General features: G+C 41.4%; 1 pseudogene; it reads right to left on the bottom strand.

Annotated features, from left to right (window-relative positions):
- Positions 1-72,076: 72,076 nt before the first annotated feature.
- LOC143645792 (6-phosphogluconate dehydrogenase, decarboxylating pseudogene) overlaps positions 72,077-72,089 on the bottom strand; it is a 4,885-nt pseudogene continuing 4,872 nt past the window's right edge.

Genomic DNA, 72,089 nt, shown 5'->3' with positions numbered 1-72,089 from the left:
GGAAGGTATGAGAGTCAAAAAGGTGAAAGCCCAGAAAATGAATGGTTATAGCCACGACAAATTTCTTGACTCCACAGCTCTCAGGACCATGACCTCTGAGGAGCTTCTTCGTTTGTTTTTAACCTCATTATTTATTGAGCACCTACTGGGCCAGACATTGTGCAAGGGACTGGAGATGCAAACGTGAAAAGACTTGGACCCTGTCCTCAAGAAGCTGTCAGTGTAGTGGGGAGACCTGCTCACAAAGAGTTAAAAACAGTATTTAGAACACATATCAGTATATGGAATTATGTAGATTATTATATATGTATTTACTTGTTCACTTTCTTTCTCCCACTCCTAAAATAGCATGGACTTTGTCACATTTACATCTATGTCATCAGCACTCCAGCCCTCAGTGTCTAGAGAACGGTAGGAATTCAGTAAATATTTATGGATAATTTCTATGATGGAAGCATAACAGAAAGAGTGTCTAAACCTGCTGAGGGAGATCAGGGAAGGCTTTCCAGGGAAGGATACACAGCATCTTTATTACTCAATTCTATTGTGATTGACTGATTGCATGATTGGCCACAGCTTTTCATCCTTCCCTGTATCCTTGGGCTTGACTATATAACTTCTTTGGACAATGGGATGGTAGCAAATTTATGCAAGCAGAAACTTGAAATGTGATACTGGGTTTCTGATTTCTCTATTGGAGTCCTGCCACTGGCAGAAACACAAGCCCAGACAAGTCTGCTGGGGTACAGGAGACCATATGGAGGGAAGATGAGTCACTTTAGCTGAAGGCCATCCAAGGCCAGCTAACCCCAGCTGACTGGCTAGCTTACTGCTGACAGATGAGTGAGCTCAGTCTAGATCAGCAAAACTGCCCAGCTGACCACAGAGTAATGGAAAATAATAAATGGCTGCTGTTCTAAGCCACTAAGTTTGGGGGCAGCTTGTTACACAGTGTTATTGTGGCAATAGATAACTGATACACCTAATGCTTCACTCAACAACAGCATGTGAAATTGTCATTTTTACTGCCATTTAAAATATAAGAAAACTGAGGCTCAGAAAAATATAAGTAGAATGAAAACAGAATTTCCACCTGAGTTTCCTGCATCACTGAACTTCAATTTGAGTACTCCCTTCTTTAGATCATAGTGGCTTTTAGGTTTAGACACATAGCCCCAATAGGTCATGGGAGCCTATGAGTTAATTCTGTGAAGGGGGGAAGGGATACTCCAAAGCCAGTGTTACCCCCACAAACCCCACAGGTAGTACTTATGGAATTCTAAGTGATGCCTAATATGTGCTATGAACTGCCTTAAGAAATGGGTGAAAGAGAATTTTTTTTAAGGATATAAAAGAGAAGTAGAAAAGAAAGGGCAGGATAAAGAATGTATGTACTTCTCTGTACAAATTAAATCATTAATTCTACTTTTGGCAGGGTGGTCAGCAAAGGCTTTTGAGGAAGTGACATTAAATCTGAGATTTGAATAACAAGAAAGAAACAGCCATTAGGATTAGGGGAGACAATATGCCAAGTCAAGGGAACAACTGTGGCAAGGAAACCAAGGATACAATAAACTTGGCAAATTCAAGGACCCAAAGGATGGCTAGTGGGGCTTGAATGAGGTGACTGGTGGGGTGACGGGAGTTTACATGTTATTCTAAGTGAGATCGGATATATATTTGTTAAAAGGTCACTCTAGAGAATGGATTGTGGTAACAATGGATTATAGGCAGGTAAACATGGAAACAAGGAGACCAGGTAAGAGGTTATTGCCATTGTCCATGTGAGAAATGATGCTGGCTGGACTGTGGTGAAGGCAGTAGAGACAGTGAGGGGTGGATTGTCTTGGAAGTGGAATCAAGTGGATTCAGGCAGGGGCTGGGGGAAGGTAGGAACCAAAGATGACTCTTAGATTTTTAACTTGAGTGACTAAATGGGTGGGTAGTGGTACCATTTGCTGAAATGGGGACAACCATGGGAAGAGATGGGTTGTTCGTTTTTTTTTTCAGGGGGAGGGATTACTAGAAAGAGGGGAATGAAGAGAGAAGAAGAGTAAAGGATTAAAAATACAGTGTCCACATTGGGGAGACAGAGGATGGCCTCCTTTGGGGCATAGTTCTGTGGTTCAGTGGTCAAATTTTCGGGTTCTGATCTAATGGTTTAATGCACATAAATGATCCAGGGAGGTTTGATTGTTATGGAATAAAAACAAACAATTAAAAATTAAAATAGAACCACAGAACTGCTGAGGAACTGCTTGTGGGTAAATAGCAACAGCTAAAGGCAGAGTATATAAAGTCTGTTCTCCCTCCCCTAACCCAAGCACAGCAGAGGCAAGGCCAGCAGTGGTGAGTCCTTGGGTAACCACCTCCCTCTTCGCACACCACCTCTCTGCCACAATGGAAGAAAGAGAATTTGGGGTCTGTTTCATAATAGAGCTTACACTTTCATAGCATAGTAAGCAATGTAGAATTTACAACAGCTCTAAGAGGAGAGCAGGAAAGAAACCATGACTCACACTTTTTAAATGAGGAATCTGAAGTACAGGCAAGCAAGACCGTGTGGCCACTAAGCAGTGGAGCTGGGGCCAGAACCCAGATCCTCTAATGCTTACGTCAGTGTGCCCACACAGCCCAGGACGGCCTCTCCTTCTCAAGCCTGGGCATTGCTAATGGATGGCCAGCTCCCTCCTTTCCACCCATTTCTCCCGCCCCTTTCAGACTACCTATTCTTGAGGGCCTCTTTCTCCCCATTCACAACTCCTCCCCTGTTCTCACTTCCCTTCCTGGCCAACACATATTCCATGGTTCATCCTTTCAATCATTCTCTCGCAAATTCAGTAAAACTCCACAGGATGTCTTATCACCCTGTGGTAGCGAAAATTCAGTAGAATATGATTAGTGGTTGGATCCCATCCTCCACCCAGCCCTCATTCTTATTTCCCTAACCTAGCCATAACAAGGCTTCCCACTTTATGCAGTAGAATTTTTGGACTCCATGCACAATATTATGATGAAGTTTTACACTTCTGTCAACTCCTTTTTCCTGTGCTCTTCTATCATATTTTTATGATTAACTGTCTATTATCTAATGTTCAGCACTCAGGAAATCACGTGCTGCTGGAGGAAATCACCTATTTCTGGACAGAGTTGGCTTATTCAGCTCCTGGTGGGACAGCACTGCTCTGGGATTCCTCTCTATTCCCAGCTTGTTTTACTGATCTCTTTCAAAATCTCTACTTTTTTCAAACCTCAGATTCCTTTGGGCAAATGAAGTGATTTCCTACTTCATAGAGATTAAGAGACACCATTAGATGGAAATGGCCTCAACTCTGGTCGTCAGATCTACACACTTTCCTGCAGCCGTATTCGTTGTTTTCTCTCTCAATTACAATGGAGGAGGTGCTCCTTCTCCATTTCAAGTTTTCTCCATGCAACTGTGCTCTGGATGCATTTCAGCTTGTAAATTTCCAACTTTCCTCCTTGATAGGCTCAATTCCATCAAAAAGCAAAATACAGCAAAACAAAAACTCATTAAACCCTCATCTCCTCCAGTTGTTGTTCTGTCAGGCTCCACTTCTACCTAGCAAACTTCTCTATGGAGTCTCAAATCTTCACCATCCTCTCAATCTTATTGACTCTTCAACTACCCCCTGCCCCCCACCCCACGCACACAACAAACCTGGCCACCTTCCCAATCACTTCACCTAAACCTGTCCCACTGATCAAGATCACCAATGATCTCCATGCTCCTACACTGAATGAATACATCTGACTTCATCCCTCAGAGACATGAGATGGAGTTAATGACTCTATTTTCTCCTTCTGGAAACATTCTTGACTTTTATGACACTATTCTTTCTAAGTTTTCCTCCCAACTCACTGACCAGAGCCTCCTACGCTCTGCCTCGGAGGTTCTTCCTTCTCCTCTACCAAGATATTTAATTGTGTCTCCTCATTTGACACACTCCTCAGATGATCTCATCCACATCCATGACTTGAAGTTCCATCTGTACACAGACAACTCCCAAAGCCTGGACTATTGCCAGGATCCTTCTCCTGAGCTTCACGCCCATGTATCCATCTGCCTACTTGGCATCTCCATTTAGAAGTTTAATAGGCCTCAAAAAGAATATGTGAAAACCTTCAACACTCTCCTTTTCCTCCAGTGAATTACCCCACCATCCACTGAAGGGTGCCTGTGAAAATCTTAGGTGTTATCTGTAATAAGTACTGTCTGCTTTTCCTCCATTCCGCTCATTCCAGAGTGGACATGGTATTAAGCCTAGCCAATGAGGCTCGGTGCTAGTGTATTTCCTGAAAATATTGAGAAATTCTTCTGCAGAAGTCGCTGCCCTGTGAGGATGTGAACATGAGGCTTCCCAGTAACTATCTTTCTACCAGGAGGAAAGAGTTTTCTAGAGAGGCTGAAACCAAAGGAGAAGATAAAGATTTGGAAGGAGAAACACACTTAAAGATATCAACTGAATGCCTGGATTCAGACATGTCCAGTACATCTAATTTACTCCCAGGATTTTTCCTTTACTTGTATCAACAAATTTCCTTCTAGTTTTAAGCCAGTTATGCCCATTGTGTTATGATCACTTGTAACAGAAACAACCCTGAGAGATATATCATTTTGGGCCCTCTATCTTCCTCACCTCGCTTCTAACCAGTCAGTCCCCATATCTTTTTTATTTCACTTCCGAAATAGCTAAATATCTGTGAAACACTCTTTTTCTTTTTTTTAGTACACGAGCAGTCACCGGGAATCAAACCCAGGTCCTCTGGCATGGCAGGCAAGCATTCTTGCCTGCTGAGCCACCGTGGCCTGCCCGAAACACTCTTTTTCAATCCATTCCAACCATCACTTTAGGCCAAGTTATGATTGTTTCTCAGCTGAACAACCTCAGTTGCATTCTAACTGGTTCTCTATATCCACTACTGCCCCTTCAGTTTATTCTTTACATAACAGACAGCATAATCTTATTAAAATCTAGTTGTATTTCTCTTCTACTTAAAACTCTTCCATTGTTCACCATTGCTCATATAATCAAGTTCAAAGTCGTTGTCATGACCTATGAGTTCTGAATAGTCTGGCCCTTACCTAACTTTCTAGTTTTAAATCATTGCATTTTCTCTCTTATTCTTTTCATGCCAACCATACTAGAAATCCCTCCTAAATCTCAGGGCCTTTGAAAATGCTTTTTCCATTTCCTGGAACAGTTTTTCCCTTGCTTTCACCTTCACTAACTCTAATTTAAATGTCATCTCTCGAAGAAGTCTGACATATCAGACCAAGCACCTTTCTTCCCTGAACTAACTCTCACCTTCCCCTCTACTTGACAAGTACTTTACCTTCTCATTTGTACTTGTCATCATTTAATGGAACAGTTAATATCAATAATTAATTTAAGGTCTGACTTCCTTAACAGACTATAAGCTCCATGAGTACAGGAACCATGCCTGTTTTGTTGACCACCACGTGCTTGGCTGAAGGAAAAGGGGGAGGGGAGCTTAAAGAAAAATAGGGATGTTTTCAGGCATCTGTTTCCATATTACATTTTAGATTACAAGCTTAATGTTTAAGAAGTTGACAATCTATTATACAATTAAAGTAATGTCTCTTGCAGATGAAGGTACAGTAGAAAGTCAAGTGATTTTCTGGGAAAGTGGTTTATGCAAACATAAAAATTAGATGAAAAGAGAAAAAGAAAAACACACAGAACCTCAATCTTCCTTGTCCTCTTTAACAAGTAGTTTTATGAGAAAATAGGGAAGGAATCATGCTAGGTTAAAAAGCTTTAAGGAATATAACCTAGATGCAATGCATGGTCCTAAACTTGAGTTTGATTTGGAAACAAGCATGGGAAATTTGAATACAGCCTGGGTTTTAGATAAGATCAAAATATATTGGCAAGTAAGGATGATTATTAATTTAAAAAATGGCTCAGCGGGTAGAGTTCTCGCCTGCCATGCTAGAGACCTGGGTTTGATTCCTGGTACCTGCTCATGCAAAAAAAAAAGGATTACAAACAGTGTAATATGATGTCACTTTGGTAAAAATATGTATATGTATACTTAAAAATGTATACAAAAAGCTTTATATTTATGCACACAGATCTTAGCAGTGGTAATCTATGGTTGGTTAGGAATATAGTGCTATTATTTTCTTATCTGAATTTATTACTTTCTATGATATACAAATGCTTTTTTGTCATAATAAAAATTAAGACATAAATTAATTTTTAAAAAAATTTGAAGTAGGCTTGAATGGACAGATTTTTACCTAAAATTGTTCAGGACATTTTTTTCTATGTCCTCCACCTTAGAAATGAATAGTATGTCCCACCTTCTGAATAGGTGTCTGTATGAAGTATTAAAATTTTCAGAAGTCCATGAATGAATCAATTGGATATTGAACATGCACACATTTTTCCACTGACAATGTCAGAAAAGGACCTCTCCATTAGTAGCAGGAAAGCAAGAAAGCAACCCTTACAAGGAGGTGCTCACATATTTACCAGATAAAGTAGAAGCAACCATTTCCCACTGTAATGGAAAAATCCACAGCTGATCAACTCTGAAGACTAATGAGTACACAGAAAGTTTAGAAAATGCTGAGTTTCAGTGCTATCTGAGAAAGAGAGGGAAGAAAGTTTTGATGACAACTGCAAAAGATTGGAAAGGTCACTACTGGACACTATCGAATTGCATTTCAAGAGACTTGACTCAAGCCCAACTATGTCTGGAAAGAAATGGGAAAAGCCATAGCCATGATGGTCCTTTACATTCTTTATCTGTAAAATGAAGTCTGGATGAAATATAAGTACTATAATTGCTTCACAACCATGATTCAATGGAAATTGAGATATTTCGTCACACACTAAGTCACAACTTTAAATATACCAAGACACGTTTGCTAATAGCCCTTAGTGGAGTCCCACATTGAGAAGCAAGCTGCCTCTAGAGGGCACTAGTCTGTTAATAACAACTCTTTGAACCAGTCCAGTTAGAGCAGGGAGCGACCTTAAGGGACATATAACCAACCCCCCCACCTAGAAGAGGAAATTGAGGCCCAGAGAAATCAGGTGACTTTCTCCAAGTCACACAGTTAGCATCAGGTCAGAACTGAGGCAGAATAAAAATTCATTTCTCATTCATGTGGGGTAAAAGTGCACACAAAACTTGAAAGTATAAAGATTTACTTCCATTTAGTTGTCCATTCAATGAATTGCCTTCACTAGAGATGACAACGTCACCTATGCTATAAAAAAGTAGACTATCAGAAAACCTACTCTTTAAAGACATTTCTAAAAGGTGATTAATCCACGTCACTCTTCATATATCTACAGTGAAAGTCCCCTGGACCATCCATTTTGTTGAAAATCTCTGCTATCTACACACTTCTTTGCTAAATTTACCTCACCCTCACATTGCACTGGGGGGCAAGGTTGTGTGTTGGGGATTTTTTTCTCCCAACTCAGTCAATAACAGTTTTGTCGAACAATGGTTTGGCTCTACTTCACTCATTTGTTAAAAGAAGGCAAATGATTGGACTAGCAATGTGGTTCCCTGAGGTTGATGTCTGGTTACTTCAGCCTTCCTTATGTTAGATTAGAGCTATCATTTTGCAAGATTGTCTGTTCCTTGTCAACATTCCAGAAAACTGTCCATCTGGTCAAATAATGTACCTGGATCTGTGCTCTGTGGAGCCATAATTAGGATGTGTTCAATGTACCGTCTTTGGGCTTCTGTGTTTGTTGTTGTTTTGAGAAGTAACAGGTAGATGACAACATGCTGTAGTAGAGGAATCATTGACTCTGGAATCCAGCAGATACAGGCTCCAATCCAGCCTCCACACACGTATCTTCAGCAAATTACTTAAGCTCTTTTGAGTATCAGATTTTTCATCACAGCATTTACCTCGCAGAATGAGGATTAAATGAGAAAATGTATGTAAAGTGCCAAGATCAGCGGCTGGCACAGTGCGAGAGAGTATCCCACTTGTAGAATATGGCCTGTTTCCAGAAATGAGGAAAAAGCAACAGGTAGAATGCCACAGAGTCATTCACTCAAGCCTTGAAGCAAGTTCTTGTCTTCATATAGCCCATGGAAAATAGATAATATGAGCACTCTAGTAGATGAACATCCAAAAAATAACTTTTAATTTACACCAACAGTGCATGTGTTGTTCCTTTGCTTTCACCAGCAATGACACAACTAAATCACAACTTCAGGCACCCCACGCATTTCGGCGGTACTTGAAGAGCACACTTAGTTAAGAGTATGGGTGGAGGAGCATCTGACAGGTAGCCACCTCTCACTACAGGATATTTTTAGGTGGCATTTCAGCTTTCATTTACACCAAGCATTTTCTCAGTGCTATGGGAAGGCTTCCAAAGACATAATGGTTCACGCGTGGAGGCGTGGTTGCCATTGCATTTTCCCTAGTTGGTCCATAGCCATATTATTCGCAGGGCAATAGGCATGGATTATTTCATTCAAACTGCATGATGACCTGATAAGGAACATGCCATAATTAAGCTCATTGTGTTGATATAGAAACTGTGATTTATAGAGTATGTTGCTTTCCCCAGTCATGCAGGTAGTTAGTGTGGTAAGCCAGGAGTGGAAGCCTGACAGTCTGAATCCTACTCTTTGCCAGGATGTGTAGCCTCCTTGGTCTGTATGTACCTTATCAGCTTTTGCCTTTTTATTCTCTCTTTCCGGATTTTTGGAATGCTATAATAGTGGACCAGAAGGCAAGCAGCAAGCTGAAGGAAAAGGAAAAGCAAGGGACTCAAGGAATCCAATGAGAACCAGAACCATTTATACTCAAACGGCTTGCTGTCACTTTATCATGACTTTACTATTCCCCTGTCTTCATCAACACAACTTTATTATCCAGAAAATGGTGACCTGGGAAGATAACAGTTATAAATAATTTCATTGTTCATTCTGGGAACTTTCTGAAAGACCCATCAACTATTCAATAGAAAGCATCAACAACAATTTACATCCGTTTGGGCATCCTACCACCAAAAGCACTACTCCTAACCTCTCACCTCAAAATCCTGGCCTTGATGTACCCACTCCAACCCGAACCAGACCCAAGCACTGAAAGACACACATTGAAGCAAACAAACATGAACATCTCGAAAACATCCCAAGCCTGCCCTCCCCCCTGAGGTACTGCTAAGGCTGAGGAGGTAGCATTCTCCTTCACCTGTGAGGCCTTTGATTTCCACTGGGAGAATGACTCTTCTTCCAAGGGATCTTTTGTAGTATCTGGAGATATTTTGATTGTCCCGGCAAGGGGGTGCTATTGGTATCTAGTGGGTAGAGGGCAGAAGCAGCTCCTCTCACCTTACAACAAAGAATTACCCAGTATTGTCAGGTTATTTAGATAATATTTAAGAGAGCTAGCATCTGAACTACTAATTAGCAACATTATTACCATAAAGGAACTTCCCAAACTCTGAACCCTTCTGGCTCTCTTCTTATGCTTTGCTGCCCTTGGTATCAGTGTCCCTGTAGGTTAATGAGTCCCAAATCCATGATGACCAGCCTTAAGGAATTTCACCCTATGAGTCTATACTGCAGACTATTCCTGTCTTCCTTTGTATGGGGTTTTCCATTTTTGAAGAAATGATCACCTGATGATACATTTATTTTATAGGAACTGCTCGGAAGTGATGGGCATGAAACCACTTTTTTGGGAGCGGGGGGCAGGTGGGGGGAGATGTCCTTAACTATTTTGATAACTATAGGTTTCTTAAAGTTGTAAAGACGGCTTTAACACCATGTTGTTCCTGCAGCCAAATAGCATTAATTCACATTATTTATAAAGGAATAGAGACTATAAAATACTGCCTCTTGAAGTTGCTGCTTTTAATTTCATCTTTTCTTCTAGATATTTCTACTGATAACATCTCCAAGGAATTCAATATTTGGGATTATAAAGTCAAGTGTGACCCAAAAATATAAACAGTTTACTTTTTCCCATTTGTGGTGGTAAAAGGAAAAAGGAAAAAAATACAGAAATGTTTTTTAAAATCTGATATTACTCAAGTCTTGGGATATTTTGCAATGATTTTCTGAGGGCAAGGAATGGGCTGTGAATCTCAGAGGCTTAATGAAGTCAGACACCAGCTCTCACTACGGGCACAGAAGCCCCGGACTGCACTGCTGGAACGAAGTCCAGGATGAGCTCGGCCACGGACCATACCAATAGCTCCACAGCACATTTGTGTTAGGCAGCAACGTCTGTCACCAGGAGCTTCATGGAACCTCCCACAAGCTCTTAAGGCTATCCCAGGAACATTGCCCATCTTGAAACTTGCCCCCAGGAAAGATCGTGGAGGGTTTCCATTTTGAAAGTCCTTCCTGGAGACTTGTCTTGGGTCTCTTCTCTGCTGACTGTCAGTACAGCATTCCCTGTCACGACTACAGAATCGTTCCTGGAGGAGCGCGTGTGTGCAGACATCCGTGCCTGTGTGTTTACCCAGACCTGGCAGCAGGTTGTGACTCAACACCTATAGGAATTTCCTTGGAGAATCAAAGCTTATTAGAGTGTAAGCACTTCCCAGAAGATCAGAACTCTATCTTCACATCAAACTCATTTCCCTGGTTGTTGCGTCACCAGCCCAGGCAGCTTAAAATAAATCCTCTATTAAAAGTGAACCAATTAACAAACTCACCCTGCAACTTCTCCTTTTGGGAAATGGTCATTTGACCGTGCTGTCCCTGATGACATCATCTCAGAATACTGGTAAACTTCTTTGGGTATACACTTTAGGGAGATGACAGTTATCTAAATTAACAACAGTCCTTAAGGAGAGGCCGTTGTGAAGTTTGGTGTCTGGACGGACTGGGCTCAAGTCCCACCTCAACTGCTTGTTAGTGTTGTGACACAAAGCTAAGCAACCCTTAAGCCTCTTAGAGGCTGCCTCAGTTTCCTTACTTGCAAAGGGGAAAATAACACCTAACTTAATTTAGGAGTAAGTATAAAATGAGATAAATGTGTATGCAAGTGCCTAATTTTCTTCCAGGCTTCTTTAAAGTACTTCAAAATCATTTGGGCAATAGAATTAATACTCTCTAAGCAGCGATGACACAGCTGTTCTCCATATTAAAATATACACCCCACTTGCTCACTTCACCTTATTTTCTTGCTTCTCTTCCTCCTGTCAAAAGATCACGCAAGCTTTATAGAGACAGAAAACACATTCCATTTTTTCTATGAGAAAACAAATCAAAAGAAAAATAAAAGCAGAATATAATGTTTCTTTTTGGTCTATTTCTAAATTCAAAAAAAAAAAGCAACAACAATTTCCTGTGATTTCGTGAAGCCTTTGTACATTTCTTTGTAGTGCGGGTCTGGTGGGCACAAACTGGTGTGGAGTCTGGACCCCTCCTCTGTTCTCTTCTTGCGTGTATAAATCCCATCGTAGCTGGCCTTGCCTCCTGTGACCTGAGCCTCCCCGAGTCTGGACTGGCTGCATTGGGCAATAAAAGCAGGCCAGGATCTTTCTGGCCAGGACTTGGCAGCATGAATGGAAGGAGATGCCAACATCGTTGCCAAATGCATGGCTCACATTTTCCATCATTGCCTTTATGGATGGCAGTCATGTGCTCCCCTTGATGCCCAGTTGTGTAATGGATGCCAGAGGCACCGAGGCAGAGCAAGGGCCAGGAATGGTTTTAGGCCTTCCTGATGAGCATGACCTGATTGGGCTAGGGGACAGGTGTTCAGCCTTAATCACCAGTGATGGCAGGCTGGACAGAGGCTTGCCTGGCTAGATACAATTAGGGACAAAGGCTGAGAGTGCTCTAGGAATGTACGGGTCAGGAACAGGAAGCTGGGCTCAGGCTGATTGTGGAGGCCAGAGGTCGACACTTGGTTGGACTCAGAATGTGGGAACTGGAGAAAGCAGGTAAGGCCACAGCATGGAGACAACTTAAGGAAGCAGCTGAAGAAAATAAGATAGCTCTAGATGCTTCTCCAGGGACATGTAGTACTGATGGAAGCTTTCATTTGCCCAAGTACAGCTTAGAGTTTCTCTTGACATCTCCACTATGGGCAGGCCATAGATTTGTGTTTTCTGTGACTCAGTTCATGGTGGGACAGGGAAGTGGCTCATTGGAACCATTGATTCTGTATATTCACCGGGCCAGGACCACCTTCTAGGTATGCAGTGCTATCTCCTAAGAAGAAATCTGAAGCAAAGACTAGGGATTTCCCTCTCTGTTCACCTTACAGGCCCTTGACAAAGATCTCTGCCATGGGGGATCTAACCAGAGTCTTGATAAGAGAAAATCAGTACCATAGGAAAAGTTTTCCTTCACTCACATCTGTACCCACATGTAAGTGATACCTGTGGTGACTTTTAGGGAGTATATATCACTGGTCTGGATCTACAACTATGGAAATACATTTACTACACCATATACTTACCTTATTTATAAGCAGCTGTAGCCACAATAACCCAGAAGGGATAAAAAGTTCCTTAGACTAGAAATAGCTATAATGGGATTTATACAAAGAGTATCAGCAGTTGAAAAAAATCTCATGAGGCCCCTTCATTTATTACTCTCAAACCTGGAGCTTTTCTTGACTTGTGTTGGGTCCCTTGACTTGGTCTGTGCTGATATAACCCTAGGTATTGCCTAAAGTGGTGGAGGGAGAGAGAAGAGGTGAGTGACGATGACCCACTCCTGTGAGAATCTCAGCCCTCACATGTCTGTTGGGGCTTCATAGACTTTCCATTATTATGCAATTTTCCTGAGTCCTGTAGTATGTCTGGAAATGAGCCTTCTGGTGTAGGCAGCAGTTGAGGGTCTCTTTTGCTATAACAATACCAGGGCAGAGGTTTCTATAGCCTCTGCACTGCAAGAATAAACCAAGGATTGTTGGATTTTAAGAATCAGAGCTCCTGAGTCCTGGAGGAGTGTCACATTTTTCCTGAAAACTGTCTGCTATCCTGCCACTAAGGCAGCCATTGTTGAACCCCCAAACCCTGTGTGGCTCAGCCCCGACCTATCCAAGCCATATAAAGTCCCTCCAGAGAGAGAGCCGGTCTTCCCAAATGACCACATTCTAGTTCCCTAAGGCTGCCGGGCTATCTGGGTTTTTCCTTGATTGACTTTCATAAGACTCTAGGGCACATTATATACACAAAGTGCATAAATGAAAAGTCTAACCACCTGAGTAGCATGTCATATTTGTCTTCATTGACAAATAAGCCTCAGACCTAAATAAAGGAAAAATTTGACCTACTTGACATCTGAAAAATAAGATTAAAACAAACAGAAAACCTTGGCCTCTTCAAGCTTCATACATAAATAAGAGTCCTTGCAGTTCTCAGCAGAAATGTCTTTGTACACAGTAAAGCAAGAATCAGGCACTTAAAACTTATAACGGCTACTAGAATATATTCTGAATCTGAGGCAACATAAAAAGTAGAGTAAAGGGATGTTTTCAAAAATGTTTGGCCCATGCAAGAAATGATCTCATCTATCTGGATCGTTTCCACCTACAGAGCACTTCTTAGAATGACCCAGGTGATTGCTTTCCCCTCCATCACACTTTCCATGCGAACAGGTAAAATGCAAAAAAAGGGAGGGAAAAGTTGCTCTTTCCCTCCACTACACTTACCATGCACTAAGGGCTGGCCAGGCAGAGTTTTCGCCTGCCGTAATGGAGACCCGGGTTCCCAGTGCCCGCCCATATAGAAAAAAAAAAGTATCTTAAATTAACACTAAACACTAACGTTTTTTAAAGCAAACCTGAGCTCTCACAGCATTCTGCAAATCCATTTGACTGTCTTAACCAGAATTTTTTTTAACAATGTTTTTTTTTTAATTCGCACAGTGCTGGCTTGTGTGGCTGGTCACCCCCAGGGACAGGCTGACCTCCAGCAGCAGCTCACTCCACCCCCAGTAGAAGCTGGAATGATGACTGAGTGACAAAGTGTCCCATTCAGTTATTATTCAACTATATTAAATTGCTAAAGTTGGTAATTGGAGCATATCTTATTACAAAGGCAAAAGTTCAGCATTTTTCCTCAGGCACAATAGGCTCGCACATTTGAAAACTTCTGGTCTGGTAAGGAATAAGATGTCAGGGCATGGAGGGTACAACAAATTAAACAGGGAAAGTTATATTAACCAAACCCAAACAAAATTACCAAGCATTACTTGAAGATATTTACCAATTGCAAGTTTTCTAAAATGGGGGTGAGGGAGAGAAAGTAGAAGGGAATCTCGAAAATACTTCAGTATTCCCAAGCTTGTTTAGGCGTGCACAACTGAAAAATCATCATTTAAAATATCATACCTAGGGTTGATATTTAGACAGCAAACACTGGTTGTCCATTTTTGGTTTTTTGTCGTTGTTATTGTCGTCTGTTTTGATTGGTTTGTGATCACATGGTACTAATTGTTAAATTATTTTGAAATCTCACCTGATTATGTTTAAACACATTGGCTCTATAACTATAGGCTATTTACTGAAGTATCATTTAGGATCTGAACGAGGAATCCAGTTTATTTTAAAATGGTGTAGTTTAGCTATGGAGCAGTTTTACTAGGACAGTAGGAGCTTTGGGTACCTCCTTGGGTGTGTTTCAAAGAACAGAAAATGAGCACACAGCTTATAGCCAACCACTTCGTCAGATGACCCATTGGGGCATTTGTAGAAGACTCTAGATCCCCAGATGTCTTACCTGCAGATTCTTATTACAAGGTCTGGGACAGGCCTAGGAATCAAAATATTTAACAAGTATCTAAGTGATTCTTACGGAAAGGCAAGTTGGAAAACACTGTTCAATTACTGACACTTACTGTGCTTTCATTCAGTCAGTCTTTTGCTCAATTATTTAGTACTTTCTCAAGGTATGATTTTGGATGCCCCATCAAAATTACCTGGGGTACTTGATTAAAATCCAACTCTTGAGCCCCCATCTCAAACCTACAGCTTCAGGCAGAATCTTCAGAGGTGTGCCCAGAAATCTGCATTTTGAGTGAGCATCCCAAGTGATGCTTATGTAATACAGCTTGAGCACATCTACTGAGCTTCAGGCCAAAGCATGGCTCTTCAAATTGTCCACTCCCAGCCATAGGCAGCAAAAAGAGAGACTTATTTTAACACTTATCAAGGCAAGACCAGCAATTATTGGTGTGGGAGTGTTATAAAGAGAGAGGGAGAGAAGCAGCGCTTCCTGCTTTAAACTAGCAATCTACAAGGCTTGCAAGAACAGGAAGGAAGTTTGCTGGGTGGATGGAGTGACCAGTTTTGAGGGGAGCTGGGACAGTCGAAGCTCCCTGGAGCTTGTGGATGTGGCCAACCATATGCCTGGATGGAGATGGTCCTGTAAAGGCTCCACAAACTCAGGGTCAGGGGTGGGGGAGGTGGGCGCTGGGGAGAGTTTCACTCGGAATTTCCTGCCAGAGCTTTAGCCCTGCAGGACATAAATGTACTTTGCTTTTCTTCTTTCTTCTCCCATTTCCTTAGTTTTGTTTGTAGAACAGTAATGGAACTTGCCCAAGCATTGTTTCATTTTGACACCCTAACAAGGTCTGTTCTGAATTCACTTTCTCAGTTAGAAGCCTATGGAGCATTCATTGTTTCTGTAGATTTTTACTGATGTACAATTGTGTTTAAAATAACTTGTCCAAAGCATGTCTGGAAAATAATAAGTAATTTTATTTTAAAGTAAATTTTGGCTGAGGATCCCAATCCTAGTTTCTCTGTCCATGTAAATAGAAGTTCAGGCAAACGCCTTCTGGTTTTGATGTCAATAATAATAATTACAATCATGATGAACTACTCAGGAACTTACGGTAGTCTCACTCTAGCATGGCGCTGGAAGTCAAAGGGTCTGGATTTGAGTTCCAGCTTTGCCAATTAAGTCACTAAATTCTCTGACCCTCATCTTCCTTATCAAGAAAAATGGGAAGGAGAGACGTCACCAGGTTGGTGGAAGCCCAATAAACTTGACCGAACTTGGTAAACCATGAAGACTTATACAAACATTGGTTGTTGGTTTTACTAGTTATTTTTTTCGTGACCCATTGTCCCTTTCTAGCTTTAGATGTTAGTGAAACATTTTGGACCCAACAGGTCTGCAAAATAAAGCGCTGAAAAAACACAGGATCTTGGGTAAAAGGTGCTTACGATTGCAGTTGCCTCCATTACAGAGACAATTATTTGGACCAAGGTATTTTATTTGCTAAGCTCTGGGAAGGAGGAAGTATGATCCAAATAGCAAAGGTCCCAGGGACAAATGAAAGGCACTGAAAACTATGGTGTATTGTTCTGGAAGGCAAAACCCTGCCGGGACGAAGCCGGAGCCATTCCAAGTGGGTGATGAAATTTACTTTATTGACATTATCAATAAGGATGTATTTGTGGGAAACAAACATGAAGTATACCTCACACTTACGGGATGTGGTAAGGGAAACAAAGGAAAGTGAGGTGTCTGATTATGAGGCTCAAATCTTTGCACCCATTCGGCACTGGTTTTAGGCCCCATTAGCTGTGTGATTTTTAGGTGATTAATCCCTCATGGAGCCTCAACTTTCTAATACATAAAATGGACATAAAACTCTCCACTGCACACTGTAAGAGAATGGACAATTGTGGCTTTCATTGGAAGTAAAAGGTTATACATAGTTAATTCAATTACTAGATAATGGACATTCTTCTCCAATGCGGGTTTAAATCCAGAATGATAAATAATAGAGTTAGAAAATAACAGACTAGAATACAGGCCCTCTATTCAATATTTTGGCTTGTGTAATATGAATATCTCATTTTGGGTTTTCTGGTCCATTCCTCCACTCCCACCTGCTGCCCCCTGTTATTAGAACATCAAAAAATAAACGACACTTCTCTTCAGGACTGCAGCTGAAAAAGGAGCTTTATCATTACAAATCACTCCCTCTGTCCACATCTCAGAATCTCCTGAGAAGAATGAAGACTTTTGGTGCATTAAATCCAAATTCATGAAATAATTATGGTCATGCCTTAAATTCACGAGTATTTTTTTTACAAGTTAACGAATCATTGTTGGTTCCTGAAAATTTTTGTAAACTAGAAAAAAATAAATTAATATATTGATTATTAAAGTTGCCAGGTTGACAAGTCCGGAGAACAGAGAGGTTTTCTTTTAGGATTAGCTACAAGTCATAGCATGTCTAAAGCCAGAAGGAACCTTAAAAATCATCAGTTTATAGATTAAATGTTGGTGCAAAGAGGTAAATGCTTAAAGAAATAATGAATATTTGACTGTATTTTGTGTGCTACATAGGTACTAAGTGATTTTCTTGAATTATTTCATTTAATCATAAAAACAATCCTATGAAATAGGTTCTATTATTAGCGCCAGGCTTAGATTAAGCCCCTTGCTCAAGGTTGCAGAGCTTGTTGATTCTCCTGTGCTGCTTTGGTGAGAGGAATTGTGGATTCATTCATTCACATAATCAGTGAACATTTATGGAGTACATATTATGTGCCAAATACTGTTCTTGGCACTGGAGACATAAAGGCTGGTCAAAGAGGTACGGCCCCATCTTTGCGGCGTGTACAGAGCAGTGGGACAGGAAGCTGTTAATCAACCATCACTCGGACACACACTTACAAACTAAGATAAGTGGTTTTGATGAGAATGTAGAGGAGGTCCGAGGGTGCTGCACCCAGGGTGGCCTGAGCAGTCGCTTGTCTTTTCAGAGGATGTAAGTCTCGAGCTGAGACCTGAAGGATGGTCAAGAGTGAACTAGGTTTTCACCTGCTGTGCAGGATACCCAGCTTCGATTCCTAAGCCATGCACCCCAGAAAAAGAATAAACTAGGGGTGGTGAAGGAATGTAAGAGTGTTGCAGGCTTGAGAAACTCAAGTGCCAAGACCCGAGCTTGGCTGGATCACAAAGAGCTGGGGTGTGGGTGGGGCGTGAGTGGGAGGTAGTGGAGAGAGATGCGACCAGAGAGGTAGGCAGGGGCCCATTCATGCAGGCCCTTGTGATAAAAGCAATGGCTTCTGAAATTATCCTCACAGAGGTCACGGTGACCTACTGGGTACCTAATTTAACAGCCTTTCCCCAGGTCCTTTCCTTCCCATAAGCCCTGGAGCACCTAAGACCAATGACCTGGGGTCTTCTGGTCTTGTAGTTCTCCAGTTCCCCAAGAACTCTGGGTTCTCACTCGGTTCTCATGCCCCTAACAGATGACTATTGTAATCTCTCTAGAAATGTGCGTGGGGCTGGGGGGAGTCTTCTCAATGTTCACTCTTGTTATCTTTCCCAAATACCCAGATCATTGTTTCCCACTTTAAGCTTTTTATTTTGAAATAATTCCAAACTTACAGGCCAGTCGTGAAAATAATATATACAGAGTTCACCAACATACTCCCACCCTCTTAAATACCCAGATCCACCAATTTTAACATTTTGCCACATCAAATACTCAAATCTCTAACATTATATTGTTGCCATTTGACAAAGCTACTTACACTGTGGAGCACAGGTATTCTTTTAAACAATATAATAAATGTTTATTTTGTTTTTGTCATTGTCACTGATATATTTCCATTAATAGATCCAAAACCTTCTTTGCTATTAAAATCTTCCTTGGGTTGGGAGGTTGAGAAGACATCCCCTCCATTGCCCCTAGCCCTCATACCAACACCCTCACTGACAAAAATCCTCCCCAACCACTAAAACTGCTGTTAGAGCTTCTTTCTTTTGACTAAAGCATTATCCGATGTGTTAAATTTAACGAACAATCTGAAAAAAAAAAAGTAACACAAGTTACCATTTATACCATTATGGAAATGATTTCAGATCTTTTCCTTCGGGTAAATTTCAAGAGAGAAAACTGCAAAGGGAAGTGCAGAAGGTCATGGCATTCCTGGCTTAGATGGGACGGAGACCCGTGAGGGGGTGGGACAGGGGAACTGGGGAGACAGTTGTGCACTGCAAAACTGACAAGTTTCAACAATGTCACTCTTCTTTCTTTCCTGTTCCTAGACACTATTTATTTACCCTTTGGCAATTACCCATTACAGTGAGTAAATTTCTGGTTAAAATTTTTGCTGTGGTTTCCTTTAGGCTGTAATTATTTGAAAACTCTTGATTAAAAATAGTAACTTGAAATACAAACACTTAACCCTAGCTATATAACCAACCATCCAAATAGACTTGCATTTTTTTTTCACACTCAACTTATTTTCTATTCAAATGCAGCACAGTATTTTAAAGGCACATGATGCCTGAAGGCATCGTTTGGCTTACTGGGAGATGCTACTTTGGAAAAGACATTAGCTAAATTCGACAGCAGCCTGATTCAGGATGATTGACATTTGAGAGTGGGCATCTAAGTTCCCTTCAGAGATAGTAAAGGGGATAAGTTCAGTTTCAATTGGACATTTGCTTACCAGTGTTTTTGCTACTGGTTTCCACAGTGTAAATATTACTGCTTACCCTCATGTAGTACAGAGAAACAGGGCAAATTTGATCTTTTAGGTAGCTACCAGCCTCTACTTGATTAATTACCTAGGGTAACATTAGGCATCCTGATGAGAGGGTCTTTGAGTCAAGCCATGACAAAATGGCAGCTTTGTGCTAACTCAGGGAGACTGGAATTCTGCTGGTACACTGGGGTTTACTGCTGTGCTGGAAGAAAATATGCTGTCGTGGTTAGAGGGAAATGGTCTTTCTGTTCCAAGCCGGTATCTCCAGTGGCTTTGAAGTGGTTTGTACAATTATATTTCAGGCTGTGCAGGCTCATACCAGGTGTTAACCCAGGGGTAACTGCTTTGGTAAGTTTCTTTGAAAGCCTGTCCAAGGACTTTGAACAAGTGGAAAGTATCTGATGCTGGGGGATTGCCTGCATTGTTATGGATACAAAGTGATTCATCCCTCTGAGAAACAGCCGCTTCTGGACAGAAAGAGCTACAATATCACTAGTCAGAGATGCCTAAAGGAGAGAAACTCAGGACAGAGCTGTCCAGGTGGCGGGGGGTGGGGGCAGCTGACGGTGGTCAGCAAGTGTCATTAGAGCTTTGCTTGACGAGTGTGTGGGGAACCCCATGGTAAGCGGATGGGACTTATGAGAACATGCAGTAGAAGGGATGGGAACATGCTTCACTGATGAGTCTTTCTGATATTTAAAGGGAAATGTTAGCTAAAGGGGGAAAAATCCTTCCTTTTACAGGGAAATCTGGCCAGTTGTCCTATGTCTCGCCAAACAGACAAGAGCAGTCGCCAGCATGGGTGGTTTGGAAATGAGGTGGAAGAGGAATTGAAAATGGTTTAATCAGACAATTATACTGGGAAGAGAAGGGTCCTGGGTATGTGTGATTCAGATTGTAATGATTCTGCTTGAAAATCATCATCAACCTCCTTTTGTTCAACCCAAACCATATGCTTCCACCAGAAATTCCATCCAGAAAGCACGTGCAGAGACCAGAGAGGAATGCCAAGGAACGGCCTGAGGGCTCCAGCCTCCAGTAGTGCCCCTTCCCCTGCATTTTACGAACAGGTAAGCCCAGGAACAGAAACCAAGCTCCTGCAATTCACCAACAACTCACCTGAGTGTGTTAAAAACATGGCTCTCTTTCTAGTACTGGATCACAACAGATGGTGGGGATCAGGGAAAGAAGCGAAGCGTTAGGGGAGAGGAAGCCCATGAGTCACCCGGGCACAGTCGCAGGAAGCAAGACGAACCCCTGCACTCAGCCTGCTCTCTGTGGACACCTGACTAAGCTAGGCCTGGGCAGCCTCCTCTCCTCATGATTCTCAGTGCTTCCTGCATTATTCCATCCCTCTGTCCAGGAAGAAGAGAGGGAAATAGGGGTTGGGGCTCAATGAGAGGGGAAAGGAGACTCACAGGAGTTAAGTGAAGGACTTCAGTGAAGAGGAGAGGGCTCATGGTCAACCCTGGACCCCTGGCTCCCCTCTCCCCACCCCGTGACCTTTCTGCTCTCGTTCCGTGTGCTTCAAGCTCAAAAGCTACCTCTTCCTTTCTCCCCAGAGAGCCCCCAGCAGCTGTAGCAAACATGAAAGGAAACACAGCTGATTTATTATGAGTACGCACAGCAGAGTACACGTATGTAGGTACCCCTCAAGAGACCACAAAGTCAAATTGAAATTTCACACAATGTGAACCGTAAAGCAGAAGAAAGAACAATAAAACGCAACATCTCGAGATAGGCTCCCAGGTTAACTCCACAGGTATCTGTTTATATTTCAGGGCATATAAGACCTAGGCTATCTGGAGGTATCTGCATTGTAGAACTGGAAACTGGTCTTACTTAGAGTAAGGACTCAGGTCCTTTATGATTTCAGGGAGACCCTTAACTACCACTAATAGTAATATCATGAATGTTTGCTCTTATGCCTAGAATCAACCTCTAATACATCCACTCTCATAAGTAAAGATCAATCTGTTCCTTTTCACAGCGCCAGTCCTGGTACCACTTGTTACCCTTCCATCACTCCTCTCCTTCCATACCCTCCTGCAGTGAACGCTTCTGTATAGAAAAATCAGCAGTCAAGAGGCAGGCCACAGAGAGTGGTGTTACCAAATGACACCCCCCTTTGGCAGAAACAGCTCCTTTAGAGATCACAACAGATGGTGGGAATCAGGCTTTCCTCTTACCTGCTTGCTGAGATCCTGAGTCTTACCTGCTTGCTGAGATCCTGAGTCTTACCTGCTTGCTGAGATCCTGAGTCTTACCTGCTTGCTGAGACCCTGAGTCTTACCTGCTTGCTGAGATCCTGAGTCTTACCTGCTTGCTGAGACCCTGAGTCTTACCTGCTTGCTGAGACCCTGAGTCTTACCTGCTTGCTGAGACCCTGAGTCTTACCTGCTTGCTGAGATCCTGAGTCTTACCTGCTTGCTGAGACCCTGAGTCTTACCTGCTTGCTGAGACCCTGAGTCTTACCTGCTTGCTGAGATCCTGAGTCTTACCTGCTTGCTGAGACCCTGAGTCTTACCTGCTTGCTGAGACCCTGAGTCTTACCTGCTTGCTGAGATCCTGAGTCTTACCTGCTTGCTGAGACCCTGAGTCTTACCTGCTTGCTGAGACCCTGAGTCTTACCTGCTTGCTGAGATCCTGAGTCTTACCTGCTTGCTGAGACCCTGAGTCTTACCTGCTTGCTGAGACCCTGAGTCTTACCTGCTTGCTGAGATCCTGAGTCTTACCTGCTTGCTGAGACCCTGAGTCTTATCTGCTTGCTGAGACCCCGGCCCTCAGGGTCAAGCAGGTAAGAGGAAGCCACCTGATTAAAGAAGCTCACACTCTACCACAACGGCTGATGGTAGCCTTTAGCCTGTCCACTAGAGCTTCCAGTGTGGAGAGGTTAGGAGAGATTCCCTTTAGTCCTTTCAATCATATGTTAAATCAGCTCTAGACATTTGGAGATTGAGAAGAGGTATCTGAGGCTTCCTTTCTCCTAACTCCCAATTCCTACCCAGTGCCTCAGAAACTTTAGTTTGATGCTTGTGATACTCATTTTAAATGCACACTTCTGACCTCTTTCTCTAAAATAGCAGCTTTAGGGTGGAGCCAAGGAAACCATTTTTGTAAAGCACCCAAAATATGGACCCAACAGCTACCCAAGAGCCATCTATCCAGCCAGCAGCTTCTGGAAGGTTGAATAACATGTACCTGCAGTGACCTAGGTTTTTCTTAAATTATGCATCTTGGAAACTTTCCCAGAGGATATTTCAGGCTCCAGAAATCTGGTCCCAGGGATGTTAATAAGTGTTAGAGGAAATACAACATGACAGAAAACTGGGTTAAACCTAGTTAATCAAGGACTTTTCCTCTAGCATCTCTCAGACCCTTTGTTCTGCTAATATGTTTGTTTCTCAAGGAGGAGAATGCAATATATAGAGTGTTCCAAAGACATATGGCCACGGAGTCCTCTGCTAAATCTGGAGCACATGTTGGGAAAGTCTGATTCAGGAGTCTTTAGAGGTGCGTCAGAATAGTTTCCTGTTCTACACAGATAGCTACTGAAGTGTCTGACTTGGCTGTATAAAATAATGCCATATATGTAAATGTATCATGTGTTATCATCTATGCCATATAAGAAATATAATACATATAGTACTACACTGACCCAGGTGCTATAAAAACTTTCTCACGTGCACTGTCTCATTAAATCTTCATAATAATCCTATAAGGCGTTATTTATCTGACTCCAGGAGGAAGAAAACTGGGTCCAGAGAGCTTAAAAAATTTGAACATCATACAACTAACAGATGACACAAAGTCAACATTCAAATCCAGGATTCAAACCCAGGTTGGTCTGGTTTCAGAGTCACATTCTTTTCTTTACACCCACTGCCTCTCTAGCAACACAATTATCATCATGGCAGAATCTCACCTTCTGTGGATACAGCAAAGATAAGTTAAAAAAAAAAAAACCTATGTGACCCATATAGCATAGTTATATGAGGTTTGGGGCATAAAACCTCACCCAGTATTGTGTGTGGGTAGGCCTAGAGTGTGTATGCGTATGCAAGATATAATTTTACAGCAGATTTATTAAATAGATACAAGAGGGACAGAAATTGTCAAATTGAATTCCCATCAGTTTAACACCTTTCTGATGTCCCTCTACACAGGGACACACTCAGATGTGTTCCAGATCAACAGTGGTGCTGCTGTGTGGAATTACACAACCCTAAAATCAGGAGGGGACTGAGGTCCAGAGAGGCTGTCCCCTGCCTGACTTCATTTGTCTAGTTTTTTTGTTTTATGTTTTTTGGTTTTTCTTGGAGGAGGTGGGGCCAGGGGTATGATCAGCGAATTAAACCTGGGTTTCCTGCAGGAAAGGTAAGCACTGTACCATTGAATCACCCATGTGCCCCTTCATTTGTCTAGTTTGATTTGTTTCCAACATGTTTTATTCCCTACTCAGCAGCATGTGCATCTGCTAACAGCTAAGAGGAAAACAGAGGGAACTTGCCCCTTTTAGCCCTGCTGACCTGATGGATGAAAGGAAAGAGCTGCAGGCCAGTACAGCTTTTTATCTTGCATGGAGGCAGCTCCTTTCAGAAAGGAAGATTGGCCACAGCTTCAGCTCCACCTTGGCAGGGAAGTTTTCCAGCCAGCTGCTTCTCCTGTGTGCAACTTTTAGGATTGTCCAAGCTGGTGGGAGCTGGGGAAGGGCTCGTGGGGTGCATAATGGGAAGGGTGGCTACAGCTATGGAGCCTAACATACCTCCTACACACACACACACACACACACACACACACACACACACATGCACACGCACATGTGCCAGGGCATACTTGCCCCATTCTTTTGAAAAAGGAAGAAGCCATACTATGCGATAATGTCAGCTTTTCTGAACTCTTAATAAGAATATTGAGTCTAAGGAATGGGACAATGTGCTGGTTTGAAATGATGTATGTACCCTAGAAAAGCCATGTTTTAATCCTAATCCCATTTTGTAAAGGCAGCCGTTTGTTCTAATCCCTATTCAGTACTGTATGTTTGAATTGTAATTTGATCATCTCCCTGGAGATGTGACTCAATCAAGAGTGGTTGTTAAACTGGATTAAGTAGAAATGTGTCTCCCCCCATTTGGGTGGGTCTTGATTAGTTTCTGAAGTCCTATAAAAGAGGGAAACATTTTGGAGAATGGGAGATTCTGAGAGAGCAGAGCAGAATGACATAGCCACAAGAAGCAGAGTCCACCAGTCAGCAACCTTTGGAGATGAAGAAGGAAAACACCTCCCAGGGAGCTTCATGAAACAGGAAACCAGGAGAAGAAGCTGGCAGATAATGCTGTGTTCACCATGTGCCTTTCCAGATGAGAGAGGAACCCTGTGTTCACCATGTGCCCTTCCACTTGAGAGACCTGAACTTCATTGGCCTTCATGAACCAAGGTATCTTTCCCTGGATGCCTTAGATTGGGCATTTCTATAGACTTGTTTGATTTGGTACATTTTCTCGGCCTTAGAGCTGTAAACTAAACAACTTATTAAATTCCCTTTTTTAGAAGCCATTCTGTTTCTGGTATACTGCACTCTGGCTGCTAGCAAACTAGAACAGACAAGTAGGGGATGGGGCCTGTGGTTTAGATGGGGAGGACAGGGACAGTGCTGGGCTCCAGTCATAACGACAAAGGGAATGAGCAAACTGGCTTTTGGCATGTGACTCCCTCACTCTCTTCCTCTTGGGTGCCCTCTCTGATCTCATTAATTCCCTCCCATCCCATTATCTGTCTCGTGCTTCTTTTCCCACTGGGCTTGACTCTCTCAGCTAGCTGCCAGGGTTTGCAAACAATCCCTGCCACATGGCAGATGATAAAGGGATTAAGGTGTTCCTTTTCAGAGAATGAGCATTTCACGTGGCTAGTCTCAAAGGCCCCAACGCTACCAGAGCCAAAGGAAAGCCTTATATTGATGAAATGCCAGGCAGATTGGAAAGAAATTTCTGGGCCATATGCCTTCGTGATGCTTTTCACATTATAACCCAGTCAGGTCTATTACTTTTGTAAGGAGGAGGGAGACTGAGTGGGAAATTTGAGGGAGCACTTCACCGCCTGGCCTGAAGAACCCTCCATGGCTGAGCCTGGAGACATAAGCTGCTCTTCTGAAACAGATTCTTTGCCTGCCCTCATTTTCCAAATCTTTGTTTTTATTCATGCTTTGCAGATCCATTGGGAAAATGGCTCCCCCAAATTGGTCTAGGCCACTCAAATTTATATATTTTTTCCCTTTGCTTTTCCTCTGGGCAATTCATGCCAATACCACATGAACCTTCACCTGGGACTTTTGCAAACAGACTGTTTCCAATTCTTTATTCAAATATAAAAGTATCCTTCGAAGATGTGACAGTCAGCCAAGACACCAAGATTGTTGGCTTCCATCTGACAAAGCATCTTTCAGGGGTGGCTTTCATTCTACTGAGCTAGAAAAATGACCTACATTGCCCTAGCATTAAAGACCTGAAGCAACATCTCAGGAAGAGCAGCTCTAAGAACTACTTGCATCAGAATCACCTGGGCAATAAAAATTAAAATAAAATTAAAAAAAAAAATCACCTGGGTAACTTGGTAAAATGCCAATTCTAAGGCTGGGAATATGATTTTTATTTATTTATTTTTTGCATGGGCAGGCACCAGAAATCAAACTCAGGTCTCTGGCGCAGCAGGTGAGAACCCTGTCACTGAGCCACCATTGCCTGCCCTGGGAATATGATTTTAAAGGCACCAATGCTTAAGAATTCTGGGCTGAATATGAAACTTTTCCCCACAAAGGACAGGCTAAGCCTACTTAAAATTAGGCCTAAGAGTCACCCCCAGAGAACCTCTTTTGTTACTCAGATGTGGCCTCTCTCCCTCAGCCAACATGATAAGCAAACTCACTGCCCTCCCCATCTCTACGTGGGACATGACTCCCAGGGGTGTGGACCTTCCTGGCAGCATGGGTCAGAAATCCTAGAATGAGCTGATACTCAGCATCAAGGGATTGAGAAAACCTTCTCTACCAAAAGGGGAAAGAGAGAAATGAGATGAAATAAGTGTCAATGGCTGAGAGATTCCAAACAGAGTCGAGAGGTTATCCTGGAGGTTATTCTTATGCATTAAATAGATATGGCCTTTTTAGTTAAGACATAACAGAAAGGCTGGAGGGAACTGCCTGAAAATGTAGAGCTGTGTTCCAGTAGCCACGTTTCATGAAGGTGATTGTATAATGTTATAGTTTTCACAACATGACTGTGTGACTGTGAAAACCTGGTGTCTGATGCTCCTTTTATCTACGATATTGACAGATGAGTAAAACATGGATTAAAAATAAATAAGTAATAAGGGAACAAATGTTAAAATAAATTGAGTAGGTTGAAATAGTAGTGAACAAAGAAAAGGAGTGGCAAAGAGTATAGAAAAAAATAGGGGGAACAAAGGTTAAAAATCTATTGAGTAGGTGGAACTTCTAGTGACAGTGAGAGGAAGGGGGAAGGGTTATGGTATGCACGAGTTTTTTCTTCTTTCTTTTTAATTCTTTTTCTGGAGTGATGCAAATATTCTAACAAATGATCATGGTCCTGAATATACTGCTATGTGATGTTGTAAGCCATTGATTGTACACCATGTACTGAATGTTTGTGTGCTAAGAATGTTCATGAAAAAAAGGAAAAGGTGCCCCTCTTGGGATAGCACTGTAGAAAAAGCTGCCCCGTCCCCCCGGCTGGCTCGAGGGCCACTGTCTGGCAGGAGGACCCGTCAATGTTCCTTTCAGGAGCTGATGCGACTTTCCGTTTCGCTGAGGGCTTCGCTGACGAAAAGCCACCCGCTTCTCTGGGGCGCGTGCGTCCCGGCACCCCAGCCCCTTCCTCGGACCCCACTTCGGGGACGCCTCCTCCTGCAGTGCGCGTGCCTCCCGGATTTCCCGTCCCGGGCTCGCGGGTCTGCGCATTTGGCGCCTCGGCCACAGATTCCACCTGCACCAGCAAACGGTTTGGAAAGTTTCTGAGGAAGCGGGCTTGTTTAGGCCGGGCGTTTGGCCTTCAACCAGCACCAGCGGGCGATTCCAGTGGGAATGTGCCTGCCCTGGGGGCGCGGGGGACACAAACTTCATAGTCCTGGAGTTCTGGATTGAGTTTAGAAGAGGACCCAGTGCTAGATTGCAATACTAGTGCTCAAAAAAGGGGTAAGAGGTATGGGATGTTGGGGGTTTCTTTTCTTCATTTGATTTTGTTTTCTGGAGTGATGCAAATGTTCGAAACAGGCTCATGGTGGTGAAGTCACAACTATGTGATGATGTTGTATACTTTGGGTGGGTTGCACGGTGTTTGAAGATATTTCAATAAAAATACATTTAAAAAAAAGAGGACCCAGTAGACCGAAAATCAAGAATGAGCATTGGGGAGTGTTCATTTTCTAAGACGTTCAGCTCATGAGACACCTTTTTTGTAGCTTAGAGATGTCTCTGTGGTGGGAAGAGGGGGGAGTTAAACCTGGTTGGAGAAACAGGACAAAGAGGCAAAAGCTTAGGAGAAGAACCAGGAGAGGTGAGAAGGCTGAGCAAAGATGCAGAGGGGTGAGTGAGTCGGGCTTGTTTGTATGAACTTAAATTTCAAGCTAAATTTGGAATTTGAAAATCTTTCTCACTCCCACTAGGCTCATTGTTAGCCTGTGTTGTCAGAGTGTTTGTTCGGTGCCAGGCAGTAAACCTATGATTTCTACGTGTTTGTGCATCCTGTCTCCCTTTCACAGGTGAGGGAGTTTCCCTCTTTTTACGGAGGAAGCTGGGCTGGGGAGGTGATGTCTTGAGCACACAGTCATGCTGCTAGCAGGTGGTGAAGTGATATCCAGGCCTTTTACACACGAAGCTTTATGGTCCAGGATAAGAATAGTTTTTTCCAGGTGGCTATTTGAGGGGGAAGGTCATTTTAGTTCACGCTGATGGCTGTGAATCCCAGCGCAGGTCTCACCTCACATGCTAGGTCTTGGTTTATCCCCAGCTGGCTGGGACATCAGGACAGTGCTGGTTGCATCATCTCGTGGGTCCTGAGTTCAGGAGTCCTAATCTCATGTCTGTCTGGCGCTGGCTGGGTTCCTGAGAGGGCAGTGAAGTCCGTCAGTATACAAACCTTTGGACTAGAGCATTTGCAGATCCTGGGGGGTGGGGGAAGGAAATGCAGCTCCTAGGACAGCTCGAAAGATGATCCTGGAGGAGGGAGCGGGCGGCGTGGGGCACAGGTGACTTGTGCACAGGAGCTCAACCAGAACAACAGATGAAAACTCCCTCTTCACGCTGCAAGCACACATAGCATCCCAGGATGACTGGGAGCCACCTCTGTCTGGTGGCCACCTCCTCCAATGAAAGGCCACAGAAGGGGAGGGAAAGTGACAGGGACTCTGGGGCTCACTGGCAGGAGGTGCTAGCACAGAGCACTTCTGTAAATAAAGGCTGATTGATCTTATTCTGTCACTAGGCACAAAGCTTATCCTCTTGAGTCTCTCTTTGTCTCTCAGACAGGCCACCTCTAAGAGTGAAGGCAAAAACTTGTTTTATCTGCAACTTGAATTCAAGTATTTCCATTGACATGAAGGAGAAAGCTTAAGTGTCCCCCCCCCCCCCATATATTGGGGCAATAGGGATCTTGGAGCGTTAGCAGAGAAGAAGACATTTAGGAGCACCTCTTTATTCCTTGGCATGAAAGGGAGAAGATGTGCTTCTGCATATGTGACAAGCTGAGGAAGACTGAAGACTCCCATTCCCAGTGAACATGCAGCCTTTTTAATATAAACTCAGTTACTGATTTCTTTCCACACCTCCTCTCAGAGCCCTCCAAGGATGCAGACCTCAGGGTCTTCCTCTCCCCTACCATGCTGCAAGGCATTCCTTCTGCAGTAAAGAATGAAATCAAATCAGATGTTTATTGAACACTTATTAAGTGATTTACTGGCATGAGAAGAGGTCCTGTACTATCCCCATTTTTCAGATGAGAGGAGAACAAGAAACAGAAAAGCCTTTCAAGTTCGTTGGATTTAAAACCCACTATTTTGGCTGAGAGATTCCAAACAGAGTCAAGAGGTTGTCCTGGAGGTTACTCTTATGCATTAAATAGATATCACCTTGCTAGTCAAGATGCAGTAGAGAGGCTGGAGGGAACATGAAAATGTAGAGCTGTGTTCCAGTAGCCATGTTTCTTGAAGATGATTGTATAATGATATAGCTTTTGCAATGTGACTGTGTGATTGTGAAAACCTTGTGTCTGATGCTCCTTTTATCTACCTTATCAACAGACGAGTAAAACATATGGAATAAAAATAAATAATAGGGGGAACAAATGTTAAAATAAATTTAGTAGATTGAAATGCTAGTGATCAATGAAAGGGAGGGGTAAGGAGTATGGTATGTATGAATTTTTTTCTGTTTTCTTTTTATTTCTTTTTCTGAATTGATGCAAATGTTCTAAGAAATGATCATGATGAATAAAATATACAACTGTGTGACGATATTGTGAGTTACTGATAATACATGAAGAATGGAATGATCATATGGTAAGAATGTTTGTGTTGGTATGTTGGTGTGTTTAATAAATAAAATAAAAAATAAAAATATATATATATTTAAAAACCCACTATTTTAATGGGCCTCTAATAAATAAGCATCTTTAGTAACTACACTGAGTGATTTTTTTAATCTAAAGTGAAACAATTCAACTGATAATATCTAAATAACCAGTTCTATTGGGGTGGCAACTAAAGGCAAAGAGAAGATGCCCATCGTTAAAAGTGTGTGTGTGTGTGTGTGTGTGTGTGTGTGTGTGTGTGAAAGAGAGAGAGCGAGAGAGGGAGAGAAATGAAGAAAGGAGAACCAAAGGGAAGTGTTCATTTTGTAAGATGTTTGGTTCATGAGTCACCTTTTTTATAGCTTAGAGATGTTGGGTTAGAACTTCTTAGCGGGAAGAAGAAATTAAACCTACCAGCAACACTGAAGAACTTAAAACCACCACACTGTTTCTGGCAAAGTAACATCACCAGGTGATTATGCTAAACTTTAACCATTTGGCAAAGGGTGGGCACACTCCAAAACCCCCATCCCCTCTTCCTTCTCTTCTTCAGGTTTGTATGTCTCCAGGTTATAGGAAAGCTTTGTCACAGACTCTTGGTTATTTTACTTTTCACTGTGACCTCCTCAAAAAGCGACCCCACCAATCCTTCCCAAATACAGAATCAAAAGCTACTTCTCCTACATTAAGTTCAAAGTTCACATCAGGTCAGAGGTTTCGAGAGCGTGAAATGGCTGTCCTTTGTTCATTTAGAAAAAAGCGCTCTAAAGGAGATGATTTAGAAAACTTTAAAAAATAAAAAGATCTTGAAATTTTCAATCCAAAGTGGACTGAAAAAGGATTTCAGTTCCTATTGTTTAATGAACATCAGAAACCTATTGTTTAACTTTTTTTTGTTAAATTTCAGCATTCCTGCGGGTTTTGCTTTTTTTTAAACAGATCTGCTTCATACTCTGAATATTCATAGCCTTTGCCAGGACCTCAACAAAACAGAACTGTGAAGAAAAACCTTGGCATGAACCCCAAATAAACCCGGTCAGCAGTATTTTTAACTGAATTTCGAAGCAAGTAAAAAATGGATTTCTCTTTATAAAACCATGAGTGAATTGTCGTTTTAGTGCAGATTCAGAACTGAACCTATACGTTTTCTTAAAGTATGAAATTTGAAAAGATTAGAGCATCTGAATGTTTTCTAAACTCATATTTCAAATTAGTTCAAGTTTTTTTGTTTTTCCTCTGTTTCATATTAAATGTGAAAAATATCCCATTAATAGGTAGCAAGACTTTGGCACTTCCATTTCTACTAAAGGACAGGGTTAAAGCGGGGAAATACTCCCCATGAGATGCTTTTGTAGAGGGATGGCCTACCAAACAGAATAATGCAGGAATGGTACAGCTATAAGCTCAGGCAGTGGCAGTCTGGCTGTTGGATGGTTGGTCAGCCCTGCCCTCACACCTTTGAGTAGTTACACAGGACAAAAGGAACTTCTGGCTCATGATTATAGATTTCTGGGCAAAGCCTGAAAACAGGGGTAGTTTCTGAAGGACAGTAGGATAAGAGTCTAATTGTTTTGAAAAGATGCTCAACTGTGAGCTGACCTCTCTCCCCTTCTTACACTTTCCTTCCCTCCCCACCCAGGAAGAGGCCAGCATAGAAGATACCAGCTCTTTTTTCTCCAGAAAGGTGATCCGTATCCTCAGCTCTGTGAATGGGGGAGTAAGAATCCTAAGACTTGGTTTCCTGTTTTCATTCTGCTTTTAACTAGCTTCAAAACTTTAGGCCCCTTAATTATACCACTGAGTCAGTATTTGCATCTGTAAAATGGGGGTGATAATACTTACCCTGTCTCTACAGGGCTGTAAAAGGAACAAAATGAGTGTTTGCACACTGACAACCACACAAATAGAAGCCGTTATTTTAGCTAGCACTTATCTTGGTGATTTAAAAGCTGGTTTGCTGTGATCCCTGCAGAGAAGAACAGAAGAGCTTCTAGACCATAGCTTCATTGCCACAAGCGCCACCCTTCAGCACAGTCAGGGAAAGTGCGAACTGGATAAACGAAAACGACAAGCTGTAGGTGGGGGCAGGGGGCAGCCCAAGCCTACGTTTGTTTAGAGTGGTGAGTGGAGAGACACAATCAGGATTTCAGGGGCGGGGTGGAGAAGCTGGGCAACCTTCGGAGTCAGTTTTTATTGGACGGCTTCATTATTTAGCACACGCACATGTCAACTCAAGGAAAGATATCCCAAGGTGGGAGGGGAAGAAAAGTGATCACATTTTTCATTCTTTGGAAATTTCCAGACGCCTGCTGTCTTCCATAAGCCCCACTAATTAGGAGGTCATGGGATCAGAGGAAGTCCGAGCAGCTGAGGGCATAAGGACCAGCTAGCCCAAACTTTTCATTTCACAGATAAGGGCCCAGACCCAGAGACATTGAAGAAAGAGCCTGCCTAGGGGAAGGCAGTCTTCACCCCTGAAAATCTAACTGGCAGCTTCACATAACTGGAATGTTTCCTCTGTAAAGGACTGGTAGGCAGGCTTGAAAACTGCTTAGCAATAGGTATCCTGATATATATATATTTTTTTTAGGTCTCAATAGGCTAATGATGCGATGCCTTCTGACAGAAGCCCTGGTAGCTGCTGCCACCTGCATCTTCTCCTGCCAGCCGGCTTAACTGTCAGCACCTCCTGTGGGAGTTGGGGAGATGCTTCTTGCACAAGGGGGGGCCCATCCATAACTGCATTGCAGGACTTCTCTGTATGAAGGGACTGGTGGGCCACAGGCCTGTAGCTTTTGCATTTCTGGAAGAAAAAGACTTGGTGAAAGCAGTAAGCACAGCAGCCTGAAATGAAGGAAACAAATGGTAAATCAGACCAAGGATCCTTCGAACCAGCCACCCCGCGCCCCATACACACACACACACCTGCACGTATCTCAAACTTCTCAACACTTGCTTGATGTCCTGCCTGCCGTGCTTATTTTGAAACACTGACTGAGAGCGTTCCATTGGATTCTGTCATGTTGGACAAGCAGTTCAGTCTACCTTTTGAAGTTCAGGGGAAACAGACAGAAACTGTGTTCAAATTAGACAAGATGGAGATGGGAGAGCCCTTGCTAGGCTTCCACTCAGGTTCCTGAGGCTTTGTCCCATCTGGCAGCCTGAGGTACAGAAACTGCCCCCAAGAGAGGCCCTGAGCAGCCCACCGGCTTCCCTGGGGCTCCTGCCCCTTTGTCAGCTTCTCCCTTGCTTCTGCCTAAGCTATCAGAGTCTGCAGGCAGCCTAGAATCAGGGCTGTGCACATAGTGGCTTTATGTTTGATTAAAAAGAAAGCTGGGTACCTTCTCAACCTTCTTCCTTTTGTATTTTATTTGGGGTTCCTGGCCAAGGCATGCAAGGCAGGTCACAATGGATCACTTAAAACTCTTCTACCAAGGGTAGAATTCCCTTACCATCAGGGAATCTTCTGATACTGTGTCATACCTTAGGGACACCCAAATCAATAGGCCATGCCCTCAATCATGAGGTTTACTCTTGTGAAACTCATGTAGGTAGCATAGAAGCTTAGCCTACCTATAGGCATGCCTAAGAGTTACTTCTGGAGGATCTCTTTTGCTGCTCAGGTGTAACCTCAGTCTCTCTAAGCCCAACTCTGCAAATGAAATCATTGCCCTTCCCCCTACATGGGACATGACATCCAGGGGTGATAGTCTCCCTGGCGACATGGAAGAGGACTCCCGGGGATGAATCCAGACCTGGCACCGAGGGAGCAACAATTCCATCCTGACCAAAAGGGGGAAAAGAAGAGTAATTAATAAAGTATCAGTGGCAGAGAGAGTTCAAATAGAGTCGAGAGGCTACTCTGGAGGTTGCTCTCACACAAGCTTCAGGTAGACCTTGTTACCTATCATAACCTGCCAACTCCCACCAGGACCATTCCAGCCAATCCTAAAGAACACCCAGGGCAATATATAAGATTCCACAAGGGTTCCAGGCACTAGAGTAACTTGCCAAAAATCTACAACCTTCAGATGGGTCCCTGGTCCAGATAAGTCCTGAAACCTAGCCCAGCCTCTCCAGAACATCAGATAGTTCCATCTCCCTACCCCATATTAGTGACAGACTCTTTCAATATAAAAAATTTAGAATTGTCATAGCCCAAACAACCCCAAAGAGAGGAGTGGAAAGACCAAAGATGGTGGTGAAATTATACATGGAAGACAGGACTTCAATGAATATGAATGCTGAATCATTAAATTGATACCTCTTTTAGTCTTCAATATTTTTGAGCAGCTAGAAGTAAAAACTTAAAATAGTGAAGTTGTAACCCATGTCAAAGTCTGAAATATGTTCTATAACTAATTGTGGTGCTGTGCTTGGAAATTTATAGCTTTTTTGTATATATGTTATTGTTCACAAAAAAAACAAGGAAAAAAGTCTATTGTGATGATAAAAAAGTTTTTAAGTTCTCTAGCCTCCTATATTTTGGAGCAGCTAGAAGGAGAATCATATGGTGGCCCACGACAAACTCTGGGATCTATCCTGTAACCACTTTTTGATGAGTGCTTTGAAAACTATTGCTTTTTTATTTCTTTGCCTTATATATATGTTATACTATACAATACAAAAGTTTTAAAAAAAAAAACTCTTGTACCCTTACTTACTCTCTCAAGTCCCCCACTCTATTTCCAAAGCCCCGCCCCATGCATAGATTATTTTTAAGACCAGAGGGAAATTATTTTGTACCCATAGCTAAAACGATTGAGAACTTATCTCTGATCCATTATTTTAATTCACTTCCCAGTTGATATTTATGTGATGATCTGAGTTCTTTTTCATCTCATTATAGCTAAAGAGCAACTGCTATGCCTCTCCGAACTTTTTGATAAGTTCTTGCAAATCATTTTGTAATTTGTAGCCTGCAAACTGAGGAAAAGAGAATATGTGCTTTGGTAATCAAATATATATAAGGGACCAGTATTCAGTATAACAAACATTGAGTATCTATTATTTGCCAGGGTTTGTGCTGGAACTCTGGAGATACAAAGATAAAAGGACAAACACTTGCCTCCTATAAACTTAGATTATTCTCAAATTTGCTTTTATTTTGGGAAGGACAAAGGTGCTTGAGTACTTATGTCCATCTGTTAAACCATCAAGGAGTGGCACTCGTGACACTGTGACAGCATTCACAAAGCAAAGAGTAAGTCTGCTTTGCCCAACTGCAAGCCTTAAGCTCTCACAATGCTCGGGGATAATTTTAGGGTATATGTGTTTCCTGACTGTGATGTGTCGACCACAGCCCAACTCTATTAGCTATTTGATGTATTCGGGCAAAAGGAAGAGGAAAAAGGGGGAACAAGACCTTAGTGTCATTTTGAGTGCTGGTGGGAGGGACTTGGGAAGAGAGGTAATTGAGAAAACCGCATAGATCAATGAGGAGACCATAAAGGGAGGGCAGGTCAGTGACCTCCAGAATGGAGTGTATGGGATCTTCAGTTTATAGTTATGCTTATTAAAGATAAAGGACATTAAACATTGCTATTATTGAGTAAACAGATTGACTTGTATGTACCTATGATGCATATACCCCCACATGCACACACATACAAACACAAACATATACACGTGCCCCAAATTTTTAATTAGTCAACATGAATTGATTAGAAGACTCAAAGATCAAAGTGAATGTCAGAAACAGTGTGTTCTAAATTTTGAATTAAGGATTGAATAAACACTAAGTATCAAAGTTAGTGGCTGGGAGAATAAAATCCACATGATATGAAGTATGGGTCACTGTGGTAGATGTTCTCCAAAGACGGCTTCCAGTTGAGTCCTTCTGTCTCCATATTCACAAGCTGTCCTATCCTTTAAGAGGTTGAGTCAATTTCCTTTTTCTTTAACTTTGGGCTAGCTTTGCGACTTTTCTTCACTGAAAGAATAGGGTGGAAGTGCCATTCTGGGACTTCCCAACCCAGGCCATAAGAGAACTGGCACGTTCCACTTCTTCCCTCTTGGAAGCCAGGTGCAATGTTAACCATCCTGACTAGCTGCGCTTAGGCTGTCCAGAAGCCTGAGTCAGTCACGTGGATGGACCGAAACCATATGAGGGGGCCACCAAGGCACCAGAGATGTGAGTGGTGCCACCTTGGGCTTCCAGTTCAGCCAGCCACCATCTGAATTGGAGCTGAGCACGTGACCCAGCCAACAGCACAGGGAGCAGAGTAGCCCAGCTCAACCCTGTGGGTTTACAGTACGATTTGCTCCACAGGAATATGTAATAAAACAGTCCGGGAATTAGCCCTGGAAGCTAAAACATTTTTACCAAGACTCTTCCTTTTTTTCCACCTTAGGCAGGAGAAACAAAGTCTGGTGACTAAGAGTGTGTAGTGAATGAAATTCCAGGGTAAGATGACTCCTATACCCTCAGATGGTGATTGGACAGCCATAGCAAACTAGACAATCTAGTTCTAAAAGAAAATGTTGAAGATGATGACAAAAATTTAGGGATTATGGAATTTTACAATAACCAGATGTGCAGGTTTTAAACTCTTATGTACTCCAGAAAAGCCACGCTCTTTTTCCTAATCCAATCTTGTGGGGGCAGACCTATTGTTTAAGTGGAACTTTGTGATTAAGTGGTTTCCTTGGAGATGGGACCCACCCAATTGTGGATGGGACCTTCTCAGTAGCTGCTTTCCACGGAGATGAGTCACTCCCCATTCAAGGTGGGCCTTAATCTGCTTACTGAAGTCCTTCAAGGGGGAACTCTTTTGGAAAAAGCTCAGAGCCAACACAGACAGAGACATTTGGAGATGCAGGAAGAAAATGCCTCCAGGGAAGCTGTTTGGAGCCGGGAAACAAAATCAGCAGAGGTCCCATGTGCCTTCCCAGCTGACAGAGAAACCCCGAACACATTCAGCTTTTTCTTCAGAGTCAGTGTATCTTTCTCTGGATGCTTTAGTTTGGCCTTAGAACTGTAAACTTTTAACTTAGTAAATCCCCTTTATAAAAGCCAACCCATTTCTGGTATATTGCATTCCAGCATTATTAGCACACAGAACACCAGGATTCTGCGAACTCTTGGTTATTTTGCCTCTTTCTTTGGCAAAGGTTTTCTCCCTTCTAGCTCTGGTGTTGTTTCTTTCTTTATCTGGAACTGCCAGATTGTTTTATTCTCCTGGCAATCGCAGGCCTGGACGTCTGGGAACTACATTTCCCAGAATGCCTTGCCAGCAGAGTTCCAGGTCTTGCTTAGAAGAAGTACCTACAGGATATTTAGGAGGTAGAGAGCTGCTGAAGCCATGCAAAGTAGGGCACATACATGGGTTTCAGCCGATCTGAGATTTCATATTAACTCCCTGTGAATCACTCACCGAAGTCTGGGAAGCAGATAAGATCAACAGCAGCAGTCTTTTGCAGTTGCTGAAACTTCTTGTTTCTGAAAGCTAACGGCAAGCCTGAAAGCTTGTAGCTTTCCCTGAACTTCATTCTTCTAGCTCTTCCAGGAGTTTTACATACGTTCCATTATTTTTCTTCTTGAAATACTAGAATGATTTCTGTAACAATTTTGTTATGATAGTTGAGATAAAGTAAGATTTCTCGTTACATAATTGTGCAAGTGGTCACCAGATCCCGGTATTTGCTTCCTTACCATGTCTTTTGCATTTCTTTCTTCCTCTCTGTCTCACTGTACTTGCTCCTGGGCTGCTGCCTGCACCCGCTTCAGAGGCCCTCAACCTAGCTGCACATCTGGGGACCTATTGCAGCTGCCTGGACCCCTCCCCCTGAGACTGATTTAACTGCTTTCCTATTAGTTTCTTATGAGCATTAGCTTCTTATTGCTGCTGTGACAAATTGCCACAAACTCTAGTGGCTTAAACCAACACAGACATATTTTCTTACAGTTCTAGAGGACAGGAGTCCAAAATGGGCTTCATTGGGCCTTACGTCAAAATCCTTAATTTAATCACCCAAGCAAAGTCCTTTCTGCATGCAGGCACACCTCATTTTATTGCATTTTGCTGTATTGCACTACACAGATATTGCACCGTTTACGAATTGAAGATCTGTGGAACTTCCTGTGTGCAGCAAGTCTATCAGCGCCACTTTTCCAGCAGCATGTGCTCACTTTAGGTGTCTATGTCACATTTTTGGTAATTCTCAGAAAATGTCAAACTTTTTCAGTATTACTATATACATGAAAGTGATCTGTGTCACTTACCTTTGATTATGTCTATTGTAATTGTTTTGGGGTACATGAACCACACTCATAAAAGACAGTGAACTCGGTAAGTGTGTGTGTTCTGACCGCATCACTGACCAGTCACCTCCCATCTCCCTCCCTCTCCTCTGGCCTCCCTACTCCCTGAGATACAAGTATGTTGAAATTTGGCCAATTAACAACCCTATAATGGCTTCTAAATGTTCAAATGGAAGGAAGAGAAGCACATCTCTCAGTTTAAATAAAAAACAAGAAATAATTAAGTTTAAGGAATGAAATGACTTGGCAAAAGCCAAGACAAGCCAAAAGTTAGGCCACTTGTGCCAAACAGCCAATTTTGAATGGAAAAGAAAGGTTCTTGAAGGAAATTAAAAGTGCTACTCCAGTGAGCACATGAATGAAAAGAAAGAGAAACAGACTTATTGCTGATACAGAGAAAGTTTTAGTGGTCTGGATAGATCAAACCAGCCACAATGTTCCCTCAAGCCAAAGCCTAATCCAGAGCAAGACCCTAATTCTCTTCAATTCCATGAAGGCAGAAGTAAATGTGAAGCTAGTAGAGGTGGGTTCATGAGGTTTAAGGAAAGAAGCTATCTCCATAACATCAAAATACAAGGTAAAGCATCAAGTTATCCAGAAGATCTAGCTTAGATACATGGTGAAGGTGACTACACCAAACAACAGATTTTCAGTGTAGACAAGACAGACTTCTACTGGAAGATGATGCCATCAAGGACTTTCCTAGTAAGAGAGGAGAAGTCAATGCCTGGTTTCAAAACTTCAAAGGATGGGCTGACTCTCTTGTTAAGGGCTAATGCAGCTGGTAACTTTAAGTTGAAACCAATGCTCATTCACCATTCCAGAATTCCTAGAGCCCTTAAGAATTGTGCTAAATTTACTCTGCCTTTGCTCTATAAATGGGATAATGAAGCCTGGATGGCAGCACATCTATTACAGCAAAGGTTTACTAAATATTTTAGGCCTGCTATTGAGGCCTACTGCTCAGAAGAAAGGATTCCTTTCAAAATATTATAGTCCATTGTCAATGCACCTGGTCACTCAGGAGCTCTGATGGAGATGTACAAAAAGATTAATATTGTTTTCATGCCTGCTACACAATATCCATTCTGCAGCCCATAGGACAAGGAGTCATTTTAACTTTCCAGGTTTTATTATTGAAGAAATACATTGTGCAAGGCTATAGCCAATGTGGATAGTGATTCTTCTGATGGCTCTGAGCAGTCAGTTGAAAACTTTCTAGAAAGGATTCACCATTCTAGTTTCCAATCAAGAGCATTTGTGATTCATGGGAGGAGATCAAAATAGCAATCTTGACAAGAGTTTTAGAAGAAGTGGATTTCAACCCTCATGGATGACTTTGAGGGGTGTAAGACTTCAGGGAAGGAAGTAACTGCAGAGGTGGTGGAAATTACAAGAGAACTAGAAGTAGAAGGGAACCTGAAGATGTGACCAATTTGCTGCAACTACATGATAAATCATTAATGAAGGAGGAACAGCTTCTTATGGGTGAGCAAAGAAAATGGTTTCTTGAGATGGAATCCACTATTAGTGAAGATGCTGTGAACATAGTTGAAATGGGAGGGGTTTAGAATATTACATAAACTTAGTAGATCAAGCAGCTGGAGGATTTGAGAGATTGAATCCAATTTTGAAATAAGTTCCGCTGTGGGTAAAATGTTATCAAACAGCATCACATGCTATCGAGAACTCTTTCATGAAAGGAAGAGTAAATTGATGCAACAGACTTCATTATCATCTTATTTTTAGCAATTGCCACAGCTACCCCAACCTTCAGCAACCACCATACTGATCAGTCAGCAGCCATCAGCATCTACCAGCAAAAAGATTCCAACTCACTGAAGGCTCAGATGATTGTTAACATTTTTTAAAATAAAGTATTTTTAAATTAATGTATGTATGTTGTTTTTATAAGCATGATACTATTACCCACTTAATAGTCTATAGTATAATGTAAACATAACTTTTATATGCACTGGGAAACCAAAAAATCCATGTGTCTTGCTTTAATGCGGTATTGCTTTCTTGTGGTGGTCTGAAACTGAACTCACACCATCTCAGTGGTGTGCCTGTATAAGGTAACACTCATGCAAGTCCCAAAATTGGACCAAGGCTAACCCTAGGCAGCTGCTAGCCCACCCACCATACCACATGATTCTAACTTGCAGCCAAGCTTGAGAACCACTCTTACAGCTGAGCAACTTTTTTCCAGGCTCCTTTTCCCCATCCACCTTGCCCTCCATCACCGCACGTCTTCCCAGTACACCACCTCCATTATGATGTGCCTTGATGAAAGCAGAAACTCTTCTCTGCCTTTAGGAAATATTCTAAGCTCCTTAATCCAGAATACCACCTAGCACACACAGACCCAAAGACTCCCAGGAGGCAGGTTATGTTCTCTCATTCTTCTATATGAACCCTTTGCTTCAAGTAAACTGATTTGCTCAGAGCATACCTGGCATTCTGAATGGCTGATTTGTTGGAGCTGTTTCACTGAGCTCACCTTCTTACACTTACTCAACTCCTCCCTTACTTGAAGCCTGTCACAGTCCCACTTGACTCCTAAAATCTTTAGTCTTCTCTACACCCTAAGCTGAAGGTTCCTCTCCCTGATCTAAATAATACACTCATCTTTGTTGATTCCTTTGGAAAAATAGTTACAAACTAAAGCTTGACTGCACCTCTTCAGTTGCCTTTAAACAATTACTTTGTGGGTGTGCATGGATGGTCTCTGCAAGTAGGATGCGCATTCCTTCTAGACATGTTCCTTCTAGACAGCCCTTGTGTCTTCTTCACTTCATTATACTCATGCTACCTATGAGATGTTCTCAACAAATTTTTGTTGATTTAATTAAAGGAAATGTGACAGCATTTACTGTGGGTTGGGGAGTGGCTGGGGGTTATCCCAACCATAAGAATTGATTTGAGCTTGTATAGCACTGAATGAAGGTTTCCTTCAATACATTTGTTGGAGAGGGTCCAAGAGAAGACTTTCAGGTATCTCAGTGCTTAAAAGCTATGAGCTGGCCAAGGGGAATGAGAAGGAGAGGGAAGGAAGACAAATAAGTCTCCAGATCTAGTCAAGTGAATCAGTCTAAAGACTGGGAGAGCCAACTTCAACAACAGTTTGCATCATCAGCATCCTCCTCACCTCTGCAACCCCAGCCCTCACTTCACAGTGGAAGCATGATGTAAGCTCTTATCAAACCAACACAGGCACCCTGGCTCAGGCACTCAGCCCGCACCTAGCTGGGTAGGCTTGCATGTATACCTACTTGTTTCGGGTTATTCCTCTGCCTACCAGGCACAGAAACTCGAGTCACTTTCACAGACGGGGTGTACAAACTAATGAGTGGGAGCCTGTGGGGTTGAGAAATGTGAAGTGTCATTGACCTGGGAAGAATTCGTAAGTGTCTGGAGAACTGAAACAGGGGAAGTCTCCCATGTGAAAAAGAGGCACCAGAGCAAACAAGCGTGTCATCCTCCAGGGAAGAATGGCTTATTTCTGAATATATCTGGCTGAGCTGCATTAGGAAAATAATGAAGCAGGGGATGTGAATCGGTTGCTATAAATAAACTCCCTTTACCTTGAAATAGCTTGGAAATCCCATCTTCCCAGATAGAATGAACAATTGCCTAGTGTCTCCCTCTCCTTGCCCCATTCTCTCCAGGGCCCTGGTGGCTTTTCTGCATTTATTTGATATTGCTTGCTGGCAGTTCCTCCTCTTTAATTTCAGCCTTGCTTCTTGTTATCATGTTCAGGTCTCACCAGCTGTCCCTTCCTGGAGTTGACACTGGAAGAGAGAGACACATGCTCCAGCTTCATCTGAACTTTTCCAGAGGTGGGGGCTTTCCAGGACATTTTTTTTTTTTAGTTCTGTGCCTCCATCATTCCCACTCCCTCTCCAGTGGGACCTGGAGCCATTTCTGGCTGCCTCCTCTGCTGCAATTCCTCTGTACTTACCAAGAATGTGGGATTGAAAGCGCCGTCTTTGCCTTTCTTTCTCACTGCAGCTGCCACCCTCAATGAAGGACCAGGAATCTTCAGGCATCAGATGCTTGCTTGAGTGGGCTGCCCTTCCCTCTCAGAACTCAGAGTGTGGGGCCAGGCGCGTACCCATGCCTTCTACCACTACTGAAGCAGCTGAGGGATATTTTTGCAGTAGTGGCACTGAAGGAACGGGTGGAATTGCCCACGGCTTTCCTCCATGTGGGACTGTCCAAGGTCAAAGGTTGGGGTGGAGTAGGGCAGGCTGAGTCAGCCTCATGGAAAATGAGCTGGGCTGGTGTAAGCCTGGTCCACATACTTTCTCCAAGTCCCCTATATCCAGTCCTCTTTTTCAGTCGCTAAGCTTACTCCCAAGAGGCATAGGCCTGGATTACCTCATTTTAGCCCACCAAGTTGTTCAAACAACTCTTGACATTTGATCTTCGAGGATTTATTCAGGCTGAGGAAAATGAGCAGTGTCTGCTACAAGAATCTCTTCTAAGAATAGATTTTGGGGCCACTAGTTAGAATGAAGAGTGTGTCTTCCTCAAAAGCAAATCAAATCATTTGCTCCTAAAATGCAAAGCATTACCTCTCCATTTATTTATGCGTGTGTTTATTTATACACAAACACACAAATTTATATAAGTCAATACTTAGATAACATAATTATGTTTTAAGTCAAGGAGACAAAATTATAAATTAGGGACACTTCAAAGTCATTTTGGTAAATAATAACTAGTTTTGGAATGTTTTCTCAAAGTTTTCAATAATTCTCTCTGAGCCATTTAGTTGTCAGTGACCTTGAACAGCTCAGCTAGGCACTCAGATGGTGAAATCTCTTAAATCTCTGGGGTCCCAATTGCCAGAAGTATTTCAGAACCTATTCTAGGAAACAATGCCCCACGGACTGCAGAAGTCTACATTTTCTTTCACAGAGAATTAGGATACTGGGAGAGACTTTGACACAAGTTATAACAAGCTGTGAGAAAGGAGTGTGCTAGGGGTACATACACTGGCTGGAATCCATCTCTTTGAAATCCATGAAGCAATGGGTGAAATAAGGCATTCGAATAAAAAAATTTTGATGCCCTCATGGGCATGGAATTGAAAATAATCTTTTGGGTTTTTATGTCAACTTATTTAAGGAGGCATAAATTATTTTTGCCTAATTTTGTTCTTTATTTCTGTGCAAAAAAAAAATCCTTTTCTTTTTCCCTCCAGAGGTACTCAAATCTAAGAGACAACAGCCTCTGGCTTGATTGGAAACACATAAACTTGAAAATAATCTGTGATTGTTAGTTTGTAAAAAAACAAAAATTTGCTTTTTAGTAAAAAGATCTACCAAAACAGGAAATCTTTTCACCATCAATTATCGGATTCCTTTACGTCTCATCCCTCCTCAATCCCACCATCAGAATGAGTTCTTATCTGTATCTGTATTACATTTCTAAATTCCAACAAGTTATTTTACTAAGGCCGCTTAGATAGAAATCTATCAGCAAGGTCTGGTAGTTTTAGGAAAACAACAAACCAAGATGTTTCTCAAACATGGGTATCTTCTGAGGTCTAAGATTTCTGTGACAATTTTAGTTTTGTGTTTTCACAAAATTCAAAATAATTATAAGCAACTCTGGATCATGGATGCTTGCCTTGTAATTGATTGAGTGTAGCTATTCAATTTCCATGTCTGAATTTCCACTTGTGTTTCCATTTCCTTAGTGTCACTGAAGACCAAAAGATCCCATGGCATAATATATAGAAGTATTCACAATTCACATGGAGAAGGTTCGAGGGAAGCTTGAATACTCTGAGCAAATGGCAGCCTGAGCTAAGAGGGTTCAAGAAAATCCCAGTTGTAGTGGTCAGTGCCACGACATTGCTCATGTGGTGTTGATGGGACCCCATCTTTGCACTCATGCAGGACCACCTGGGAGCTACACATTGGAAAACTTCTTATGCAATGGAATGGAATGTTTTTTCCAATATTGCATTTGGGCAAGCAATTTTCAATGGCTCATCAATCTAAAAAACTTGATGGTTAAAAATGATAATTTTTAAAGCAAAAATAATAATAATGACTCAACAGTACTTGTATTTTTGTAGTTGTTAAGGAAAAATGATGAAAACATTTCTCAATACTGAAAATCCTAGTGATTTGTTTTTCTCTAAAAAGAAAACATACAATAAGTTCACTAAAGCACTGAACCAAGAGGCTAACTTTTAGTGTCTCCCCTCATTCACATTTCAGTACCATTTCCCACCTGGACGTTCACACGCACATGCCCCTCTCCCCCAGCTGTTCAGAAGCTCCACAGTGAAAACTCCAGCCCTGAGTCTCATTTCACTCAAAATTACCCTTTCTGCAGAGGAGACACACTTTTAGTTCACTAGTACCCATCAGGTACTAGTGAAATGCTAGAAGGTTACTCTAATAAACAAGGCACAATAAATGCAGAACATTAATTCACATTCAACACCAGAAAGCAAAAATGAGAGGGAGTGTCAGTTGGCAGAGGGCCAATCCTATAGAGCTATTAGATAATAAATTGAATTAGAGCTGTCATTGTACGAACTAAAGTATAAGGAAGGTTCTTTGGTAAATGCGAGACAATAAAATTTAATGTGGCCCATTATAATTTTGAGTCTTTCTTAATGCTCATGAATTGAATTTATTACCCATTTGTATATGTTTTTTACTACAGACAACTTTTATTTTGTGTGTGTGCCTTTCTGGATACATCTATCTTTCATTCTCTTGCTGCTTGCATCCCTGCCTCCCCTGTCCCCAAAGCCCATTGCATCTATATGTAGATGCTCAGACACACACATGCAGAGAGACATAAACACCAAGACAGACATAGTCCTTGGGGGACGAAGGCATTGATGAAAGTGTATAAAACGTCCAAAAGCTATACTAAGAAGCAAAACAAAAACTGAGGCAAGGTAAGAGTGAGAAAAATTGAATGCCTCTTGAATTTTCTTTTGGTATCAAGTGGAAACATTTAAAAATTGCTCTAATTTCATTTTATGAATTTGAAACTATTCTGATTTTATTTTTTGAATTTGTGTTTCTCCTTCCTAGCACTGGTGTGATTTTCAAGTAGCTTTCTATTCTTTCTCTCCCCATATTCATCCTTACATAACATAATCCTCAGCCAACCACAGGAATACCTAAGTTGGCTCTTTTTCTGAAGGACATCTTGAATCTTTAAAGGTTACGGACTCCAGAGCCAACATAAAAAGACACTGTTTGGATTTTCTTTCCCAGTCTCTTAGGAAGTTGTTACCCTTTGCTACTGGGAAGGCTGATTTATGTCAGTCCATTGGGGAAGGATGCTTAGTTGACAAAAACAATTAGGATAAACCTAATTTGGCTCCTGACTTGGTACACCATCTGAGTTTTATAGTAGGAAAACAGAATGTTCATCTGTGTACCTCCAAAGATAGTCTCAAGACACGTTATTCCATAAATTTCCAAATGAATAATTTGTATTCTCAGAGGTCTACTGAGGAGTGATCTACAGAGTAACCTTCAGAGATGTTCAAGCAACCAGGAACAGGTTAGATTCTTTAGTTGGCACAGGGCTTCCTCAGTACTTTTTTGCACTGTCTCAGGACATGGAGACACTACCTTCCGTGAGAAGTTGGCTCGAACTGCACAACTTGACTTTGTTGCTTCCTTTCAATGTTTGAAGACTATCTTTTAAACAACAATATGAAGAATAATTCGTAGAAGTTTTTCAAACATCACATTTTCAAATCCGCTTAGTTGGAGGTCAAATATGAAGGAGTTGGTGCAAAAGTAGAATAACAGAAAATCTAAAGCTCATGACCAGGAAGCTCTAAGTAACATTCCCATGGTGTCAATCCTTAGATTGGCATACTTCTAGACCGTGTAGAAGAAGAGGAACATCCTTACTTTTCTGAACCGCTATAATGTTCATCTCTAAAATGACAGTATTTTCAAACTCAAAGAGCTGAGATTAAGTAAGTGTATCATGTGTTACAGTGTTAGCACGTATGCATAAGAGTCTGAATGCAGGTGTATCAGGTAACTGTTGCTTACTTAGTGATCTAAGACAACTACCATTTATTTAGGTGACAGGCTGGGCTCAGCTGGGTGCTGCTCTGGGCGTGAGCTGGACCCTCTCATAAATCTGGAGTCAGTCGCAGATCATCTTGGTGGCCCTGCTTCTGGGATGTAGCTGCCTTTTGCTGGGACAATAGGAACCAACAATCCATATAGTTCTCATCATCCAGCCAATCAGCCTGGGCTTCGTCACACGGCAGTCACAAGGTGCCAAGACTTAGAGGTGGGAAAATAGACCTTCACTCCCACTGAGAGGAGTCGAGAAGTCTTATGATGAAGGCTGTGAATATAGAGAGGCATGAAAAATTGGATCTTATTATATATAATAAGCATATATTAATTTGTGTACTTTATTTTTTTATAAACATCACCTGGCTTTATTTCTCAGTGGCCTTTAGGTGGCTTAAAACAAAAACAAATAAGTTGATATGGTAACATATAAATAAAAATTAAAAAATAAAATAGATTAGAACCATAGATTAAGACCAGGAATCTTATGATGAAGATTGGCTGATGTGAACAATGGCATTTTCTTCAGAGTGCTTTCAAATCACTGCGGCACCAATTTGGCCAAAAGCCAACTTAATGAAATGGTGGCATAAATTAAAAGTTGGTAACGGAGCCCCTTATTTGCAGACCACATATTGGGCCTGGGTCATTAGCTAAGGGATCAGTGGTGTGATTACCTGGGTCTCTCTCTTGAACTCTTTATTGCTGCTATTCAGCCACCTCATAAGAGGCTGTCTGATACAGAAGAAAGGACTTTGATGTCAGAGTCTTGAAGACCATCTCGATTGAGAAACTTGGATTTAAGTCTAGTTTTGTGCAGTATTGCATGTCCGTTTTTTTCCAGTTGGAGCTAAAACTGCCTTTCAGAACTATTTAATCAACTATAGCGAGTCATGTGAAAGACTTGTTTTAGACGTCAACAGTATCACCTTCCTCCTTCTGGCGCTTTACCTTAATTTATTTTGTCTTCCAAGAAATGTAGATAGCCCCCTTATAAAGAGCAATTGCTTCCTAGATATTTTTCTTGGTCTAATCCGTAGGTATAGCCAAAAGCACAGCGTAGGAAGGCTTGATACATTTTCATGAGACAGAATAGAATTTGGTGAGCATTCAGAACCTTGTTCCCACATAAGATTTCTAAGAATGGTTTCCAAGTCCAAAGCATTGGAATTACCCAGTACACGAAGGGGAGATTTATGCTTCTATGAGAATCTTATCTGTTCAGCTTTCCAGTTCTTTCTAGACTCCTGAGGAAGTAGAAGCATTTTGTAACATAGCAATTCCCTTGGAAGTGTGTGTGGTGGGACGTGTCTTTTGCAAAATCTAGTCTATAACCTGACGGAAGCTGCAAAATTGCATCTATTTCTGTGAAAAGACAGGGGTCCATGTGCCTCGGAGGACCTCAATGCCTGGACTGAGTCATTCACTTGTATTTTTAATCCTCCTACCATGGACCTTCTGGACTCTAAACATGCAGCTGGGAGCAAGAGAGGGAAAGTTCCTACTTTTATGAAACTGTCTTTTACTGGGGGATATAGATAATAAGCAGTTTAAAGAACCAAATGAACAAGATAATTCCAAGAATGATAACTGGCATGAAAAAAGTAAGGTGTTGTGATAGAAAACAACTGGATGTTGGAGAAGAAGCGAGCACTCTTTCAATCAGGTCTCCTGTAGGACCTTGCTGGTGACGAGGATTTACTTGAACAGACATCTAAGTGAAAAGAAGAAGCTGGCCAGGTAGATCTTTGCAGGTACAGAAAATAACAAGTGCAAAGACTCTGAGGTGTATTTAAGAAACAGTAACCAATGACAGTGTGACTGAAGATATCAATATTTTGCTGATATCTGATCATCTCTCCGTACTGGTCTGAGATCAGAGACTTCAGAAATGATCCCTTTGCTCTCAGCCTCCCCATCTCCTTTATTTATTAGAAAATATATACTTTTTTGTTTAAGAATCCTTGGTAGTAGTCTAAGGGCCTAGGAGGGAGAGTGTGAATGGGCGGAAATAAACCATAAAGATGGGCAGGAGCCAGATCATGTAGGCCCTTAGACCTACTAAGAGCTTGGATTTTCTTCTTGATGAAATTAAAACAAAACAAAAACATTGGAGGACTAAGTATATTCAATGAATAAATATTATCTTCAATAAATAGATATTCCCAAAGAAGATATACAAATGGCCAATAAGTACATAAAAAGAGGCTCAACATCATTATCCTTTAGAAAAATGCAACTCAAAACCACCACGAGACACCTCTCCCTAGCCACAAGGATGGCTATAATTTGAAAAATGGAAATTAACAAGTGTTGTGAAGTGTTGGGGAACTCTCATGCATTGTTGGTGGGGATGTTAAATGGTGCAGCTACTAAAGGTAGCGGTTTGGCTCCAAAAAGTTAAATAATTATCATATAATTTTGCAATTCTACTCCTAGTATATACAAAAGAACTGAAAACAGAGACTCAAGCACATATTTATACATGAGACATTTTGTGTTGGATATCTATATGCCACCACAATAAAAATTATTTTTTAAAATGGAAGAATTTTAAGCAGTGGAAAAATGATCTGATTTACATGAATAAACATAGATCTGAACAAGGCAGTTTCTTTGACCAACTTTAATAATTATCTGCTTTATTCAGGGAACTGTATGTTCTTATATGTTCTGATGGGGAATGGATAGTGAAGATGCACATACCCTTAACACCAATCAAAAAATGTGATGAGGGGCGGGCCGCGGTGGCTCAGCGGGCAAGAGTGCTTGCCTGCCGTGCCGGAGGACCCCGGTTCGATTCCCGGCCCCAGCCCATGTAAAAAACAAACAAACAAACAAAATATAATAAAACAAGAAAATGTTTAAAAATGTTTCCCTTTCTTCCTTCCTTCCTTCCATCCTTCCTTCCTTCTCTGTCTTTCCTTCCTTAAAAAAAAAAAAAAAAAAAAAAAAAAAAAAAATGTGATGGCAGGAGTCCAAAGGAAGAATGTTGTTTTATTATGACATCAGCACTGCTTCGTTTTATAGAAAATAATAAGGAAGGGAAATTATTTTGAGATAAGCAGAAAGTTACTGTAGAAACACAAAGCTCAGTGAGGAGATCTTAGTGCAAATGTACACATTTAGTTCTGTTCCAAATATAAAAAAATGACTTTTCGGGTATGGCTTCCATTGGTGACTCACTCCTTGGTTCGAAACCACAGAGCACAGGAAGGTTGTGCTACTTGAATTAAATTTCCAATAGGCACAGCTAACTCATATATGCTGGAAAACTCTTAAACTAAATATTTCCTGAAATATATGGGACACAGGGCTATGGGATCTGGATATAGTAGTGACCAGCTCTGCTTTGGGGTGAACCCAACATTATGCTGATATCTGATCATCTATCCATACTGGTCTGAGATCAGAGACTTCAGAAATGATCCCTTTGCTCTCAGCCTTCCCATCTCCTTCTTTATTTATTAGAAAATATATACCTTTTAGTTTAAGAATCCTGAGGAGATGTTTATGTTAGTGAGAGCGTGGGCAAATGTCTTATGTCATCTGTTAGATAATAGCTTGTAGATTCTTGAACAATTCGTAATATATTTTAAAATTTTCTACTCACCTTTTGGTAAGCTGTTGAGTAGAAAAATTGGTCTTCTATGAAAGTATAAATATCCATGTGGGGTTTATGGAAAACAAATCAGAAGCTATAAAGCATTTTACTTATCGATTTTTACTGAACATCAATTTTAGTTTCTTTGGTTATTCAAGCAAATACATACAATGAGTTGGTTTAAAATGGAAATTTAATGGCTTATGGTTTTGAAGCTAGGAGAATTCCAAACCAAGTCTAAATAAGACCTCATCAAAGTGATGCTTTTTTCCAGAACACTGACATTCTGGGACTGGATACCCAATCTCCTTGGTGTTTGGTTTTTCTGTCCCATGTCAATGCACATGGCAGTCTCTCCTGACTCTTTGGTCCTCTTCCAGGTTCCACTGAATTTCAGCTTCTTGCTTCCCATGGCTTTCTCTCTCCCAGTCTGAATTTCATTCTGCTTATAAAGGACTCCCGGAATAGGATTAATACCCAATCTGATTGAGGTGGGCCACACCTTAAATTGATACAACCTCATCAGAAGGTCCTACTTAAAATGGGTTCATACCCATAAGAATGGGTTAAGCTTAAGAACTTGTTTTTCTGGTATGTGGTTCCAAACCACCACAATTACCTACCATGAGCCAGGGACTACACTAAGTGTTGAGGATACAACAATAAATAAGAAATGTATAGCTTAGTGAGATTGCCCAGAAAGCATGCTTGCTTTCCTAGCACTGAATAAGAAATGTGACAATTTATAGAGGCTATAATGGGAATACGGGAATACGTAGACAGGCATGTCCCCCTGATTTTGGAGATTAGGAAAGAGTTCCAAGTGATATCTGACAGAGACCTGTGAACTAAAAAGGAATTTGGCGATGTGGGGGTTTGGGAAGAGGAGAGCAAGCACGCTGGAAGAGGGAGTACTCAAGTTAGAAGAACAGACATAGACAAGGTTGGTGAAAAGGGGTAGGGATGGAGGTAGAGAGCAAGGAACTAACTGTAGTTCCAATTGGCAGGAAGTAGATGGAATAAATACTTAAAACGGTGCTATTATTAATTAACAACCATTTTGCAATGCAATAGTCCTTCATTGTTTAATTTTAACTACTCTTTCATCTTATCCGTCATGTCCCTTAGAATCATATATTTATTTTTCAAATATAAGAGAGAAAATAATTGGTATATATTTGAGACTGCTTGGAAAAGCCTGTGACACAAATTGAAGAAATGGATAGTGTATGTATGCAAAGGGAGTGAAAATGAGATCATGAAAAATGCACTTCTTCTTAGAAAGTCCACACTGTCTCTAAGGAGTCACTACCTTCTTCTCTGTGGGCACCAGGAAAAGAAATGAGTAATCACCAGAAATATCAAGGACTCACTGTTTGGGTGGAGCCAAACAGTGCAGAGATCAAAGACATTTTTAAATACTTCAAGGGGCAACTAATAATGATACTAATTTTTGTAGTACTTTATAGTTTAGCAAATGTTTCTACTTACTCTTCAAGCAACTCTAAGAATCAGGAAATATATATATATCCTCATTTAGCATTTGCCAGTTTCAATGTGTAAATAAAATACTCCCACCACGTCCAATTGCAAGCTGACAATAGTTTATAAAATTCCTGAATGTCGGACATAGCCCAAATAATCCTAAATAGTGGGAGAAAGATCAAAGGAGATGGAGTTATAACAGAGAAGATAGGATTTAACAAATAAGTATGATTGCTGAATCATTACATTGATATTTCTTTCAGTCTCCAGTGTCTTGGAGTAGCTAGTAGTAAAAACCTAAAATTGTGGGATTGTAACCCATACCAAACTCTGAAATCTGTTCTACAACCAATCTTTGTGGTGTGCTTGGAAATTCATTGCTTTTTTGTATATATGTTATTCTTCACAAAAAAGAAACAAAAGTTGATTGTGATGATGAATGCGCAGCTATATGATGATACTGTGACCATTGATAGTACACAAGATTATTACATGATGTGAATATATAATGTGTATCAATAAAGTCGCATTAAAATAAAGAAAAGTTCCTGAACATTTAACAACTGGCTCTCCAGCACACCAGTGCATAGGTAGAAAATAGTGAGACCCAGCTTCAGTTCTTTTCATTCCAAGTGTAGTGATTTTCCTACCATCTCAATGTGTCTCTATTTTTGCTCTCTTGAACCCAATTTGATCAAGAAGTGAAGTTTGACAGTGAGATCTGTTTGTTGATTAGAGGATTTCATTAGCAAAGAAATTCAATGAGCAGTCAGTCTTCTCTTCTCCTTTAATTATTCAACACTTCAGTAGTCCTTACTACATGTGCTTTATAAATATTAATTAATTGGGGCTCACAAAACTTACGCGGTAGGTAGTATTCGTATCCAACTTTGCAAGTGGCCATGAAAGCACAGAGAGACGGAGTGGTCTATACAGTGTCACACAGGTGCTAAATGGAGGGCCTGGATTCAGAGCCAGGGGATCTGGCTTGAGTCTATGATTCCATGCTGCTGCTTCTTAAGTGTCCATGTCACAAGTACAAAGAGAGCATATTAATATCTCAGGTCACATTCCCTCAAAAACAGGGCCTAAGAGAAAAACTTACATGCTAACACATCATTTAGATGTGAATGATGTAGGAAGTAGGAATGATGGAAAAAGAGAGGGAACCAGGAAAGCAGGAAAAGCAAGTTTAAAGAAACACATTACTGAACTGCCCACAGCTCCCAGGGAAGTTCCTGCTTGGTTTCAGAGATAGGCTTTAGAGAAGCCATACACAGTGACTGCATCTCCTGAACAGTCCGTGCAACAGAAGGAAGCAAGAAAAGTTTAGCTGCCAACTATCGGCCCCACTGGTCACGGGGTGTTAACTCTTCTGCACTGTTTGTGTCTGGCATGCATGGGTGCCAAGTGGGTCCCAAGAAGTCAGAAACGAATCTAGGTTGCAAAATTTTGAGCTATCCACTAAAGCTACTTTGCAATAGTAGAAGGTTATAGTAAAAGGATTAATTCAATCTCCCAGCTAACTCCCATAACCCTTTCCTTGTTCCTTGTGTGACACTTAGAGTCTATCAAATAAATTATGCCTTAGAATCCTATTTTATAGGTTGTGACAAAATTGGAATCAATTTCTGACAAATATTTTCAAAATAAAAACTTTAGCAAATTTCCAACTTGTGATTCTTATGAAACAATTTTTCCAAAAAGATTGAACTCTTCATACAAATCAGTTTCATGTGTGACTTTAATTTTATATGTAAATTTTGTACGATGTACTGTTTTCTGACATTTTTTCGTAAGCTTGTGGAGGTCATATAAGAAACCACAAATGGCTTTATGATTTGTATGTAATACAAAATGCCTATTTACGCATTCTTGTTGTTTTATCTTCAACAAGGAAAATTTTAATTTGAAAACTGTCTTCTGTTAATAATTGGTGTATCTAAAGCTTCATAGGAGAAGTGGTGGCTTTTTTCTTTTTCATCTGAAGTTACAGCATTTCTATTAAATTCTATTTCTATTAACTTGTGGGTATTTGCTCTACAGTGTTGCAGTAGCTTTTAAAACTGGAGATCCAAACTCAGAAGAATTGTAACAACTCTTATATGCTTTATTGCTATGTGTATGTTTTTTGCTTTGTGACACTCTACTGACAGTTTGCTGCCTGAGTGACAGCAGTTCTTGTTCTAGCATTCAGGCAGAAGAGTTACTATTTGTGCAGGACCAGCAGGAATGTGCAAGGTGGCCTTCTACCGCGGGGTCTCAGCCCTGCCCCCAAGCCGAGCCGCGCCTCTCTCGTGGGGCTGCAGCCAACAGTGCAACCACTTCTGCTGCCTCCACTGCGCGCAGGCCTGGTGCCCCCACGTGCGGGCGCCTGCCGTGCTGGCCGGGCGGCCAGGCTGAGTGCGTGGGGCGCTGCGCCCTCCCACCCGCACAGCTGCCGCCGCATCACAATTGCATGTGTGCGCTTCTGCCCGCATCAGTGCGTAAAGACAAAATTATCAAGAATTCCACGGGGGTGACAGCAGAGCATTAAGCCAAGAGCGGGGTCCTGCTGAACGGGACCTCAGGTGCATGTACTGGTCAACTGAATGGTCCTTCAGCCGTCACGCTGGCCCTAGTTTTATCTCAATTTAGCACATCTGTCTACTGTGAAAATATGGGCTAAATTAGTGGCATTCAAACGTTTGCGAATGACCGCCACAGTAAGAAGTACATTTTAGATTGCGACCCAGAATACATACAAACCTAAATATAACGGGAAGGAGTTTCCTGAAATAATATTTATAATTAACAGGTGAGATGCCTTCTGATAACGTCTGCTCAATTTTTTTAAAAGCTGCTAGCAATTGACTCAAGTGTTTCACAGCCGATTAATTAGTTGTGACCCTGCAGTTTGGAAAACGCTGGGGTAGATGGTGGCTCAGGTGGTTAGCTCGATGATATAGTCTGAAATTGTACAACATTTTAAAACTTTGAGATAAAGCGCATTATCTAACTGAAAAAAATTCCAAAAACGTGGGGGATTAAAAGGATAGTTGTGAAATTGACGGTGGTGCACAAAGGGTTGATAGCTCTGCCTGGTTGAACATTTTCATCAGTTAGTTGGATGAAAACACCTTTATTCTCATTGACAATGTAAAATTTTACCTGAGCCCTGGGTTTCTGGAAAAGAGCAAAGTTTAAGAAATCCTGTCTGCCCTTTGTGTTCCTGAAAACAGGCTTATGCAAAGAACAGTTCTTCTTCATGTGACTTAAGACTCACAGGCGCCCTCCTGCTTACCTGTGACAAGGTGAGGCACAGACACTCCGAATTGCCACCCTTCGCCTCATAAATGATTAGCTGAATAGCTTTTCCTTACTGATCAATCAGAACAAAGTGTGTGTACATCAAACTTTGGTTAAGCTTCTCTCCTTCCCCCTGACCCCTGAACTTTAAGAGCGCCATCCAGAAAATAAGCTGCTTCAGCAAAAAATGTTCTCAGATCTAGCATCTGATCACGCCAATCTTTCGACCCACTTCCTTATACCAGTTTCTTTCCTCTCTATAAAAGAAAAACCCCTTTTGCCTAACTCTTAAGACCCTTGCAGACCTCAAGTTCAGAGCTTTCTCCCTGTTGCAATTATGCCAACCTTCCTTCTTTATAAGATTCCTTTCAAATAAAGCCTCTCCTTAGTAAGTCTGGATATGCTTTATCTTTGATACCATTTACCACATCAACTGAGTAACTGAGTACAACTTCTGTGCTGAGCTATGCGTAGCTGTGCTCCGGCTGGAGGCTGCTTGCTATCAGGGGAAGGACCCAAACGAGTAAACCAGCGTCTGAGATGTAGGGCTGTGACCCGTTTAGCAGCCAGGCTGTGGACGTTCCCGGAAGGAAGGGGTCCGCTCCCCGCCAGTCAGCCCGGGCAGGCACTGTCTTTGGAACTTGAGGGCCATCCTTCAAAAGTACAAGTTATATATAAAGTCAAAATGGAGGAAAGCAGACTTCACATGCTTTACTTATCTTCACATCTTTCACCATGGGTCTCAGCCTTGCCTCCAAGTAACGACCATCAGGTAAAATAATGCTCTAAAACAAACAAGCAACAATGACAAAAAAACAATTACCTGAAATAGTTGGACCTGACAAATGATTATGGAAGCTTAGAATAGATTTTTCTCTTTTGATTTGTCTGTATTTTTGCATTTGGGGTCTACATTGCAATTTTTTCCCTTTTGTAAAACTTTTTAAAACTAAAGATCCTAGAAAAAAAACAAAATATAACAAACAGGGAAAGAAAAAAACTAAAGATCCTTTCATTTTCTTATTACAAAACAATTAACTATTGAAAAGAAGTGGAAAATAGAGATAAGCAAAACAAAACAAAGGAAGAAGAAACAAGAGTGATTTGAACAGTGAATAAAAAAGTATTTGCAAAATCCCCTTGGGGGAATGGTGAGAATGGGGTAAAATTCAACTTTCCCATGTGGAGAATTCCTGATATTCTCAGAAGCAGTGGGGACAACAAAATCAATAGGCTGAGTCCTCAGTCTAGGGATTTGTTCATATGAAACTTATCCCTACAAAGGATAGGCTAAGTCTACTTAAAATTAGGCCAAGAGTCACCCCCAAGAGAACCTCTTTCATTGCTCAGATGTGGCCTCTCTCTCTCAGCCAACACAACAAGCAAACTCACTGCCCTCCTCCTGTCTACATAAGACATGACTCCCAGGGGTGTGGACCTTCCTGGCAACGCGGAACAGAAATCCTAAAATGACCTGGGACTCAACATCAAGGGATTGAGAAAACCTTCTTGACCAAAAAGGGGAAGAGCGAAATGAGACAAAATAAAATGTCAATGGCTGAGAGATTTCAAACAGAGTTGAGAGATTATCCCAGAGGTTATTCTTAACGCATTGTACAGATGTCACCTTTTTAGTTAAGGTGCAACAGAGAGGCTGGAGGGAAGTGCCTGAAAATGTAGAGCTGTGTTCCAGTAGCCATGTTTCTTGAAGATGATTGTAAAATGATATAGCTTTCACAATGTGACTGTGTGATTGTGAAAACCTTGTGTCTGGTGCTCCTTTTATCTACAGTATGGACAGATGAGTAAAACATATGGATTAAAAATAAATAAAAGGGGGAACAAATGTTAAAATAAATTTAGATTGAAATACTAGTGATCAATGAAAGGGAGGGGTAAGGGGTATGGTATGTATGAATTTTTTTCTTTTTTCTTTTTATTTCTTGTTTTGAATTGATGCATGAAGTGATCATGATGATGAATAAAATATACAACTGTGTGATGATATTGTGAGTTATCGATTATATACCAAGAATGGAATGATCATATGGTAAGAATGCTTTTGTTCGTATGTTGCTATGTTTAAAAAAATTTTTTTAAAAAAAAGAAGGAAGAAAAGAAAGGAGAAAGGGAGGGAGGGAGGAAGGCTAGAAGGAAGGAAGGAAAAGGAATAATTTATAATATTATCAACTTTAGTTACCCCCGTTAGAACCTTGGTGTATATTCTTCTAAAATCTTATATCTATGTTTACACACACATGCACATTTAGTATTGTGAAAATAGAATTATAATTATATACCTTTCCATTATTGGTTTTATTTTTTCACTTGACATTATATTTTTAACCTAATCCCATCTCAGTAAATCTCCATTTTCTATCTTTTATAGCTAAATAACATTCCATGATTTACTAGCCAATTCTATGATGTTATTTATTTAGATTATTTCCAAAATTTTGAAAATATAGCAATGTTTTAATGAACATCTGTGTAGCTATTCTTTGTACATATCCAGTGTTATTTCCTCAAGAAAAATTCCAAGAAGTGTAATGGCTGGGACATAAGAAATACACATTTTTTAGTGCATTTTTGCCCCCTTTTTGAGGGGGTGTGAATTGTCTTACAGAAAAAGTGGCTCCATTTAGACTTCTGCCAACAATGTTTGAGTGCCTAACATTTTCCAAATGTGGAACATTTGCAGAAAACACAAGCTAAGGGAAGTAATATACTAGATGAGCGAGTCAAAAATTCACAAGAATCTCAACAGTTTTCTTCCTTTTTTTTTTTTCATGGTCAGGCACTGGGAATCGAACCCGGGTTTCTAGCATGGCAGGCGAGAACTCTGCCACTGAGCCACCATGGCCCGCCCAAAAGTTTTCTTTTTAAGTAGGATGAGCCTTAACAAAAATAAGTACAAGGCCTTGCCTTTAAGTTTTTAAAAATAACTCTTGTTTATACAGGTTGGGAAAAACCTGTTTTGCTCAGATCATCTACTGCTGCATAACAAACCACTTCAAGACTTGTGGTTTAAAACAACAGAAACAGCTCATTTGTTCATGGACAGGGTTTGGTGGAGCCAGTTCATATCTGCTCTGCTCAGTGTAGCTGGGTGAATGGAAGATGGGGAAGGAGTTATCAGAAGTCCCACGCTCTCCCACATCTGGAGGTTCATGTTGGCAGCGAGGGGAACTTGAGTTGAGACCCTTAATCAGAACCCCTATAATATGTGACCTTCCCATGTGGGCCAGGTGGGACCTCTACACCTTCATGATTTAGCCTCAGAAATCACGTGGCATTGCTCCCACCCAGAATCAAGGGAGGGGAACATAAACCCGCCACTTCTCAATGGGTGATGCCAGCAAGGCTTCATGAGAAGAGCAGGTGGGATGAGATAGGTGGGTGCAGCCACGTTTGGAAAATAGAATCTGCCGCCTGTATCCTGTGAAGACGAGCTCTGGGGGTTTCAGCTTCAAGAGCAGTGTGCGTCCATTACACATCACGTATGCCAAACACATTCTCAAGTTGTTTTGTGCTACAGATGCCCGAACATAAGCAATGCCTACTTTTTCCCCTAAATCACCCCTTAGAAATGAGGATGAGGGCTTACATTCGAGTGTTTCCTCCATAGGGCACTTTCTCAATTATTTGAGAAAATATATTATTTATATAAAATATAAAATATTTATATAAAATATATTAACCTGAAACAGATTTGATAGTTGCAAGTTTGGGGATTGTTTCCAGAGTCATCTGATGAAGTCAGTTAAAAAAGAAAGACATTTTTTAAAGGTTTTGTCATTTTCCTGGAGATACGACTTCACAGTCATAAGTGTTCTATGTCATTGAAAATAAGTCCTTTAAAAACACTTTAAGAAGTCAAACAGCAAGTAGTAGATATACCCATAGGAAAAGTGGGAGTGGGGTCGGGGTGGGAAATATTCCCCTAATGTTACAGAAATGGGCACCTGTGTTTCGGAATAGAAATTCCAGTGTCAGCGTCATACGTTTATCTCAAGCTGTCTGGACAGAACTGAGCATGATATCCTCCAGAAACTGTGTAAGGAGATTCAAAAAAATAACCTTAAATGATGACAAAGACGGTGTTATCAAAAATGGATATAAAACATTTAAATAAAATTATTTCCTGAGATGTGAGTAAGGAAGCAATTCCTTTTAAATTCATGTATTTTTATTTATTATGTAATTTAAATAGAGATGTGTTATAAAATTAATAAATTGATATTATTAAAATGCAGCTGACTATATCATCTATAGCTCTCTATAAATATTTACCTTATATTGAATATGGCATTTATATTTTCAAATACATTCATTGTTTTAAAAAACAATGTTACAATTTTTTAAAACTTCTGAAATATTCTTATTTTCAGTTTATTGAGTTATTTTTCTATTCCTATGTTCCATGGTTGCTCTTAAGAGCAATCAAATCTATATTTCAACTAATATCATCGTCTTTGTATTCCCTGTGCCTGGCACATACTACCAAGCCCCCAGTAAGCATTTGTTGATGTGAGTGGACTTGCTTCTTCCCCATCCTTTCCCCCATTCTGTGATTCCAACGTAGTGCCAGTGGAAGACTGTGAAGAAGAGCCGGCACCTACTTTTGAGTGTTTGCTTCAAAGTGCAACCCGTCACCCCACCCCATCCCCATCCCTCCTCTGTCATATACATCATACACACACACGCATCTTTAAAATGCAGGAAGAGGAAGAATGCCAAAGAACGTCATGCTATCCTTTGGAGCATTACCTGCCAAAGGAAAAAGAGGGCATAAAACATAAATATTATGACAACCTCTGGGGCTCAGGCCAAACTCTGCCGGGTCATTCCTTGCTTGGATGAAGGACGCTGTTACACCCTCCACTGGTCCAAGGGATGCACTTATGCAGTTTCCTGAATTGGGCTTTTGAGGGAGACTGAACTTCAAGCCAAATGGCCATTGTGCTGTGCTTATGTTTGAATCACCAAAGATTGAAGAATCTCATCTCTTGGAGTCTTGGACTTTGAAGGCTCCTGAGAACTTCTGCAGAGCGTAAGCTGCCCATTAGATGCTATTGATGCAGGGGCAATCGGCTGCACACAATCTGCTGGTGAGAAGCCCAAACTGGAGGTAGTTCTAACAAATAATACTGACCAAAGCTGACTGTGGAAGACTGCAAAGTCTCAAGTGTTACACCTTCTGGGATTTTTAATAAGTATGTACACAGGACCTCTCGATTCCTGTTAAGCTTGTAGTCTGTGAGGGCTCCCCATCCCATAATTTTTTTTCTGCATATTCAAGGTCTTTTTAAAATTCTTTATTACCTGGCTATTGGATGGGGTTGGGGGAGTATGCACTTAGGGAAATAAAAAAATGTTTCTACAAATGAATGAAGCGATATGGGTTACTATGACAGATTTTTCTTTCCTGATTTTAAATGTTTTCTTTTGAAACTACTTTCAAACTTACAGGACAGCTACAAAATAACACATACCCTATACAGAGAGCTTCAACACACTCCTATCCCCCCTGGTACCCAGACCCTCCAATCTTGACTGTTTGCCAAATTTGGCATTCTATTGAGGTTTGATAGATGCTATAAGTAATTTAGTGTGCATGTTAGGAAGTATTGCTCCACAGAGCATAAGGCTCCCTCAAATTAGAAAAAGGTGCCTAGAAAAAGAGGATGAGTCCCATATGAGGTTATCAGTGGGGAGAGAGTCCTACGTATGATTGCTGACACGTTGGCAATGACGTGACCCACCTCTGGGTGGCTCCTAATATATTCACCCGCAACTTGCCTTTGTTGTGAATATACATGTATGTATTAATAAATTAGAGCTGATTTTCTTTTTAAACCTCAAAAGCAATACACCACAAGATGTATACAAGGATAAAGTTAACAATATTATTTCTAACATCCAACACTGCTTCATAGAATAACCAATCTTAACAGTTTAATGTGAATATTCCACATATATGTCTCTATATTAGATGGTTTTCTGAACAAAAATTTACAAAAAGCACCCCTCATCTGGCTTTTCTCACAAAGAAATATACCATGGGCATAGTCAATTCTCTGTGATCAATATGCATAGCTCCAACTCATAGTTTTTTATCCCCTGCATAATACCCACTGTACATCTATACCGTATTGAAGGTTCAATTTTTAACCCTTTGAGCAATGCTCCAATAAATATTTTGATACCCATATGCTTATTTATTAATGTGTTTATTTCTGGAGACTGAATCTCTACAATGGCGTTATAAGTTAAAATGATATATATTTCAATTTTATTTGACAGCATCCTCCCCAAAATAATTTTAGCAATGCATAATCACACCTGCAAAGCTTTTTAGTGCCCATTTTTCTGCCCCTCACACCCCTCACACCCCATGGATATTATAGGTCCATACCGCTGAATACAATAGCCATTGGCTACATCTGTTTTTTGAGTATTTGAAATGCAACTAGTCTAAATGGAGATGTGCTTTAAGTGTAAAATACACTCCAGATTTCAAAGACTTAGTGCAAGTAAAAAAGTGTAAAGCATAATCATTTTTATATTGAGTACATGTAGATAATGATAATATTTTGGATATATGGGTTCAAACACAATTTATTGTTAAAATTAATTTCACCTGTTTGTCTGCTTTCTTTTTTAATGTGGATGGGAGAAAAGTTAAACTAACCAGGTGGCTCACATTTCTGACTTGCATTGTATTTTTGTGGAATAGCATTGTTACAGATATTTAAATGTTTGGCCAGGTGACATCAAATCATTACCCTGAATAAGGTAATGCTTTGGTTTGGTTTAAATTTTTAATATCTTCTAGACGTTGCCTGCATTCCCTGGTTTGTAGCTCCATTTGTATCTTCAAGGCCAGAATGTTGGATTAAGTCCTTCTCATATCAAATTACCCTGACCTCCACACACATCTCCTTCTCTGGCTCTGACTACTTTCCGATTTCCATCTTCCACTTTTGTTTTTGTATGGGCAGGCACCGGGAAATGAATCTGGGTCTCCAGCATGGCAGGCGAGAACTCTGCCACTGAGCACTTTGCCTGCCCCATCTTCCACTATTTTTTAAACAGATTTATTGGGGTATAATTTACATAGTTTACAATTCACCCATCTAAGGGTACAATTCAGTGGATTTTAGTACATTCACAGAGTTCTGCATCCCTCACTGTAGTCAATTTTAGAACATTTTCACAATCCAAAGAGAAATCCCTTACTCCTTGGCCCTCACCACCCAATCTCTCCATGCCCCCTCAGCCTTTGGCGAATGCTAATCTACTTTATATCTCTACAGATTTGCTTATTCTGGATTTTGCGTATAAATGGAATCATGCGATATGTAGGCCTTTGTGACTGGCTTATCTCATCAAGCATGTTTTTAAGATTCATCCATCTTGTAGAGTGTATCAGTACTTTATTTCTTTTTATTGTCAAGTAATATTCCATCATATCCTTCTTCCCCTTGTAAAGACCCTGTGATTACCTTGGGCTCACCCAGATAATCCAGGATAATCTCTTGATTTTAAGGTCAGCTGGGCAGTGGCATTAGTTCCACCTGTTAGTTCATTCCCCTTTGCCCTGTAACTTCGCATATCCCCAGGGTCTCAGGATTAGGGTACGGTCACCTACAGGGGGTCATTACTCTACCTTCCCAGTGCCCAACTCCGGGGGGCGCCATGCACGGCGGAACCTAAGTGCGTCTCCCACCCTGTGCCCCACGGCCCCTGCTCTTCCCAGAGACAACTCCGCTGCCAGTGTCTTTTGTATCCTTAAGAGATAGGTAGGGCAGCTGCAAATGCATCACATTCACGATTTTAGAATACCGGTAGCTTCATATACAGTGTACTGTATACTACACACTATACCATGTGTACTAGCTGACACCTTATTGCTGTTTTTAAACTCTTAAATCCAATTTGGAGGTTTTTCTACATCAACATGAGGTATCATGTAGCCTTATTCTTTTCCTTTTTTTTTTTTTTTTTGGTGAATGGTTCAGGAAGCCATAGTTTTTTAAACCACTACGTAGGATTTCATGGTAAGATTATATTATGTTTCATCTAGTATCCCACTGCTAGACAATTCATTTGTTCTATTTATGGCTTTTCTTTTTTAATTGGTTGTCAAAATATTCTGAAACAGCCTACAAAATTTCATAAAGGTATAAACTTTAAGAAAAAACGGGAACTAGTAATTGAGACCCCTGTGTGGGATTCTGCAGAGGGTAAAATCAAGCAAAAGGAAACCTGAGCAAGTCTGTCAAGCATGTCCACTGCTGCTGAACTCGAGATTTTCTCTTAGCACCGAAGGTGCTGCGTCTGGAAATACATCAACAGGGTTCTCCTCAGTCTTAGAGGGGCCCTGAGATCTCTCTCTGGTCAGGACCCAGGGTAGATCCCTTGTTGGTTCCCTCCTATCATTCTCTCCCACTTTGGGAGTCAGTGAACTTGCTGACACAATGAGGTCATGTTTTCAGACCGCTGGGGAGGCTTGGGGAAGCGGTGCAGGCAGCCTTCCTTCGCCCACCCTCAGGAGCAACCTCTTCTCTCTCTCTGAGAAGAGCAAACGCCCTAGAATCTGTTTACTATTGGACCTAGTGCTTGCCAGTGAGATCAATGCGCTGTCCAAACATCAGAAAGTCTGTAACTGCGTGAAGAGCTGCCGTCTCATGAAAGGTAGCGTTGGGCTAAATTCCTTTCCACATCTGAGCTCAAGTACTGCATTTCATGCCCCCGTGTTTATTCCCTTACAAACATTGCGAGTGAGAATTTCGCATTCAGGTTGCAATTTGTCTCACTTATCCACTCCCTTTTCCCTTCAAAACACACTCACCTTTACAAGAAATCATGTCAGGTAAACTTGGATTATTGTATTTCTTAGGTAAGACTTTCAGATCAAAACCTGAGGTAAGAATCAGTCTGTTTACAGTGGCTTCCAGCCCAAAGGCAGTTTGCACAGATTATATTACACAAAGGTATAATTCAGGTAGCGCTCCAAACAAAGGCATATTGTACCATTCTCGCTTTGATGGGAGTCCTGTTAATGGTTTATATGTGACAGTGTCCTTCCATATGAATATATACATTCCATTTGGTGGGAACATCCTGGGATTTCTCCTAGGTCATTTGTGCAAACTAACAGCATTTTGAGAGAGACCATAAAACCTGGGGTGCAAAGGACCCACATTCTACTTCTCCACCTCTCCTCCATTCTTCCTCTGTCAACCCCCTCTCTCTGGAGCCACACCTCCTCAGGTGACTCCAAGCATATGGCTAAGGTTTAGTCCAATATCACAGTCTGAAAAGAGTGGGGCAATAGGCAAAGGGAGGGTGGATGAACTCATATCTCCCCACCTCAAACCTGACCTGCTACAAAGCAGCACCCGCTCCCACCCCCAGGGGAAGAAACTACTTCAGGGTCTATTGGGCATGACCTTCTAGCTCTCGGCGCTGGAATGGATTGTTGCACGTTCTTCACACAGGTTGCACAATAATGCAATCAGATAAAATAACACAACGTCTTGATTCTCCGTGCTGCTTCAGGAGGATACATGTAATCCACCTTCCTAACTCAGAGGGGAGAAAATCCTAACTCAGAGGGGAGAAAATCCTCTTACCTGTTTTCTGCAGCATGTCGCTCTCATAAAGATGATACTAATGCCGACTAACATTCACTGATTGCCCATCATGTGGCCAGCCCAGGGCCAAGCCCTTTCATGTGGATTATTCCAATTAATTCTCACAACATCCCTATCAGCCATTCTGATTGGCAAGATATATGCAGACAAAGAAGCTTAATGCACAGTAGGATTAAGAAATACACCCAAGGTCATATCCTAGCAAAGGACAGCTTCAGGGCCAGTGCAGACTCTGTTTGTGGGAAGATATGAAACAGCAGAGGTGGGTCTACACAACTCCAAGAAGCCCTGACATGCCTGCTGCTAGCTCTATTCTCACTAGACCAACCAAGTCCTATTTGGCTTAAGGGGATGAGGACCTGGAGAAGGCAGCTAGATGAAGGAGGGCTGTATGAGTTGGGGGTAAGGGATGATTCCTCTGATTACGTTATCATGTGAGGGTGAAGTTGCACCTAATTACACCCTCTAGCCCAATGAAGCTAGACAGCTAGGCAAGAATGGCAAAAGCTAGGAGTGGCTGCTGATCTTTTCTCCTCTTTGGAAACAGGCCACTAATATCAAAGATGGCCTTTTCTTTGTCACCATCCTCACCTTGAGCATATGGGAAAAGACAATGAGTGCTTTGTGTCATTGTTAAGTAGACTCAAGACCCTCTCTTTTTGAAGCCTTGCTGGTTCTTATTCCTCACAAATCAGTACATTCAAAAGTAGTTTCCCTCATCCTCTACGGAAAGAGACACGGTCTTAGGGAAGGTTGGTCACTTATTTGTGCTAGGTCTCCTGGGGGATTCCCTAGTGTGCTTCCTGAAATCATTTGTCCCCTTGCAATTTTATCTACTACCCAGCAATGACGGGACCATGAATATTCAACTGAGTGCTTATCTAATTTGTTCCTTGGGTCAGAAGTAGGGCACACACACACACACACACACACAAACACACACAGAGAATGGCCTGCATTGTGTGTGTTAAGTACACATGGGAATGTACCCCTTTCTTAAATATTTCCAAGACGTTGTAATGCTCCTAGGATTTCACCTAGTGGATTCAACACTTGGGTTAAGCATTTTTGTCTTCAGAACTTTCTATCATTTAAGACAAAGATTGGTTACATGTGACAGTAACACAACTTTAGTGGCTTAACTGACTTATTTTTCTCATTTAACAAGAAGTCTGGTGACACCTAGAGCAGAATGGCACATGAGCGCAGGGAAATCACCAACCATCCATGCAACTTCTAGTCTCTCACTCAAGCACCTTCTGCATGTGACTTTTGCCCTCATAATTGTAAGGTGTCAGCTGCCCCTCTGCTACCTATCACATCTGCATTCCGGGTGAGAAGAAGAGAAGGGACAAAGGAAAAAAAGCTGAGGGCCAGGTAAGGTTGTCCATTTTTATTAGGCAAGTCATCTCTTTCTCATCTGGTACACTTCTTATTTCACCTCATTTCCACCTCTAGCTAATAGGGAGTCTTAGGGGCCTGTATTTTTAACTGGGTGCATTGCCTCCTTGGACAAAGTTGGGGATTCTGTTACTAAGGGAAAAGGGGAGAATGCCTATTAAATAGGGAATTAGCAGCATCCTCTTGAACAGAAATATATTTTAGAAAGTTGGCATATTAAGTCACTGATGCCACAATGTAAATTGGGATGTAGTAGTCAGATATTATTTCTACTCAACTAAAGGAAACAAGGTCACCCTAGGGTCACTGGACTCCTTTTAGAGAGGGGTTATTAAAAGGAAAGAGGTTAGGGAAAGGGAACTGAAAACTTCTTTACAGAGGGGATTATGGTTGGCCTTTTCTTCTAGGATAAGAAAGCTTTCTCTAATCCATGGTTTCTAAAACTCAACACTATTGACAATTGTGGGGCACTCCCCTGCACATTGGAGGATGCTTAGAAGCATCCTTGGCCTCTACAACCAGATGTCAAGTAGCACCCCTCCCCCGAGTCGTGACAACCAAAACTATCTCCAGACACAGTCAAATGTATCCTGGGGGTGGTGGTGGGTAAAATATCCCCTGGTTGAGAACCACTCTAGTCTAGTCCACACCACAAAAACCTGCTGGTAGAACTCACATCTTTTCCTTGGTTTTGAAATGAGAAGAGTGGAATTGACCTGCTCACCAGCAATGGACCCAGGTCAAGCAGGACAGAGGCAGGCGTGCTTCCTGGCTAGGATTGTCCTGCATATCAGCACAGCAACTGAACTGTGATCCTACAGCTTGGCCAGACGGAACCTGGAGGCTAGTCTCCTCAGCCCCTTGTGTTCAAGGCATCATCCCATGACCAGAACTCATGGTAGCCAGATCAGGCTGGCACCAAAGTAGGATTGCCAGATTTAGCAAATAAAAATACAAGTCGTCCTATTACATTTGAATTTTTGATAAGCAAAAATGATTTTTTAGGCTAAATATGCCCCATGGAGCCCTACATGGAAGCAGTTTATCCACATTTTCAGTTTTGATAATTCTTGGGATCCGCATTTGCTGGCAGATTTCATGGAAATGTGCACAGCCCTGCAAATGCCTGCTCTTCCTCCCAACAAGTATACTGGTGTCCAAAAGCTCTGACTGAAGGGATCAGACATAGCGTCTGTGCCCTTGTCCTCCCCTTGAACCTCAGGTGGTGCCAAGTTAAGTCACCAGGCACTCAGGTTGCAAGTTTTATTTCTGCACTTTCAGATCTTGAATGCATTGAGGCCCTTTTCATTTTCACTGAAGTAAGCGATCCTCTGGCTGGGTGCTGCTTCCCTTGTTCTCTATATCTGGGCAGCCTGGAGAATGTTCCCTGGGCATGGAACAGAATTATGTTATCAGAGAAAACCAAGGTCAACACCAGACTCTCTGGGGCACAGCTGTTGGCAACAGAAAAGAAGGGCGCTTTACTTTTCCTTCAGGTGGAAACGTTAAAGTTCTGCCTAGAAGCACTCAGAACAGGGTTTCCAAAGAGTGTCTCATGATAAGTTTCCTTGGGATGCTACAGGGGAAATGAGCCTCTGATATCCCATGCACCCCAAACAGCTGTTTTAGAGAGTCACAGTGCACATAAACATGTTAAAGACTGTAGAAATCCTGCATTGAAGAAGCTTGTTTGACTTTACCTAAACCAGTTTTTCCCAAAGTTATTTGACTGAGAACCTTCTTCTTGTCTAGTAGCTATTATCAGAAAACATTTGGTCATTTAGTAACCATGCAGATAACCTGTAGAGTAGCAGACATTTGATAAGTATTTATTGTGCCCAGATATTATGCTCAGCCAAGTGCTGGGGATATAGTGTGTTCTTTATAGTTCTTAAATCAGTTGTAAATATTTAATTAAATATAATCATGTATTTTGTGCCTTGCTTCCCCAATAAAAACCGCCTGAGGGCACGGGCAATGTCCCACTTACTCACGACTCTATGGTCAGCTCCTATAGTTGCCAGCCCACTGTAGATGCTCAATAAATATTAATTGAATAAATAAGTAGAGATGAACAATGAACAGTCTTTGCCTTTGAGAATTTCCATCTAATGCTCTCAAGGGACTGCAGAGCAGAGTTATGGGAGGAAGTTTTTAAAAACATGGTTATCTGTTCCCAACCGCTGGAAATAATGTAAAGAAACTGGGAGCTGGTGCTCTACAGACAAAACTGAGAATTGACACAACGCCACCAAATCTTCAGGAAAAACACATACACCCAACCCACTTCTGATTAAATTCTTTTCTTGAGTTGTCCATTTTGTCAGGTTTGCCTTCAAAGGCCTCAGGAGAAAAATCACTTGATCTGGAAACTAGATGAACCCCAGAGGTCAATAAATTTTTTCATCGGACAAGTTTCATTTACTTTAAAAAAAGCAAAAATAAAACCCCCTAGGACAAGGGTGTGGTATAGATGACTATTTTAGTTTGCTAAAGTTGCTGGAATGCAATATAGCAGAAATGAATTGGATTTTATAAAGGGGATTAAGTAATTATTAAGTTACAATTCTAAAGCTGTGAAAACATCCAAATTAAGGCATCAACAAGAGGATACCTTCACTCAAGAAAGGCTGATCATGTCTGGGGTTTGCCTGTAACATAGGAAACACGTGGTAATGTTTGCTGGCCTTTTTCTCCTGGGTTGGTTTCAAAATGGCTCTCTTGGTTCTTGTGGGTCTTTCCTTAGCATTTTCCAGGGTCTTCTGTCTCCAAGCGTCCTCTGTGTCAGCTCTCCAAGCATCTGTGCTTTCTCCGAAGTGTGCCTCCTTACAGGACTCCAGTAAGCAGATTAAGACACACCTTGAATGGGCAGGGTCACATCTCCATGGAAACAACCTAATCAAAAGTTCCCACCCAACAACTGGTCTATCCCCACAAGACTAGATTAGAAGAACACGGCTTCTCTGCGGTGCATGACATCTTCAAACTGGCACAGAGACCTACTAATTTCCAGAAGGCATTTAAGTTCCCTTTTAAAACCATAGCCTGCACTCCAACAGTAAATTTGGACTTTAGCCTCCTTCTTCCCGTAAGCTTCTGGCCTCTCACACCCTCTGCCCTCAACAGTGCTCCGAGTGACTGCGAGTGTACTTTATTCCTTGGCTTTTCTTGCAACAGAACACAGACCTCTTCCAGAAGTGCACACACAGTCATAGAATTGCCATTTACATGGTGTTATCATAAAAGCTGACTTTTTAAATTTCCGTACAATGCTTTAAACATAGACGTAAATCTAAGTACAATGACATCCTATTGAAGAATCTCGAAAATATGGAAATCTAAACTCATTCAATGTATCAGGCACTAGTTGCCTGCACAGTACCCAACTGCATACTTTTCAGGGTGTTTAGGTGTCAAGTGTCCATTAGTTGACTTACTGATACAGGATGAATTGTTACCTTACTTTGGTTTCTAAGTCCTTTTGCCCTCATTGGCCCCCTTCTTTTGAAGGACTAATTCTTGTCAGTTATTTACCCACACCTGTCTCCTTCTTCAACAGCTACAAACAAAAAAGAAAGAAATGAAATGAATCTTTCAATAGATTTGAATCAGTTGCTAAAAAAATCAACATTCTCAAATTCTAAGGAACAGTCTAACAGTAGCTTACGTGAGTAATGCAATATCCTACTTACAGAATTTGGGGCCGGAGTTTGCTATGAACTAAAAGACTTCTCATTCCAGCACGTTTTGCTCCACTGAACTACCTTTATTATATTAAACATGAAAATAATTCCAGTTTTTTTGCACGGATCCTTTCACTTTCTTTTTGTGTCAATGCTCTCTCTACTGTATCATCGTCTCTGGTAAGATGAACTCACCCCTTGGTCCAGCTGAGATGCTCCTCCACCCAGATCCTTGGGACTCTGTGCTTACTCCTATTGTAGCACACCACAGCCTAATCACAGCACTATTTGTCTGTCAGTCTCTCCTATAGGTGGGGAGCTGTATGAGGACAGGGAGTATTTTTGTTTGGGATTGTTGAGGTGGTCCTGTCGCAGCTGTCCTGGGTAAGTCCTGTGCTTCTGGCTCTCTTATCTCCTAGGCACTACCACGGATGGCAATGCCAACTTCAGTTACTGACTTCCAAACTCTTCTTTCTTGGCAGACTTTTGGGGAAGATCTAGTCTCATGGGGTCCCATTGGCCAAGATAATGTTAGGTTTGAATCTTGGACTTTGAAGGTATTTTAAAGTGACAGAAACTATGCAGATAGTAAGTGCTAAGATGAGGGAAGCACAAGGAACTCCAGCAATTCACAAGAGGAGAGTATCTTCTAAAGTAAGGCCTAAAAGATGAGTTGAGGTAGGCAATGAAGGGAGTGAGAAAAGAGGGTTCAAGGCAGAGGTGATAGGATGTGTGAAAGCCCAGAGGCCAGAACATGATGGACTTTATAAGCCTTAGTAAAGTTTGGTCTTTGTACTGAGGGTTAATAGCCATTGAAGGGTGTAGGCCAATGGACACAATAGAATTAGATTATTGTGGTAATTATGTTGGAGCTATACATCAATTTGGAAAGAATCAACAGCTTAATAATGCATCTTCAAATCCATGAACAATGATTTATCACTCCATTTATTTAGAATAAAAAAATAAATTGCTGTATATGAGCTTTGTACTGTGTGTTCTTATTAACTCATTTATGAGTTTTAGGATCTGGTGTGTTTTTTTTTTTGCTTTTTTGCTTTTTTGCTTTTTTGCTTTATGGCACTGGCTAGGATAGCCAGTATCATGTTAAATAGAAGCAGTTAACAGAGGATATCCTAACCTTTTCATTGATCCTAGAGGGAAAGCATTATTTAGTCTTTCATCATTAAGTACAATGTTACCTGCAGTGTTGTCTGTATGTTTGTTTTTGCATGGGCAGGCACCGGGGATCAAACCCAGGTCTCCAGCATGGCTGGCAAGAACTCTACTTATTGAGCCACCGTGGCCCACCCTACTGTAGGTTTTTGTAGATGCTTTTTTCAGATTAAGGAAGAACCTTACTATACCTATTTTCTGAGAGTTTTTTTTAATCATAAAGGGATGTTACATTTTGTCAAATGCTTTTTCTGTGTTTATTAAAATAATAGCTTGGTTTTTCTTCTTAGTTTATCAATATGGTGAATTACATTAATTAACTTTTGAAATGTTGAACCAGGCTTGCACTGGTTCACTTGACTGTATTGTATTATTCCTTTTAAATACTGCTGGTCCCAATTTCTTAATATTTTGTTGAGTATTTTTCACCCATGATCATGTGGATTATTGCTCTGAGTTGTCTTATAATCTCTTTGATTTTGGTATCAGGGTAGTGCTGACCTCATAACATGAGCTGGAAAGTATTATCTCTTTTTCTTTGTTCTGAAAGAGATTGTGTAGACTTTCCTCCTTATACATTTAGTAGAGTTCAAGAGTTAAACCATCTGGACTTGAAGTTTTGTCTTTCTTTAAGAGGTTTTTAATTACGAATTTAATTTATTTTAGTAGGCAGAGCACTATTTAGTTTTCCTGCTTCTACTTGAGTGAGTTTTAGTAGTTTGGGTCTCTCAAAGAATTGATCCATTTCATACAAGTTGTCTGTTTTATGACCATAAAGGTCTTTGTAGTATCCCCTTAAGATCCTGTCATTGTCTGTGGGTCTTGGTAATATTCATTCCTTATGTTGGTAGTTTGTGTCATCTCTTTTTTAATTCTTGTCAGTCTGGCTGGCACTTTGTCAATTTTATTGGCCATTTCAATGAATCAATTTGTTGGCTTTTTTTTTCGATATAATGTAGCTTTTATTAAGTACACAGCAGAAAAAGGAATTGGACTGCATGATACAAAGGTTCCAGTTTGGTCAAATTCCATAAAAGCCCTTCACATCTATGTGATCAGGATTGCCGCCTCTATCAGGGAAACCTACACTGCCCCCCGATCCACGGGGACACATGGAAGGCACCTGCTTCAGGAGCGGGTTCCCCGTGGCTGCACACATGGTGGAATCCTGTCAGTACCAAGAGGCAAGGGCAGAGAGATGAACAGTTCTCTCAGAATTACTTTACAGATCAACTCAACCTCACTTCCGCAGGAGTCTCTTACAAAACTTTGATTTAAAAGATCAAGCAGAGAGTAGGGCAGAAGGCCACGCAAGCAGAGTTGTGTGGTAAATGGGATGTTCTGATCTATGGAGTGGTGGGTAAAGGACAGTCTGATCAGGCATTATAG

Source organism: Tamandua tetradactyla, chromosome 9, assembly GCF_023851605.1.
Source record: "Tamandua tetradactyla isolate mTamTet1 chromosome 9, mTamTet1.pri, whole genome shotgun sequence".
Taxonomy (NCBI): Eukaryota; Metazoa; Chordata; class Mammalia; order Pilosa; family Myrmecophagidae; genus Tamandua; species Tamandua tetradactyla.
Note: the sequence above shows the minus strand (reverse complement) of the source record. Positions and strands in the feature narration are given on the sequence as shown.